This window comes from Panthera uncia, chromosome E1, assembly GCF_023721935.1.
Source record: "Panthera uncia isolate 11264 chromosome E1, Puncia_PCG_1.0, whole genome shotgun sequence".
Taxonomy (NCBI): Eukaryota; Metazoa; Chordata; class Mammalia; order Carnivora; family Felidae; genus Panthera; species Panthera uncia.
Window position 1 is genome coordinate 10,491,828 of NC_064814.1, and position 64,670 is coordinate 10,556,497.

At 43.8% G+C, this 64,670-nt stretch overlaps 2 protein-coding genes across 2 annotated transcripts; one reads left to right on the forward strand and one right to left on the reverse strand.

Moving 5' to 3' along the window:
• Positions 1–8,207: 8,207 nt before the first annotated feature.
• Positions 8,208–36,736, reverse strand: TOP2A (DNA topoisomerase II alpha). Its single transcript, XM_049636009.1, has 35 exons — positions 36,601–36,736; positions 35,590–35,745; positions 35,279–35,369; positions 34,951–35,014; positions 33,379–33,524; positions 33,128–33,225; positions 32,477–32,689; positions 31,930–32,103; positions 31,642–31,743; positions 31,390–31,527; positions 29,977–30,115; positions 28,619–28,776; positions 28,202–28,327; positions 27,833–27,943; positions 27,589–27,694; positions 27,388–27,497; positions 27,080–27,172; positions 26,140–26,254; positions 25,916–26,037; positions 24,255–24,403; positions 22,222–22,453; positions 21,895–22,029; positions 21,566–21,766; positions 21,194–21,389; positions 19,573–19,664; positions 19,307–19,471; positions 19,092–19,175; positions 17,707–17,889; positions 17,279–17,369; positions 11,661–11,813; positions 11,300–11,426; positions 11,137–11,180; positions 10,609–10,749; positions 9,851–10,050; positions 8,208–9,308 (listed from the first exon to the last, which is right to left on the reverse strand). The coding sequence occupies exons 1-35, from the start codon at positions 36,619–36,621 to the stop codon at positions 9,180–9,182; spliced, it is 4,605 nt and encodes a 1,534-aa protein (XP_049491966.1). The 5' UTR covers positions 36,622–36,736; the 3' UTR covers positions 8,208–9,179.
• A 21,051-nt stretch (positions 36,737–57,787) lies between these two features.
• On the forward strand, positions 57,788–62,838 carry IGFBP4 (insulin like growth factor binding protein 4). The gene has a single exon (XM_049636010.1). It carries the CDS (start codon positions 58,081–58,083, stop codon positions 58,477–58,479), a length of 399 nt encoding a protein of 132 aa, XP_049491967.1. The 5' UTR covers positions 57,788–58,080; the 3' UTR covers positions 58,480–62,838.
• The last annotated feature ends 1,832 nt before the right edge of the window (positions 62,839–64,670 follow it).

The window sequence follows — 64,670 nt, forward strand, 5'->3', positions numbered from 1 at the left end:
GGGGGGGACCGGTGTCAGAGGCTACCGATCCGCGCCCCACCCCGCCCCCCAGCCCATGGAGTGAGGTTAGCTAGCCCTCCTCTAACTTGGGGTGCGGCAGGGGCTCAGTTAGGCCTGGGTTTAGCTGGGATTTTGTGGGAACGAGGGAGTCAGCAAGGGGGCAGGGGCAGGAGGGGTTAGGAGATTCTCAACTGTGGGTGCCTTTCTCCTTGGGGAGAAGGTGCTGGGGAGGAGCCCCACCTTAGTGCTCTAGCCAGACCCCCACGGGCCTGCTTGGTTAGACCCCATGCTCCTCCAGAGTCTATATCCATAGGGAATCAACTTGACATCGGCAGGGCCAGACCGACTGCATTGTAGAACCAGAAGCCCAGCGGTGCCCTTACGTGCCCAAGGATGCTTTCCATGGGCAACCGTGGTACCTCCAACCGGGGAGTCCAGACCCAACTTAACCTGGGAGAGGTGGGAGCCAGCAGACCCAGAGGGACCTCACCTCCTTCCTTCTCTGCCCACCATTTCTCCTGCCCTTCTTACTGCAGTGAACTCCTCTCAGAATGGGGAGTTCCATAACTCTGTCATTATCCCTTGTTCTAGGGGTCCCCTGCCATCCCACTCCTGAGCGGCCCAGCCGTCTCCGATCTCCTCCATGGTGTCCCTCTGCTTCCAGCCTCCCACATCTCCGGAGAACCTCTCCAACACACTCACACAGGCCCCACAGGCTCCCCGTGCCACCGGACCCCAGCCTGACCCCACTCACCCTGTGGCTGGAGCTGAGGTGTTAGAGCTGAGGGACGGATCCTGGGAGATGGCTGGGACCTGTTACTCTCCCGGGGCCTCTTTCATTTTCCCTTTTGGGTTTGGCCAGGATAGATGACAGGACAGAATAGCCGAGAGGGGCTTGCTCTCCCCCTTCTCTTAAAGGGACAGGGTGGCCCTGTCGGTTGGCTCCACCCTTGGGAACAGACACAAGGCCATGCCCCTTGCTGGGCTTTGCAGCCCTCCCTTTCTATCCCTTACCCACCCTCCCCCCATCCCACCTGCTGTGTCTCCTGGAAATGGGGGTGGGGGTTAACCAGAGCCACACCCCTTTTGAGGAAGGGGGACTTTACGGAAGCCCATGGAACAGACTCCCCCAAACTGGAAGGCCTAGATCCACTAGCAACTGACTGTCACCTTTGAAGGCAGTCTTCAGGGCTGGAGGAGGGTTTGGTGCTAGCGTTGGGGGCAGCAGATCTCAGTAGATCTGGTTCCACCTCTGCCACTACTGGCCTTAGACAAGTCACTGAGCTCTCCTGGGCCCGGTCTCCTGGCTCTTCAGCTGAGGAGGCTGCGCTATCTGACCCCCAAGTTTCCTTATCTTAATGCTAAGGTCCCAACCATATTATGGAGAACAAAGACAACCTGTGCCCAGGAAAGAATCCCATATGGGAACCATTAAGGCATCAAGAGTGTTCAGCACTGGTGGTTAAATAAAAGCTTTTGCTTTCTTCCTGCTTTTCTATAATTTCCAGATTTATTCTAATAAGCATGTTATTTTATAATGTGAAAAATGAATAGAAGGACTTCTCTGCCCTCGTAAGGCTCTGAATCACATTCTACAACTCTAGGTGGCAGGAGAAGCTATCCCTTAGGGGAAGAGTTAGGATGATGCGTGGTGATCTGAGTGGCTGAGGAGGGGACACCCTCAGGTTGAGACATCTTGTTTGTCCCCTCTAGGCCTTTCTAGGAATCTGCCCCACCCGCACACCATTCCCCTTCCCCTGTACACCCGCTCTGGACCAGGCCTTGCGCCGAGCCGATCACACAAATCAGCTCATTGCATCCTCTTGATGACCCTGGCAGGAGGGAAGCTGAGACTGGGAGGGTCTAAGCCACTTGCCCACACAGCAAGTAAATAGCCAGTTCCCGTCTCATGCCTGGCTTGATGGGTTGGGAGCCCATGTGCTTAAGCCCCTCATGGAACTGTTCTCACTCTAGCTTGGCTGGGCTTCCCAGGTGGTGTTCCGGGGCCTGACCATCCCCAGGGCTTTGGTTGGGTCTGGTGGGCCCAGACACGCCTGCCCCTCTCTGAGTGGGGAGGCCAAGAACCTCCCCCTCCATGACATTTCCTTTCCCCGTCAGCCATGGGGGCCTGTATAGTTTTCCATGTGTTGACAGGGACCCCCTGGCCTGATTTCAGGGAGGGGTGGGAAATGTGCCCTTCACCTACGCTGGCTCAGGGGTCCAGCCCAGCCTGGAAAAACCCTCGGTTAATGATGGATGTGGTGGGGAACCCTCCCCACTGTCATGCAGGGTTCCCTTGGGAGTGGACCTGGGTGGGGAGACACTGCCTTGGACAAAGTCCAAAGGAAAGCACATGCTGGGGCCCCACATTCCAAAAACAGGATGTGGGGTGGGGGTATGGCTGACTTTCCCAACCCTCACCTCTGCCTGCTCCTGACAAAGCTGCTCCCCGACCCCCGACCCCCAACCCCCAGCCCCAGCCATGGGGGCTCAGGGACACACCTCATCTCTCCTGACTGTCCAGGAATGGTCCCTGCCCTGTCCTCACAGCCCCTGCTGGGTCGGGACACTGGCCCAGCCTGGAAAAACCCCATCAGATCTGTCTGCTTTTGGGGAATGGAAAATGGCAGAGGTAGTGGGCTAGGGTGAGGCAGGAGCATGGTCACATGCTGTCCACAATCCCTGATGCCACAGGCCAGACACAGGAGACTGTGCAATCTCCGGGGCCGGTCCTCCTTCCCAGATAGCGCTGTCCAGACTGAGAGGAGGTGTCACTGATGCTGCCCAGGGCTGGTGACACATGGCCCCATTCTTGGCCATACTTAAGGTCTGGAGCTGGGCTGAGAGGCCCATCCTGCCCAGTTTCATATTCAATCTCTGTCCCAGACACTTCACTCTACCCTGTGGGGGCTGGGGAGCCAATTCCCATTCTGTCACACATGGACACACATATGCAGGCACTACATGGTTGTACCCAGTAAGTGACATCATCAACACATGGCTGTATTTTCTGTCCCCGTGCCCCTCTAACATTTTTTTTTAAAGTTCATTTATATATTTTGAGAGACTGCGCATGAGGGAGAGAGAGAGAGAGAACGAGAGAATCCCAAGCAGGCTCCCACTGACTCAGGGCTTGAATTCACGAACTGTGAGATCATGACCTGAGCTGAAATCAAGAGGCGCCCAACCGACTGAGCCACCCAGGCATCCCAACCCCTCTAACATTTTTTAGTCTTTACAGAAATGTTGCCTTTTAGTGAGGCCTTCCCTAGCCTTCCTAATGGGAATTTAACCCCCTACTTCCTATCCCCTTTCTCAGCTTTATTTCCTTTGCACTGATCACTACATAACATACTTGGTTACTTAAAAATTGTATCCCGTGTAGCACCCATCTCCTCCATTAGCATGTATGCTCCACGAGGTGCCCTGTTCACTGTCCCGTGTCAGCACCTAGAACAGTTCCTGGCACGTGGTAGAGGCTGGGTGGGTGAAGGTTGGGGTGGGAGGGTTGCGGACCGGGCAGACCATCTCTGCCCCAAGACGGTGAGCTCACTTTGCCTCATTTGCTAACTCTGGTCTCCTCTAAAGCTAGTGATCACTTAAGTGGCCGATTTGGTCTGAGATCGGTAATCAGAATGTCTAGTCCTGGGTAGAAATGAAAACCCCAAAACGGGTTAATGGTAAAATTCCTCCCTCACCTTCCCCCTCGGCCTGGGTGGGAAAGGTGAGGGAGTCAGATGCGCGTGGTTGTGTTGGCTTCTGATTACTCTGGAGCATTCCCCGCCACCCCCCTCCCCCCTTCCCCCTCCCCCCCTCCGCTACACAGTGTCTGACCCTTCAAACTCTTTCCAGGCCTGCAAATCCTCCGGACAGGCGACCTTAGGTTCACAGGTTGTCCCCGCTCCTCTCTCTTCTCCCCGCCCTCAGCCTGTGGTTCCCAATAGACCCCTCAGGCTCTGCGGTTTTATCACTCACGGGGACCTGCTTCCCCTTCAGGCCTTCCCTCCTCCCTTGGCTCTATAATTATTTAAGATTAGGTTCGGCTGTAACAGCACAGCTACTAAGCCGGGGCTTAAACAAGAGAGAAGCTGGTTTCCCTCTCACACAAAAGGAGGAGGGCGATGGGCTGTTCAGGGAGGAGGGGCAGCTCTGGGCCTCAAAGTCCTTGGGGGTGCAGGCTCCTTCCAAACTCCTCCCTGGGTGTGGTCCTCGTCCTCCACCATTCCTCCTCCGCCGCATTCCAGGCAGCAGATGGAGGAAGGGACGAAGGCGGGACAAATTTGTGCAAAAACGGCTCTCTCAGAAAGTCCCGGAAGCTGCCATGTGACCGACTGCTCACTTATCATTGGCCAGGATGACCTTCCGCAAGGAAGGCTGGGAAATGTAGTCTTTTCTCCCCGGTAGGTGTCCTTACATCCAGTAAAGGGGAATTTAACCCTCATTGTCGCAGATCTGCACCACTTAATGGCTTTCTCCGCGGAGGTGGGGATTCAGAGAAACTAGTTCCCCCAGGTCTGCCCCCACCCGCTGAACAGTTCTATTTTGGTTTTCGGCGGATTGGATGGTGCCCAAACGGATTGGAAGGTGCCCATCCGCATTGGTAATGGTGATCTTTACCCAGTCTACTGATTCAAATGCTAATTTGTTCTGGAGACACCCTAAGAGACACACTCAGTAATATTTTACAGGCTATCTGGGCATCCTTAACCCAGTCAAGTTGACACCTACAATTAACCGCCACACAGTTTTTCAACACAGCTTGCGGACACCCTCCTCAGATTTGCAATGGTGCGGGCGGCCCATCGGTAAGAAACACCTGAGATCGATTCCTGGCGTGGTACAAGTTCAGCATCATTTTAGAACTGGAACCCATTTAATACTTTAAAAACCTGAAAAAAAATTATAGTTATTTTCATTTCGAATAAAACCATGTAACACTGACTATTTTTGTGAACTATAGGAAGATGCAAAGAAGAAAATGAGATCACCCAGATCTCATTATCCAAAGAAAAGCAGATGACGGTTTGCTGCAACTTGCAGTTGGCCTTTCAGCGCACATAGCATTTGGTCTCAAACTTCAGTTTGCATCAGAATTAACGGAGCGCTTTTTAAAACAGGTGCTTTTAAATCACCCAGTTCTGGAGTGGGCCTGATAATTTGAATTTCTAGCAAGCTCTCAGGTCATGCTAATCCTGCCGGTCCAGGGAACACACACACACAGAGGAGCACTGATATGTACTCTACACCTTTGCTTTTCCAAGTAGGCTCCCCAGACAGCAGCACTGACATCACTTGGGGAAATTACTAGTAGCAACTTCAGACCTCACTCCAGGCCTACTGAATCAGAATCTGCAGTTTAACAGGATCTCTAGTGGATTTGTAAGTGCAAGTTTGAGAAGCTCTGGTTTATATTTGAGCTTCATACTATCTAAAAGATAGCTTTTCCTATTTTGTTGCTGTATAGTTTACACGCAGCGAAATGCACCATTTTATAATATAACTTAATGAGTTTTGATGCATTATACAGGATAGTTTTTGTATCTTTTTTCCCCCTCTACCCAACACAATGACTTTCCTGTGCTATTAAATGTTTTGGGAAAATATGACTTTTAATGACTTGGTAATACATGATAAGGGTGTACCAGTTTAACCAATTCTTCCATTGCAGTACACCTATTCTGTTCCATTTTTCACCAGTGTAAATAATGCCACGATGAATGCTTTTGGACACAAACTTTTTGTTTTTTGGACTTCAGAATAATCTTCCAAAAGTGGAATTACTGAGGAAAGAGGTGCTGGATAGGTCAGAACAGATATCCCTCACTCTAGAAGTAAAAAATGCATGCAAAAATTTTGTCTTTGGGTTTTAGGAAAAATGGCTAGGAATCACTTAAAAAATTCCCCTTCAGCAAAACAGTGGGATGCAATGTATTTAAAAAAAAACAAAAAGGATAGGACACCTGGGTGGCTCGGTTGAGTGGGATTTTTCTCTCTCTCTCTAAAAAAATATAATAAAAGAACAAAAAGGCTTAGTAAGCTTATTGTATTATATATCAACTAATGCAAGTTTTGAATCCCTTATTTTCCTAGTAAGTATTCTTTTGTAATTCTAATTGATGTAATATTGCTTAATATTTATTAAGCAATGTTTCCTGTGTAGGAGAAATAATTACATTCTATAAAGGGTTTAGATGTATACGACCAAGTTTATTAGCACTAGAATTTTTATCTTCTCGAATGTCTAGAATGAATAGTCAAGAGATGTATTTACTCAGTCTTTTAGTTAGCAAGTGCTTTACTGGGAACAAACTTCCACTTTTATTTTTTTTAATTTTTTATTTAAAAAAAAATTTTTTTAACGTTTAATTATTTTCGAGACAGAGAGAGACAGAGCATGAACGGGGGAGGGTCAGAGAGAGAGGGAGACACAGAATCTGAAACAGGCTCCAGGCTCTGAGCTGTCAGCACAGAGCCCAACGCGGGGCTTGAACTCACGGACCGCGAGACCATGACCTGAGCCGAAGTCGGACGCTTAACCGACTGAGCCACCCAGGCGCCCCAAACTTCCACTTTTAAAAGGTAAAGGTTTCTGACTTTTTCTTTTTAAAGAGGATTTATATGCTTTCTTTGATTTATTTTATAAACAAATGCATACTTACCAGACAGGGACTTCACCTCTGATTTGTAATCTGCTTGCTTTCTTCACTCAGTAAGGTCTTGGGTGTCTTTTCATGTCAATCAATATTTTTCTCCCCCCCCCCCCAAATATATCATTGTTAGTGAGTACCTGGTATTCCTCATTGTACCATAATTTGTTTAAACCAATTGTTTTATCTGAAGTCTGTTCGTTGGACGTTTAGGTTACTTTCAATTTTATTACATAAATTTTAATAAGCATCTTTTTTTAAAAAATAGAATCTATAGATTCTTTTTTTTTTTTTTTAAATGTTTATTATTTATTTTTGAGAGAGAGAGACAGAGTGTGAGCAGGGGAGCGGCAAAGAGAGAGAGGAGACACAGAATCCGAAGCAACTCCAGGCTCCAAAGCTGTCAGCACAGAGCCTGATGCAGGGCTCGAACTCATGAACGCAAGATAATGACCTGAGCTGAAGTCAGATGCTTAACCGACTGAGCCACTCAGGTGCCCCAATAAGCATCTTTTTTAAAAAACATCTTTGCATGTGGCTTTTCTTGAGGTAATTGTAGATTTATATGTAGTTTTGAGAAACAGAGATCCTTTGTGTACTTTGCCCCACTCTCCCCTAATGGTAGCATTTGTAACATTATGTAACTAGGATATTGAGATTTCCTGTATTTCTGTGTTTACATGGTTTTGCATGTTTCAATTCTTCTCTTGACCTAACTTTTTTAATGTTTATTTTTGAGAGTGCGCTTGAGCAGAAGGGCAGAGGGAGAGGGAGATGAGAATCCCAAGCAGATTCAATGCTGTCAGTACAGAGCCTGATGTGGGGATTGAACCCACAACTGTGAGATCACAACCTGAGCTGAATTCAAGAGTTGGACACTTAACCAACTGAACCACCAGGTGCCCTTTGAACTAAATTTCTTAAAGTGAGAGTTTTTGAGACAGAGTTTGGCCTCTTTGCCCAGATTCTGATGAAAGGGATTTTTCCAGATCTTTGTCAACACTACCCTTGGGGATATGTTTTGGATATCCCTCTGTAACTCAAGATTACTTTTCTTCTGGTACATTTCTAAATGGTTTTGCTTTTGACATTTAAATAAATATTGTCTGTTTGAACTTAACTTTGGTATAAGATGTGAGGAAGGAATTGGATTTATCTAACATTTCTCTTTTTTCTAAATGGTTAGCCAGTTGCCCTTATTGAGATCATCAAATAGTTGTCCCGATTATCAAAATAGTTGTAAAGGAATTAAAAAAAAAAGACATGCATATTTGAAACTACTTACTGATGTAGGGCCAAGGCCTTCTGAGTATGAAGGAGATGGAAGAACTTTGTACCCATGTATAAAATCCCAGGAAAAAACCTGATTGGCTTTGGTTAGGTCATGATGCCTATCTCTTAGACCTGTTACCACACGGCCAGGGGCTGTTAGGTCGGTACATCAGCACATGATCAGAATAGTTCTCAAAAGGAAGTGAAGAGGGATATATTTTAGAGTAAAGTAAAGGGTATATTGCAAGCCCCACCCCCCCCCCCCCAAAGGGGCAATCAATCAACGGGTTGCAATGTTTAGAACATTTTATTAAAGTACAAAATTGTTGAAATTAAGTGAAATAGAAAAACATAGTAAATATTTACAAAAACATTGATAACACCACTCAAGTCACACAACATGTAAAAATGCAGAAAGGCCTTAAAAAGTTTGTAAGTTGAAAATTATAGAGATTTCCCAAAGTGGTTATAACTGCTCACTGCTGAGTATGGCACTCATAGAAGATCTTTGAATGCTGTCCTCCACTTTTCTGCAATCCAGTGCTCCCTAGACATTTGTTCTTTGGGAGATTTGGACTTGGAGACAGCCCAAGGGGACAAGTCAAGAGCTGAGATAGTCACATAACTTATGGTCTAATTTTCTTCATCCTATTGACTGTGTTGAGGTTATGCAGACATAGCCAAGGTGTTTTCTTCAGCCTCTGCTAATATTCAAAAGGATATAAAGAATATGAGTAATTGCTTGAGCCGAAATTCAGCACATAAAAGGCTGAGTGGGGAGTATTTGTATTAGAACTATAAAGTTCTATCTGATGGAAAATCACCTAAATTTTAAGGTAAAACAGAATTAATCATGCTCTATCTCATATTTACGGAAAGTAGGAAACTGAAAGGAGGCAGAATAGACACTTTTATAACAATTTTAGCTTAATGAATGGTCAGTAAACTGTATTATGCTGAAGTGACCACACAACTATCTCTAGAGTCCAGAAGAATTTAAAATCAGATTCTAAAGACAAAAGAAAAGACAGTCAAAACATAGACAAAGCAGAGAAGAAAACAATGCCCATGAGGTGGTCACTATTTAGACAGTATTATAAAAAGGGAAGGGATACTTGGGCTTTACACACTTCACTTTGATGATTCGGCATTAAAACTACCTTCCCCAAATGAAATACAGAAGGGAGGAAATTAAGGGATTCAGGTAACTCTAAAATCAGTCTTGGGCTCAATAAGACCATTACTTAAAATAATCACATTTTAGAACAGATCATCTTCATCTGATTCTTCGAGGTACTTTATAGGTTTCTTTGCCCGTCCAGATTTGGCCCGAGGAGCCACAGCTGAGTCTAAGTCCAGATGGAAATCCTCACTCTCCCCCTTGGATTTCTACAAGAGGAAGTCCATGTAATTTGCACAATGTTAGTCTGACAGCATTTCACTGGAAAAACTATATCAACAGACTATAATTCAAGAAGTTTCCCACCTTCTAATAAGTAGTAAGAAATAGATCTAAGGCTAGTCTCTCATTGACTAAGTGGCATATTTTTAAATGTAACTGTGATACAGTAAGTAAAAGCTAAATGGATTAGGAGATTTAAATTTATTTTCTTAAAAAATGTGTCAGATTAAGAGCAAATCTTAATTATGCATTTTATTTTTCAACGTTTTTTTTTTTTTTATTTTTGGGACAGAGAGAGACAGAGCATGAACGGGGGAGGGGCAGAGAGAGAGGGAGACACAGAATTGGAAACAGGCTCCAGGCTCCGGGCCATCAGCCCAGAGCCTGACGCGGGGCTCGAACTCACGGACCGCGAGATCGTGACCTGGCTGAAATCGGACGCTTAACCGACTGCGCCACCCAGGCGCCCCAATTAATTATGCATTTTAAAACAGCTATAGCAAACAGACGAACTAGGATAAATACTCACCTTGCTTGTGACTGTCTTAGAAATCATTTTCTCAAAATTAGAGTCAGAATCATCAGAAGTGGATGGCTTCCTTTTGCGGCGATTTTTGGTTTTGGGAGGATCAGGCTTTTGAGAGACATCAGAATTCAAGCCTGGCTCCTTTTTGGTTCCTTTTGGTGCAGCCCTTTTTTTGGCACCTGTAGTGGAGGTGGAAGACTGACCTGCAAGTCAACATAGGCATTCATCATGTCCACGCTAGATGGATTATTCTACTGTGGACTTTCTTTAGCAAGCTGTTGAATGCTTACATTTAACATAGGAAAAAATCTAATAGAGCTGAAAGTACATTAGAGAATCAAAACTATTCTTAAGTATTTTTAAGTAGGCTCCTATTTTACTAGGCGGGGCTTGAACTCATGCCCCTGAGATCAAGACCTGAGCTGAGATCAAGAGTGGAACACTTAACCAACTGAGCCATCCAGGAGCCTCAGCATCTAATTTTTTTATAGGTATGTTTTACATTAAACCTTTGCAACTGTTTATAAACCTTATCCCTGTCATAGATAATGAGATAGATAACACCTGGCATTTTGAGATATATGCTGATTTTAGACCTTCTGACCACCAGTTTTGATCACAAAGATCTAAATATTTGCTTTCACTTGGGAAAGGTTTAATTTCAATATTAATAGTAATTTTTGGGAATAAAAAATTGAATTCATTTGTGGTAGCCAGCTTCTTAATCCTAACATTAACCCTTTTGAAAGACTGAGGCTCACTTTTTGCTGCTGTCTTCTTCACCGCTACCTTCTTTTTAGAAACAGGGTTTATGATTTCAGTTTCAGCTGAGAAATCAGCGGCCGGAGAATCTAGAGAAGGTGGTACACTGTCCTTGGCACCACCAGCATCAAGGTCCATTACTTCAAATGGAAAGGAAAATAGCACATATAAGCAACACACAAAAATCCATTTCCTTCTCTGAGTTCCCATTTAAATACCAAGTCTGTGACTTTTCTAGAATATTTAAAACATACTCTTACAACTTTGTTCTAATTTCTGGATTCTTCATCAGCAGATATTTTTTGTACCTCTAGCACCCAGCAAGCATGTGATGACTTTCAGTATATTAAGTATAGAACCTGTTTCTGTGCAAAACTAACCCTAATGAACAACATCAACGCAATGCTAACAAGAACCCACATTTATCTTCCAAGGCAGGACTCGGATAACGTAGTCCAGATTAGAACCCACTAGACCCAAGTGCCCCAGTGAAGCAGACATCTCACTATTTTTAATTAAATACATACCTGATGTGGCACTCTTCTGTGGCTTCAGTTCTTTGTTAGTAGGTCTAGAATAAAGAAGAAACCATCAACATCCTGACAACCAATTCTACATGTGTCAAAGAATGTATCATTGACTATTGACAACAATCACGATGATAAGATTCATGTTAGAGAAGATACTTACACTGGTGGGGAAGTTTTGGTCTTAACTGGGCTAACATCTGATGGGACAAAATCCTCATCTTGAGTTTTTTCATCAAAATCTGAGAAATCATCATCTGAATCCAAATCCACTGTAAATTTGGTTTTTGCTATAAAAAACATACATCAAAGAATAAAAGAGGGGAACAGAAATATGTAATTCACAGATTGCTATAACAATTCATGAAGATTTAAGCTTTAGTTTAATATCCTAAAAGATGCTGTAGTTTTTTAAAAACTTAGTAATTACTGCTCTAGTATATAATAATTTCTGGGATTTGTGCCCTGAAATACACTGGCCCAGATCTTGCAACATATCTAGCATGTTGTTCGCTTGTGCTTACTTGCTGCTCTCCGTGGCTCTATCTCTCGTGGGGGAACATCAAAGTCACTTTCATTACTGCTCATATCTGATTCTGAATCAGACCAGGGGTTTCTCTTCTTTCCTTTTTTGACTGGTTTAAATGGCAACGTAGTTTGCTTCTTTGTCTTGGTACCTAGAAGGGAGATAGGAATTAACCACTTTCATATATTCTTAGCCACACTTTTCTCCATCTACCATCTATTCATCTTTCAAGTATTTATTGAGCTCTGTGCTAGTATTGAGAATACAACGGTGAATGGAAACGGATATAGTCCCTCTTCCTATCGAGCTTATATAGCTTGGTCATCTAATCCCATAAATAAATATAATGTGTCTATGTAGGGTATGAGGCATGTGTGTATGTATTTAAATAAGAAGACTGTTCCAAGAAATGCTTCAGCTGAGACCTCAAGTTTAGAATGAACTAGTTGAAGGCAAGTGGGTAATGAAATATTACAGTGCAGAAAATAGCATGTACAAAGGACCTGTGGGGAAAACAGTACATTTAGGAAAATGAAAGAAATCCATTATGGCTAGAAAACAGAAGTTGCAGGGAGAGAGGCTGGTCTTGTTAAGCCTTTACATTTTTAAATTTTTATTTATTACTTAAGTAAGCTGTACATCCAATGTGGGGCTTGAACCCATGACCTCAAGATCAAGAGTTGCATGCTCTACGGATTAAGCCATTCAGGAACCCCAAGGATTTTGTTTTAAACAGGGAACCAATATAACCAGATTTGAGTTTTAAAAAGTTCTCTCAGGTTGCAGGGTAGTGATTGGAAAGGGGCAAGAATAGATGCAAGATCAACAGAAGGTTATTGTTGAAGTCAAGGCAAGGGAGACAATTCAAACAGAAAATGGCTAGGATGAAACCTTGAGGGTGTTTAACTGCCGAGTAAGGAGGTTTAAAGTCACCAGTCCTGGCCCAAAGAGGAGAAGGGCAGCACCCTCACTGATCTTATACCATCCTTCATATTCTTGTCAGTATACCTATCTACGTCAGATTTCCTAGTTGAATCTAATCTTATCCAGCATCCTCCAACAATCTGGTTTTCTATCTCTCTGTCATCTAGTTTAAGTTTTTTTGTTCTGTTTTTTTACTATTTCCCAATATGAGCGTGCCCCTCGGCCCCCGTTGAGGAGGTCTTTTCATTGTCCCATGCATATTATATGCCCATTTTTCTTTTCCTAATCTAGAATACCTAAATCTTATCCACTCTTCAGGACTGTAACCCAAGTTTTACCTCTCTCACAAAGCCTCTACAATGTACATGCACCCACACTGATCTCGCCTTTCTCTCAGTTCCTACAATGGCTAGTATATATTGCTTTAACTTTCTTGATAAACCTCTTGAAGGTAAACACCATGCTCTCCCACTTCTTGTGCCCTCACATTATTTGAGAGTAATGGGAACATGAATGCTCAAAACATTCAACTGATTCATTGGTTTTATATGCTAACCGACTGCTAGCTAGGTTTAAAGTTAATATAATTTTGCACAATTTGGCATGCTTTTATTACTTCTTTAGTTTGATACTAAGATGTTTTCATCTGTTTTATTCATCTTTTCATTCCCCACAGAACTGAGCACACATTATCTATTAAAAGTAGATATTTGGGGCGCCTGGGTGGCTTAGTTGGTTGAGTGTCTGAATCTTGATTTTGGCTCAGGTCATGCTCAGGTTGTGGGATTGAGCCCCATATCGGGCTCCACACTGAGCATGGAGCCTGCTTGAGATTCTCTCTCTCTCTGCCTCTCTCCCCCTCTCGCACATGCTATCTCAAAGTAAAAAAAAAGTAGACAGTCAAGGTTAGATTTACAGATCAATCAATGGAATTGAGTTGAGAATCCATAAATAAACCTTAATATTTATGACTGATTTTTGACAAGGGTGAAGATAATTTAATAGGGAAAAAAGGTTTTTCAATATGGTGCTGGGACAACTGGATATCCACATGCAAAAGAATGAAGTTGGACTCCTTCCTAATGCCACATACAAAAATTAATTCACAATTCATCAGAGACCTAAAAGTAAGAGCTAAAACTAAAACTCTTAGAAGAAAACATAGGGGTGAATCTTCATGACCGTGGACTTGGCAAAAGATTAGATATGATACCAAAAACACAAGCAACAAAAGGAAAAAAAGAAGATAACTTAGATTTCATCACAATTAAAAACTTGTGCTTCCTATCAGCAATAGGCAAAGTATGGAAAGAGCCCAAATGTCCATCGATGGATGAATGGATAAAGAAGATGTGGTACACACACACACACACCGAGTCTTACTTGGCAATCAAAAAGAATGAAATCTTGCCATTTGCAACTATGAGGATGGAACGAGAAGGTATTATGCTAAGTGAAATTAGTTGGAAAAAGACAAATATCATATGAGGACTTTAAGATACAAAACAGATGAACATAAGGGAAGGGAAGCAAAACTAATATAAAAACAGGGAGGAGGACAAAACATAAGAGACTGTTAAATATGGAGAACAAACAGAGGGTTACTGGAGGGGTTGTGGAAGGGGGGATGGGCTAAATGGGTAAGAGGCATTAAGGAATCTACTCCTGAAATCATTGTTGCACTCTATGCCAACTAACTTGTATGTAAATTAAAAAAATAAATTAAATTTAAAAAAATAGAATAACTGTTCTTAGAGGTTGAAAAGTTAAAAAAAAAACCAAAACGTGTACTTCAAAGGACATCATCAAGAAAATAAAAAAAATAATCTATAGGAGAAAATATTTGAGAATTATGTATCTGATAAAGGACTGGCATCTAGAATACATAAAGAAATCTTACAATAAACTCAACAACAACAAAAGACAACTCAATTAAAAAAATGGGCGGGCTGCCTGGGTGGCTCAGTCAGTTAAGTGTTGGACTTTAGCTCAGGTCATGATATGGCAGTTCGTGAGTTTGAGCCCCACATAGGGCTCTGTGCTAACAGCACAGAGCCTTGAGCCTGCTTCAGATTCTGTGTCTCTCTCTCACTCTGCCCCCCACCCCACCCCCACACTCTGTCGCACTCTCTCTCTCTCAAAAATAAATAAACATTAAAAAAAATTTTTTGGGGGTGGGTGCCTGGGTGGTTCAGTCAGTTAAGCAACTGAATTCGGGCTCAGGTCCTGTTCTTGCAGTTCGTGAGTTCGAGCCCCGTGTTGGGCTCTGTGCTGACAGCTCAAAGCCTGGAGCCTGCTTCAGATTCTGTGTCTCCCTTTCTCTCTCTGCCCCTCCCCTGCTCGCGCTCTGTCTCTCTCAAAAATAAATAAACATTAAAAAAAAATTTTTTTTAATAAAAATAAAGGGGCGCTTAGGTGGTTCAGTCGGTTGGGCATCCAACTTCGGCTCAGGTCATGATCTTGCGGGGAGTTTGAGCCCCTAGGTGGGCTCTGTGCTGACAGCTCAGAGCCTGGAGCCTATTTCAGATTCTGGGTCTCCCTCTCTCTCTCAATAAACATTAAGAAAAAAGATTTTTAAAAAATGGGCCAAGGGTCTGAATAGGTATTTTTCCAAAGAAATATAAAAGGCCAACAAGCAACATGAAAAGATACTCAACTCAATCATTAGCTAATAGGGAAATGCAAACCAAAACCACAGTGAGATAACCACTTCATATCCACTAGCATGGCTAGAATGAAAAAGAGTGACAATGAATTAACAGTGTTGGTGAAGATGTGGAGAAACTGGAACCCTTCTACATTGCTGGAAGGAATGTAAAATGGTGCAGCTGCTCTGAAAAACAGTGCAGAGGGTTCTTCAAAATGTTAAACATAAAAAATCCTATCACCCCACACAATTCCACTCCTACGTATCTATCCAAAAGAAATCAAAACATTAAGTCCACGGGGGCACCTGGGTGGCTCAGTCAGTTAAGCACCTGACTCCTGATCTCAGCTCAGTTCTTGATGTCAGAGTCGTGAGTACAAGCCCCTGGGTTGGGCTCCACACCCAGCGTGGAGCCTACTTAAAAACAAACAAACCCGGGGCGCCTGGGTGGCGCAGTCGGTTAAGCGTCTGACTTCAGCCAGGTCACGATCTCGCGGTCCGTGAGTTCGAGCCCCGTGTCAGGCTCTGGGCTGATGGCTCGGAGCCTGGAGCCTGTTTCCGATTCTGTGTCTCCCTCTCTCTCTGCCCCTCCCCCGATAAAAAAAAGAAATAAAAATAAAAAAAAAAAATAAAAAAAAAACAAACAAACAAACCCATGAAGTCCACATAAATACTTATATGTGAATGTTCATAGCAGTGTTCACAATACCCAAAAAGTGGAAACAAGCCAGATACCTATCAACCAATGAACAAATAAAATGTATATCCATACTGTGAAATACTATTTGGCAATAAAAAAGAATGAAGTATTGATACATGTTACTACATGGACCACCCTTGTAAGTATGCTAAGTGAAAAAAGCCAGGCACAATAGACCACGTATATATGATTCCATTCATATGAAATGTCCAGAGTAAGTAAATCTAGAGACACAAAGTAGATTAATGATTGCATAGGGGGAGGGGAAATTGGGAGGAAACAGAGAGAGTGACCATTAATGGGTAAAGTGTTTCTTTTTGGGACAAAAAAGTGTTTTAAAACTGTTGAGTATACTGAAATGATTGAAGGTATACTTTAAATGGATGAATTTGATATGTGAATTTTTTTTTCTTAATTTTTTTAAATCTTTATTTATTTTTGAGAGAGAGAGAGAGTGTGAGCGGGGGAGGAACAGAGAGAGAGGGCGACACAGAATCTGAAGCAGGCTCCAGGCTCCAAGCTGTCAGCACAGAGCCCGACGTGGGGCTCGAACCCACAAACTGTGAGATCATGACCTGAGCTGAAGTCGGTCACTTAACCGACTGAGCCACCAGGCGCCCCTGGTATGTGAATATCTTAATGAAGAAGTTAAAAAAAGTAGATACTCAGTGAGGGCATAATCAAATGGCTAGTAAAATTCTTTTTTAAAAAATATTTATTTTTGAGAGAGAGAGAGAGAGAGTGAGCGCGCACAAGCTGGGAAGGGGCAGAGAGAGGGGTGGGGGGGGGCGGGGGGAAGACACAGAATCTGAAGCAGGCTCCAGGGTCTGCGCTGTCAGCACAGAGCCCAATGAGGGGCTCGAACCCACAAACTGTGACATGACCTGAGCCTAAGCCGGACACTTAACCAACTGAGCCACCCAGGCGTCCCTGTGTAGTAAAATTCTTAAATTTAATTTACTGGGTGCTACTTATAACCCAGACATGGTTATATGGTATTCAACTATAGGGGTAATACAAACATGACTAAGATGTGCTCACTGTTCTCAAGAAGCTTTATATAATATACATCAAGGCCTTTTAACTGGCTAGAAAGTGAAATCTAATAAACTGAGTGTGTTTTCTTTAGATTCCCAACTAAGGAATTCAAGTTGCCAAATTAACGAATTATTTCAAAATGATCTCTTCTAAAATAAATCAAATCCAAGGACAGTGTTAGGGAGGTTCAAGTAAACTTCAGACATAGTCCTCCATCATGTTAGTACTGAACATGTATGCAGAATATACTAGGTAACAGACAAAATTTAATCTCAACTCTATAATTTTACTTAAAATGTTTTAATACCTGGCTCTCTTTTCTGTTTCTTCTCCAACCTTTGTTTCAGACCTTCTAGTTCCATACCATCCTCTTGAGGGCTCCCTTCAGTGTTTTCACTCTAATAAGAGAGAGCAAGACAAAGATGGTCAAGTTCTGTCAACTTATTATTTGGAATAATGTAACGTCAAATATACAAATATATATCTGGTCAAAGAGTGATTTTTTTCTTTAAGTTTTGGTTAAGAGCTATGAATAAAGGTATGGGCATGACTTTTTCAAGATACTTAAACACCAAAAAAAAAAAAAAAAAATTAGGTTCACAGGAAAGACAAGTTTTGATTAAATATAGGATAACTTACAAACTATGGGCTTAGAAATTTTATAATATCATTTATTCAATTTTAAGTTGAAATAGGTTTCAAGTATTTTAGTGTATAACTTTTCAAGAGTATTACCTTAATTTTCTTTTTAATTTTCTTTTCTGCCTCTGCTTTCATCTCTATGGTCACTCGGGGGATGACTCTTTTCCCACATGGAGAAGGCAAAACTTCAGCCATCTGTATTTTTTTCCCCTTTGCTTTCCCCCCTTTCCCAGGGAGTCCTATTTGTTCTTCTTGTTTTTCCTTTGTTTCAACAGCCTACAAAGGGGTAAAAGAAAGCAAGTTTATAAGCCAACAAAGACAATACAAAATCTAGGCTAGTTATAGGAATAGAATAAAAGGCAACAGTCAAACTGATTTCAATCTGTACATCTTAATATAAAAATTTTTAAAAATTTTATGTATGTATGCAATCTCTAAATCCAGTGTGGGGCTTGAACTCAGGACTTCAAGATCAAGAGTCACATGTTCTTCTGACTGAGCCAGCCAGGCACCCCACATCTTAAGGTAAATTTGTGATAAACTATACAACTAAGTATATCACCAATAATAGTGAATATATAACTAAGGCCCACTTTGACAAGTGTGGAGACAGAAGATTGGGTTCTACTCTTGATTCCACCATTTAAACTGCTGACGATAAAAAGGGGAAACTGGGTTAGGGATAAAATACATAGGTACATATATACATATTTGTAAACTTAAATAAGAAGTGAGAAAGGGTGGAACTCTACTTGTACATCCATACCTAAGTGTAATAATATAAAACTGCATGGTAAGCATTATAACTTAGTTTATGAAATGCTTTTCTTATCTTAAAATAATATTGGAAAACAAAGCAAATTAGTGAGATTTAGGTAACAAAGTATCTTCTGAAACTGATTAGCTAATCCTGAAGGTAAGTATCTTTGTCCTTTTAGATTGACTTGGGGGACTGGGTTGGTCTTCTTACACATTTAAATTCTTTATCTTCTCAGTTTCAATAAGTCAGAAATCAGCTCTTGCCCTTTGCTCTCTTTGTCCAAAACCTTCTAGGTAGTATGCTTCCCAGTATCATTTACTTTATCCTAACAATCCGTTCTTTTATGTGTTATCTTGGAATGTTTCCTTATGCCTCTTATATCCTTTCTATTTGCCAATTGTGAAATTTCTTGACAAAGAGGTATACTGCTGGAATGTACTATTTCATTAATAATAACTCTTGGGGCACCTGGGTGGCTCAATCTGTTAAGCGTCTGACTCTTGATTCGGTCTGGTCAAGATCTTGCAGTTTGTGAGTTTGAGCCCCACATCGGGCTCTGTGCTGACAGTGCAAAGCCTGCTTGGGATTCTCTCTCTCCCCGCCTCTCTCTGCCCCTCTCCCATGCTCGCTCTCGCTCTCTCAAAAACAAATAAATAACCTTAAAAATAATTAAAAAAATAAAACAAAAACTCTAACGCAGACATTATAAACGACACACCTCCAGCTCTTCAATAAAAGCAGCTAGGTCTTCTTTCCACAAATCTGATGGACTCTTTCTCTTTAATGTTTCTAGCTCTTGTTCCTTCATAAGATAGTCAGAAAATTAAGAGTTAATTTATGGGCATAAATAAATAGCACATAATTTTCATGAAGCAGTTTTTACTTTCACTACTAAAACAACTAAGCGACATGTACCCTCTACCAATAACTCACTTTTTCATTTCTCAGCTTGCACAGTTCATCCTTCTTTTCCTTGGTGAGATACCAAAGAGGCATATCAAGAAGGTAGTTGAAGGTTGGTCCAGAATCTTTTACAGAGTCACCCTTTTCGGCTTCATTTTCATTGTCACTCTCTTCATTTTCTTCTTCATCTGGTACCTAAAGGAGGAATTAAAATGTAGCTTTAACAGGACATGTGAAACAGAGACAGATTATACACAGTCTTTGATAACATAGAAAAATGCTAACCAAGAGATTACCTTTTGCTGGGCTTCTTTCCAAGCCTTCACAGGATCAGAATCATAACCCCTCTGAATCAGAACTTTAATTAATTCCTTCTTTGGCTTATTTTCTATTAAAATAAAAGTAAACATAGATAATGGGTTTGAGCATGAGTTGTACCATATTAATTCAAAAGATTAAAACTAAAAATTAAATGGTCTTTGTCTTACATAAATTTGTATATCCTGGTATAGAGAGAAGTCTTCTCCCCAAACCACTGTGGATGTAAATTACCACAAGGCAGGCAGTCAAATCATGTATGAGACTGTTAACCTAATCATAACTCTTTTTTTTTTTTTAATTTTTTTAACGTTTTATTTATTTTTGAGACAGAGAGAAACAGAGCATGAACGGGGGAGGGGCAGAGAGAGAGGGAGACACAGAATCGGAAGCAGGCTCCAGGCTCTGAGCCATCAGCCCAGAGCCCGACGCGGGGCTCGAACTCACGGACCGTGAGATTGTGACCTGAGCTGAAGTCAGACGCTCAACCGACTGAGCCACCCAGGCGCCCCATCATAACTCTTAAAAGAATAGAAGACAATCATACCTTTATTTCTGATAAGTCTCTACGTCAATTATACTCCCTTATTAACGTTTCAACATTTCGTTGGGCAAGTTTTTAGTGCCACCAACCCAACCATTGGTTTCTCCATGCTGCATCCATTTCCTTTTTCTCTTCCAAGGACTATTGCAGCCAATTTATTACTCTTTGAGGGATATTGAATTACTAGCTACTGATATTTCAGAATGAATTTCTGAGTGCCATATTTTATTAATTTGATACAGATTACATGTTTAGGCCCTCTACATTTTTATACTCAAGAAGACTGGATAGTCACATTATTTCATCTAAATACAACCTTTACTTTTAGTTTTCTTTGAGTCATGTCCAATATTACTCATTTTAGCCTCGCCTTAAGCAACAGTCTTATGAAATTAGGGAGCTGACAGTTAATGTTATTAGTTTTAAAGATATTCATGAAATTGAACATTTAACTATGAAGTTAAACATTTTTGTGTACCACCAGAAAATTATTCTGTGATCACAAGGAACTCATGTTGCCATGTTTTGGGACTTGCTCCTATAACCCATAAGTTAGTTACCTAGCTTTCCTACTTAGCCCTGGACAGGGTTGAGCTATTTCTTTTAACCTTCCTTATACTCCAGCTTTTATCAAAACTGTTTACTTCCTGGTTACTTAAACCCTGACTTAGGTGCTTCTAGAAGGTCTTTTAAAAAAATTTTTTTCTGAGACATAACTCAGTCTTCAGTACACAATTTACTTGTAATATAAGCCATTTATAAGCTTCCTTCTAGTCTCTTTTTTTCCCTATCAGACAGACCTAACTTCTCTTCTCTTTACACAGGTACTTTTTCTAGCTCTCTATTCTAAATGTCAACTAAATATTGATTTCTCAAGATAGTCTAAGAAGAGCTATCTTTTTCAAACTATAAATGCCTAGGTATTTAAAATAAATGCTTGTATAAGTAACCAGCTGAACTAAATGGATTTTGCCCTCCCTCCCCACTATTATTCTCTCTAAAAATGTTTAAAGTTTGGCATAATTGTATAGACAGTTATTATTCCAAAAACATACCAATGATTATTTTGCCATCTATTTTCTCTAAGATAAAGCGAGCCTGATTGTTCAGTTTAGCAGATTCAGCACCAAGCATTCCTAGTAGCCATTCTTTTCTTAATCCATAATACTTAAGCCTGAGTTCAAAGAAGTCTCTTAGAATATCCAACACTGTGTCATATTTCTTTAAACATCCTACATGGTCAAAAAGCACCTAGAAAAGAAAAACAAGATTAGAGACAAGAACAGATAAATTGGCTAAACTTTAATGGTTTTAGAGAAATGAATTTATTCTTCGGAAATATAAAAGTATTCTAGGATATCCTTTTAAAACTGGTGGATCTTTAATACAAATCGAAACATATGGATCTCTCATAAAATAAGACATACCATAGAGTTGCATGTGAGACTAGTCTGGAGTTTGAAGACTTTGTGTAGTCCCACTCTCTCTGCCTCTGCCAATTTCTCTTCAGTCATCTTCACAACAAACTTCACAGTGGTGTCTGTATGGTATTCCCTATAATCGGTTATGAGAGGTGGTGTCTTCTCAGTGCCATTCAACATGGGTTCTAGAACCTGTTCTTTATATGTCTAAAGAAAGATAGAATAATCTTTTTGTTAAGTGTCTAAAACACAGGCTTATGAGTATTTAACAAGCTGTAGTACAAAGTGTTTCCTTGATCATAAAAATCAAAGAAAAAAAACCCACAGTTACGTACTTGGGTCCATGTTCTGATGGGAAGTTCTGAGATTTCAATGGTTGTGGAATTAAGAATAGCCACTTCACCACTAATCACATATTGATTTGGAGCCAGCTCTTCAATCGTACCCCTGAAGTTCTTGTAACTCGGAAGCTAAATTGGTATTTTAAAGAAGAACAGGTTTTCTAAATGTGACACTAAAAACAGAAATCCCCACAGCATTAAACAATAAATCTAATGAATATTAAAGTATGAAATAAATTTTATGTGTCCTCTTTAACCATATAGCCTGATGAACTGAAACCAGATGAAAACGAAGGATCCTGATACACACAGAATACTTACCATTGGCAAAGGTTCTTCTCCATCCATCAGACGCCTGATATTATTTACAACTTCACGAATATCAAAGTTCGGGATTTTGCAGGACCACCCAGTACCGATTCCTTCAGCACCATTTATCAGCACCATGGGTATAATAGGGATGTACCATTCAGGTTCAACACGTTGATTGTCATCATATAAAAACTTTAATGTATGATCATCTTTTGGTGGAAATAACAACCGAGCCAAAGGGCTAAAGAAAACAATCAAAGAATGTTATTTTATAAAAATACTGGCTTTGATACTTAACTTGTGAAGGACAAGTATTGTCTCATATCTATGCATAAAACCTTCCATATTACCTTGGCTTTAATTGCTGACTAGTAATTGTTTAACAGTATTTATTGAGCGCTTTGTATGTGCTAGGCACTGCAGACATAAAGTCTCTAAGGAGCTCACAGTCTACTACAGGGAGATAGACAATGCACATACATTTTGTCAGGTGGTGGGGTAAATGCTAAGAACAAAGAAAAAGTAGGTAAAAGTGATTGAGTGTGCTAAGGAACGGTCACACGTTCTGAAAGGATAATATTAGAGCAGAGAAGAAATTGAGAGAATGAGCCATCATGCGGTTATCTGGAGAAGGAGTAGTGTAAGCAGAGGGACCAGTAAGTTAAAGGTCCTGAAAGGTGTGCTTGGCACATTTGTGTATAGGCAGAGGCCAGGTGTGTTCGGAACAGCAATAGTATGAGATAGAATCAAACCATATGGGGAGTGGGCACATAGATCATGTAGGTCCTTTAGATTTTGCTCTAAACGAAGCAGTTGGAAGGTTCTGAACCAGAGTGGCCTATTTAAAAAAAATCAACTGGCTACTATAAGGATGAAGAATGAAGGATAAAGAATGAAAGAAGGATGGTAGACTATATTAAAATACTTTAGGTAAACAGAATGCCTTAGTATTTTTCTAATGCAAAACCCATAGGATTTGCTGATGAATTGGATACCAATGTGAAAAAAGGTGACTACAAGGTTTTTAGTCTGAGAATTAGAACGATAGCATCCCATTTACTGAGACAGGAAGGCTAAGAATTTTGTTTTGGACTTCGGTTTGAGATGCTTATAAGATATCCAAGAAGTAAATTTTGAGAGGGTAGGCAGCTCTACGAGATTCAGGTTGGGACTGTGAGTCTAGATGGATGGGCTATCATCCATGGATAGGAAATTGAGTATAGCTAGTGGAAAGAGAGCTAATGAAGGAGCTTTGGGGGCAGGCCAGAAGTTAGAGGCTGGGAAGATGAGAAAGACCAGCCAAGAAGACGAATGAGGAAAGCCAACAGTCTAGTGTTTTAGAGTCCAAATAAAGAAGAGTTTCAAGGAGGGTGAAGTGATTAAGTATCCAATGCTGCTGGAAGGTTAAATAAGGTGACAGCTGAAAATCGACCATTCATAGTGTACTTTCCATAGACTTAGAAAGGAAGTAAGATTTCAGCTGTGGTATTTCAGAGGAATTAAACTCTTTACTCTGACTCCAAGTCCACAGCACGGTTTTTCAACCTGAGCATTGACATTATGGGTCAGATTATTTTTTGCTGTGGGGGACTGTCCTATGCATCATAGGGTGTATCTCTGGCCACTGCCTTCTAGATGTAGCACAGCTGCCCTAGTCATGACAATCAAAAATGTCTCCAGACACTACTATGTCTTCTGGGAGATGGGGTGGCAGTGCAAAAATCTATCCTGGTTGAGAACCACTGCTCAATAGGATGAAAGAGAAGAAAACATAAGAGACGGAAGTAAAAACATTTAGTTTGGCAAGGAAACAACTAAGAAACTCAAAGGCATGGCCGTCAAACTGAAATAGAATTTAGACTTTCTACTGATCATAAAGAGTAGCATAATTAAACTTTAATGAGCTAGTTAAAAAAAAATTAATACTCTAAGCATTTACATCTAAAGCACATTTTCTGATTAACTGAATTTATATATTTTTGGCCAACTAATTATTTCAAAATTAGAAATGGCAATTCACTAGAAATTGAAAGCATACCCACCTGAGCATTGTGAAGATGTATCGAGGACTAGCAGAATCCTTACCACCATGCAGCCTGGTACCAAACTGACCAATGGGTTGCAAGAGGTTCAGATTATTGCTACCCACAAAATTCTGAGCCAAATTGATAATGGTCATCATTAGTGACATCTGGAGGTGGAAAAAGATTCATTAATCCGATCTGTAGGCTCTTAATAATAAAAATATCATTATAACTAAACCTCACTATAATTGTGTACAGTTTTATGAGGCATAGATGTTTATTGATTCTTCCCAGATAAATACATGGCAGATGTACCTAAACCTAAGACTTCTGGCTCCAAGTTGAGGGCTCTTGCCTTCTAATAGTTTTTATCAAGTCCTACTTAACCTTGAAGGCATAGCTCTTCTCTTCAGCGTCAGCAGAATGAAATATTTCCACCTTTGTGTTACAACACTTTGCTCATTTCTATTCTAGTATGCATCACTTTATTCTGTAGTTGCGTGAATGCGTGTTGGTCCTCTGGTTAAATTGTGATTATACTTTGAAGTAAAGAACATATTTGATTTTTAAATATATACCTGGTGCATGGTAAGCATTCAACAAATGTTTGTTGTGTGAACATTTTGATTAAAAGTGACAAGCAAGACAATCATTACATTTTAAAGTACTAGAAACTGTGGCACGTGGGTAGCTCAGCTGGTTAAGCATCTGACTTCAGCTGAGGTCATGGTCTTGCGGCTCGTTAGTTTGAGCCCCGCATCATGCTCTGTACTGACAGCTCAGAGCCTGGAGGCTGCTTTCGGATTCTGTGCCTCCCTTTCTGTCTGCCCCTCCCCAACTCATGCTCTGCCTCTGTTTCTCTCTCAAGAATAAATAAAACATTGAATGCATGGGTGCCTGGGTTGAGTGTCCAACTTCAGGAGAGGTCATGATCTCATGGCTTGTGAGTTCCAGCCCTGCATTAGGCTCGCTGCTGTCAGTGTAGAGAGGGCTTCGGATCCTCTTTCCATGGCTTTCCCCTACCACCCCGCCCCTCACCTGCTTGCTCTCTCAAAAACTAATAACATTAAAAATATGTATACATATGGTGAATGCAAAAATGGAATTTAATCACAAAATCTATAAAAAGGAATATGTTTGTGTAAAGTCAAACAATTCAGACATATAAAAAATTGAACAGTTGTCCTTTTCAATTGACAGGGATAACCAAAGTTAACAACTGGGAGGACACCCTTGTAGACATTTTGCTTAAGGTATTGTTTTGGCTTTTTCTCTGCACACACAATGGGCTGGATATTCTCAACATTAGTACACACAGATTTACTTCAGTTATATCATTGACTCCAGGCATAGATGTGTCACAATCTAAAACAATTTGCCAATTGATAGCCATTTTCGATGTCTAAATTTTAGAATCAGTTATATTAAACATCACTAAATATCTCTGAATATTGATCTTTGCAGATTTATGAGTAACCTATCAGGATATTATTTTTAGAAATAGATTTGTTAGGTCCAAGGGTAAACACATTCATAATTTGACAGATTTCAGCAAATTGTCCTCTACTGTGGATGAACCAGTGTTCATATCACTAAGTACTCTCATTAAGTGTTTGGAAAATGATATTACAGGTATTACTGTTATAATGCTTTCTGGAAACATTATGGATTGTGTTTACCTCACCATGATGATAAGAGGACATCTCTGCCACTGACCCAGCTAACTGAGCAACCTTCACCTCTCGCTTGTCATTCCGTTTGAAACAGGTAAACAAAACCTTTCTTTGACCTGGTTTCAAACCTTCAAAATGAAAGAAGTGCAAATATTAGTATCCTCAGTTTAGCCATTTCTGGACATTGATCTCTGTGTATGATAGAAACAGGCTAACGAATTGGAACTCACCATCCACCATAGATGGAATAGATCTCTCGTTATCAGAATTTGAGAACAGGATAAGTTCCTTGTTTATGAAGTCATTATATGTCAGATATGTGGTAGTTTGTCCATACAAGTAATCCTGAGGGACCAAAGAGAGTATTACATGATCTAGTTTAAAATAAAAAAGATTAAAAAAAAAAAAAAAAGATCACTGGTCTTAACAATATTTAACACCAAAAAAATCTTTCAGCATATTATTTTTTTTCAATATATGAAATTTATTGTCAAATTGGTTTCCATACAACACCCAGTGCTCATCCCAAAAGGTGCCCTCCTTAATACCCATCACCCACCCTCCCCTCCCTCCCACCTCCCATCAACCTTCAGTTTGTTCTCAGTTTTTAAGAGTCTCTTATGCTTTGGCTCTCTCCCACTCTAACCTCTTTTTTTTTTTTCTTCCCCTCCCCCATGGGTTTCTGTTAAGTTTCTCAGGATCCACATAAGAGTGAAAACATATGGTATCTGTCTTTCTCTGTATGGCTTATTTCACTTAGCATCACACTCTCCAGTTCCATCCACGTTGCTACAAAGGGCCATATTTCATTCTTTCTCATTGCCACGTAGTACTCCATTGTGTATATAAACCACAATTTCTTTATCCATTCATCAGTTGATGGACATTTAGGCTCTTTCCATAATTTGGCTATTGTCAGCATATTATTTCTATGATAATTCTTAAGTCTCTCAAAGATACAGAATTATGCAGACATATTTTACAGGTTTTAAAGATAAAGCCAATGTAATTGCTACACAATTAGGAAAAAGTGCATTGCTTTTGCAATTTCTTTCAGGCCACAAACATTTATGTAGTAGTCTAAACAATCACATTTATATAGTTATCCATTATTAAATTTTTTACTGAAATAACTAGTCATCATTTTGTAGGATATGTAAGATTTTTTACCTCAGGAAGGCCAAGTAACTTCCGTTGCCTTCTGTCCTCCATGAAATGAGTTAACCATTCCTTTCGATCATCTATCTGTTTCTTGCTAAAGGCCTACAAATTAGAAAAAACTGATACGAATAGGTTCTAAAATATCTCTTGTATACAAACTAAGCAAACATATGGTCCCTTTCTCTAAGATATGCTTACCAAAAACATTCCATATTCTATAAAATATTCTATTATATAAAAATTTATGTTTCAATTGACTAGCTAAAGTAGTGATTTACAAAACCAGAATGTACGTATGAAACAGAACTCAAACTGACCAGGCTGATGGCAGCATCATCTTCAGGACCGGAATATTTGAATTGAATACGATGTCTTTTCATATCTGCAAAGTATTCCTTAGCCTCTTTTGATGTGCTCGTGCCCAAACCTATACAGCCAAGAATACTAAGTTACTCCATATAATCTTGTACAATGGTATATAACAAAATAAGAAGTTCTATACGGGTTTTCTTACAAACCTTTGTAGTACTTGACTTTCCATTTTTTATGATTTGGTGTAGAACTCTTCCATTCTTCAAATTCAGGAAGGCTATAGAATGCCATTTCTTGCTTGTTTTTAGACACCTGTGGTAAAGAAGATATTGCTATGGTTTTGTATACTCCTAGGTCCCCTGTATACTGTCCACCACTGGGCTTATAAGCGTATAAAGGGTTGACTAGGGCCTTAAAATATCCATTATGGTAATTTAGAAGTTAATATACCTTTACAATAGGAGTGATAAATTCTTCCAGAAAACGGTGCCGCAGAAGAGAGGGCCAGTTGTGATGGATAAAATTAATCAGCAAGCCTTTGATATGGGAACCATCTTGGTCCTAGAAATATTTGGAAAGCCAAAACACAAAAGAATTATTTTGAGACCAAAAACAAATGACTGACCTACTGGTAATTTCTCAAAAACTTTTCTATGGGGATTAAAAAAAAGAAAATCTGCTCATTTAGTATGTAATATATATATATGTGATGATTATAGCTCCAAGTTAAGTAATTTCCTTACATAGGAGGAAAGCAATAACCGTAAGACATGTTTAATTTAGTGTTAACAATCTAAAATATTTGAAAGCAATTCTGACCTGATCTGTCATAATCATTATCTTCCCATAACGAAGAGTCTTCAATGAATCTTCATCTTCATAGTTTTTCTTGTACTGAAGACCCACAATCTTGATGATATTGTTAATTTCAGCATTTTCCATGATCTGAAATAGACATATACCAAAAAAAGGTAATGTTTTGTTTATAAATTTGAAAAGAACAAAGATATAGGACACTATTTATTGTTGGGTTTTCTTGAGCTTCAGTATTTTCAGTTATTAGCCTATACATTAGGTAAAGTCAGAAAGATCTGTTAAGATATGCTACAATGTACCCAATTTCTTAAAATAATAATAAATATCTGAAATATATTTCAAAATGCCAGTGAAGGAATGAAGTATGAGCATAAAATCCTGTATTATAAAACTTGATTTAGATTCTAAAGATGGTTCTACCTGTTTATGAGAAGCTTCTCGAACATTGAGTATTTTTCCTCTAAGCGGGAAAACCCCATATTTGTCTCTCCCAACCACGCCAAGGCCTGAAACAGCCAAAGTTTTAGCTGAGTCTCCCTCAGTCAGGATAAGTGTACACTCATTGGAATTTCGACCCCCTAAAATAAAAATACACAAATTAAATTCTTGGCACATTTAGTTGAACCTCAAATATACTAACTCAGATGTGCTATTAATAGTTTTATGATAAAACACTAATAAGTAGATATATATTAGAACTAAAGTTCATAGTAAAAAAAAAAGTCCTAGTTTCTTAGACTAATTTCTTTTTCTTTTTAAAAAAGATTTTAAGTAATCTCCACACCCAACATGGGGCCTGAACTCACAACCCTGAGACCAAGAGTCACACACTCCACTGAGTGAGTCAGTCAGGCATCCCTCTTAGACTCATTTCTCATGATATTTATACTGTTATAGAACATTCATTTGATATATTATGTTAAAAAATGTTAGTGATGGGGTTCAGAACATAATACCCCAAAATAGGGCACGTGGCATATTGAATATTTTAAGCTGAATTGAAACAGATCATGAAACCCTCATGTGAGAGGTGCCCTCCATATACCAGAGTCGAAAGGAACATTCTTATCTCCCAGAGTGACACTGAAAAGAATCTGAACGAACAGGCCTCACGGAGCTTCCTCCCCATTTACTATACTTAGTTCATACTCTTTGCCCTTATCATATCTTTTCACTCTTCCTCAAACCTGACGTAAAAAAACCCCTCAGGTTTAACCATTTCTTTGGGTCTTCATTTTCCTATGAAGACCCAAAGCTCCTGTGTCCAGTACAATTTATATTAAATAAATTTGTATGCTTTTCATCTATTAACCTGTCTTTATCAGTTTAATTTTCAGACCCAGCCAGGGACTTAAGAGAGCTGAGGAAAACTTTTTCCTCCTCTACATTAGGTAATAGATCACTATATAGATATTCTTATTTTATACTCTTAATAGTCATCTCAACATTACTGTAATAGCCAAAAATTAGAAATGATCTAAATGTTCAATAACAGGGAATTGGCAGATTTTTTTTAAAGTGATGCCTTTTTATAAAGTTAGTTAATTTATTTATTTAATAAGTAAATCTCCACCCAGTGTGGGGCTCAAACTTATGACCCTGAGATCAAAAGTCGCATGCTCTTCTGACTGAGCCAGTCAGGCGCCCCAAATTGGTTGATTTTTAACCAAGTAAAAATATTCCATTGAATATTACATGTCAAAGGAAATGCTGTTAATGAGTAAAACAAATAACTGAGCCAAAAGTTTTGAAGTTTGGAAACATTATTAGTTGTGTACCTGCATCATTGGCATCATCGAGTTTGGGAATTCCCTTGATCCTGTTATGTTTTACAGCTGAACACTTCTTGTTTAACTGTACTTGGGCCTTAAACTTCACCCAGTTTAGTATGCTTTCTACAATACCACAACCAATTGCCTGAAAATGAGAAGATTCATGTTAGGGAAGAAGAGTTCTGTCAGAACTCTAGAATACAAGTGAGCTCCTATAAAAATAAAAATAAAAATAATAATAATTCAACATTTAAAAAGAGGCAAAAAAATAATTTCCAGACATTGGATGACAGGTCTTCCTGTCTTAGGTTATCATAACTGAGGGAACTGGTTCCTTTGGGCTCATTCATTCCATAAATATATACTGACTACACACTTAACATTGTGCTAGGCACTGAGATCCACATTGGAGATCTAGCGGTTAAAACAAATTGGTCATGGTCCTTGTCCTCATGGACTTTAAGATACAACAAGGAAGATGGAAATAAAATGAGAAATTATAAGAGTGATGAGTGTTATGGATAAGTGAAAAGTGTGCTATATCTAATAATGTACGTCCACTGTTATAATGGAACCAACTTAGTTGGGGAGAAGGGTAGAAAGTAAAGGCTTTCCTAAGGAAATGACATTGAAGATCTAAAGTAGTTAGCTAAGTAAGAGCATTCCAGGCAGGATTACCATGTGAAAAAGCTGTAAGGAAGGAAGAGTACTAATGCTTCTGAGTAATTTGAAGCCAGTAGGATGAAGCTTAGGTAACATAGGAAAAAGGTGCACTGAGGTGAGGTTGGAGATGTCAGGGTCTTATAGGCCACATTAAAGAATCTGAACTGTTTTTATTTGATTACTCAAGAGCACTACAAAAAAAGGACTGAAATGTTATAAACATCAAAAATCTATTATAGTAATACAGAAAAGAGATGATAGTGAGAAGCTATTGAGGTACCCCAAAGATGGATACCTTACTGGTTGGATTAGAGACAAGGCAGGGGGGTAAAGAGAAGGCTCCCACCTTTGTTTATGCAAACTTTTACTAGTGTTTAGTTGGAACCTTTTACTAAAACAGGAAATAGTTTTGTTTTTGGGGAAGCTCTTTGTATAGAGGTCAGTGAGTATAAAGAAAACGGAGTCAATTTTGTATGTGTCAACTGAGAGGCAACGTTAGGCATTCAATGTTTGGAAAGCAGTTAAATGGGCTGAATTCAGAAGTGATCTAAACGAAATGGTGGTATGTAATGGGGAAATTTAAGCATATGGATGGTAACTAAGGCTGTAGTAAGACCAGTGAGGTGAAAGCTATTTTTTATTTCCTTTTCAGAGGCAGAAGACCTATGGGAGGAATCTTTGTTTTTGCAGGGCTGGGAAGGGCAATGGACAATAAAGCAAGGTGTTTCTATTTCTTATATCCGTCTAAGTACTCACAGCTTTGATGAATTTTTCACTTAAATGGCAGGTTGATCCAAAGCTCTTGACTTGTAAAGTCATGTTCTCTTTTGTCTGAGAATCAAAGGTTGGGTTTTCAATTAAGGCATTCACAAAAATCCACATGTGATTTTTCACCTGCAGGAAAAGTTGACATTACATCACTAAAAACTTAGGTTTTATTTATAGCCCTTCTCTTCTTCCTTGTCTTTAGAAGAAGAAGAAGAAGAAAAACAGGCTAAAATACTATACCTGATGTGCTTTTACTGCAACACCACCCTTGTTCTTCTTTTTAACAACCTCAACAAGTTTAGTCACAATCTGATCAGCTATATAATCAACATGTCTGCCACCCTAATGGGGAAAAATACCAAATTGTAAAGCTTAGGATCCTCAAAGTTATAATAATGACCAAATATTGAAAACAATTTAATTTAGCTCTCTTTATGCCAAGGTAGCCAAATATTCAAATTCATTTTATATAAAAGAGTAACACTTCTGTGTAAAGATAAATCATGATTAATACAAAAATAAAATTACCTTGGAAGTAGCAATGCTGTTGACAAAGCTAATTTGCTGAAAGCCTTTTTCACTCATTGTTAAGCATACTTCCCACCTGGGGTTTACTTGTTCATGGATAATTTTCAACGGATTGCCAGTTTCATCTACCTTATCCTTCAAATACATATCTACATAGCTACGGAATCCTTTTACCTGCACAGGAATTAAAAGTTATGGTATTAGAAAAAAGTTGTAAAAAGTATTCAATGATAGACCATGAGGATTTTTCAAAACCAGTGAAATAATGTTCACTAATGGGCATAAGAGAATGGTCTTAAAGGGCACAAAAGGATTTATTTAGGAGACTGTTTGAGAATGACATTTCCTTTAGTGAGTTTAAAAGAGCTAAGTAAAAAGATGTAGCATACTGTTTTCTTTTCAGGAGTGTATCCAAGAAGCGATTAGAGAAAAAAAAAATGTATATATATATATATATATATATATATATAAAATGAGAAAAAAAATCAGTGTTGCCTCTGATGACATAAAGTCTTTCATTGTCCTTAACACCCCAGAAAATACTTACTGGCAGCTTATTTCCATTGAGAAACACTTTGACATCTTTAGTGGATCCGGCAATATCATATGCTCTTCTGACCATTAGTGCAACAATATCTTTGTCTAGGCTTTGCATTTTAAACTTGGACAAATCAGGCTGGAAGGTAATACATGTATAATCTTCCCCATTGAAGGGCTTGAGTTCCATCTCACCAGCCCTTCCCATGTTATCCATCCACGTCTGTCAAGTAAAAAATAGGAAAGAGAAAAAATTCAAGTCTTTTCACAACGAACTAGAACTAAACACAAATTTATAAGTCCTAAAAAATAACCTAATATATGTTCATGAATAATTTCCCATGATTTAATAGCTTATAAATTTTGTTGAGTTAAACCAACCATTAATGCTGTTATACATTGCTAAAGTATTATTCATTTATTTTAAATGTTTATTTATTTATTTTTGAGAGAGAAAGAGATAGAATGAGCAGGGGAGGGGCAGAGAGAGAGGATACTAAGCAGGCTCTGTGCTGTTAGCACGGAGCCCGATGCCAGGCTCAAACTCATGAACGGGAAGATCATGACTTGAGCCTAAGTCAGATACTTAACCAACTGAGCCACCCAGGCACCCCACTGAAGTACAACTTATAATGGAGGCACAAAATACTTCTTTACTTGCCTGTTTGAACATTTTCTTGTATTCTCTACTGGCTGTTTCCACAGTAAATTTGGTACTGAATATGTTACACAATTTGGCCCCATAGCCATTTCGACCACCTGAGAAAATAAATGTAAAATACTTTGCTATCACTGTCAGTGTTAATCAATTATAGAGATTTATTCCAGTATTTCTAACTTTTATGCCACAGTCATTTAAAAGATGTGTTTTTTCAGCAACCAATATGTTCTTTATTTTCCTCAATACTCTACCTGTTACTTTCTTTTCATCATCATCATAGTTACTGGAAGTTAGGAGCTGTCCAAAGATGAGAGCTGGGACGTACATCTTCTCAACTTTGTGTTCAACAACAGGAATACCTTTCCCATTATTCCATATACTAATTAAATTGTTTTCCCTAAGAAAAGAAGAAACTTTTATTGTAAAACAGATGTAAACTAGTGCTTAGTATTTTCATATTTAAATATTATTATTTCTAAAATCTATAAATTGACAAGTCTCAATTTCATTGACTCTTCTTCATGTATATATCTTCTGAAATTCAGCATGAACTACCTTTCCCATCATGCTTAGTTCCTGACACTCCTGTAATAGGAGCCAAGAGGAAAAAAGAATGAATCCTTTTCCAACACCTGGGCAGACAGCGATAATGCTAAAAAAATATGAAATTTTAAAATGTTAGGATAAACAAAGGGAAATGATTTAGGCCCAATGGAAAGGACAAAATTCAGGAACAATATTATTATAGTGCTTGCTTTTTAAAAATTATTTATTTTTTTATTTTGAGAGAGAGAGAGAGCGCACACATAAGCGGGAGACAGGCAGAGAGAGGGAGAGAGAGAATATCCCAAGTAGGTTCCACACTATGTGTGGAACCTGACGCTGTTCTCCAGGGCTCCAGAGCTCGATCTTATCACTGTGAGATCATGACCTGAGTCAAAATCAAGAGTCTGTCGCTTAACCAACTCACCCAGGCACCCCTATTATACTGCTTTGAAGAGGATCATCTGTACTGTCCCTAGCTTGCTTAGCTTTCCCACCCAACAAAGCACATTGCAAAACAAATATGAAAGGGAAAAACATTAGCAATTGTAAACTTCCCTGCTGGCCAATAAAATGGTAAAAATTTATTTGGACTTATTTCTCTCTTAGCTACTTTATGTTAATTCTCAGAAGATAGTACAGTTTTAGGTATAACCAGACACACACTATGGATCTTATTCCCAGTAGTGCTTAAGATTATCTACAAAAGACTAAAACTAGCTCATTTTTTTAAAGACTATGATATCAAGTCCTTCGGAGCAAATACATCATTAACACACTTCCTCCAAAGAACCTAAAATATAGTTTATGCCATAACTGAGCAGGCTAATAAAAAGGTGAAACATGCACCCGTGTATCCATAAAGGGACACCCAGCATTTATAACCAGAAACATTAGATCCAATTATTCTCTATCACCACCTGCTGGTTTCCTACTTGAATAGCATCATGAGAAGAAAAAGCTCTAGATTCCAGAATGCTTAGACAGAGCATTTATTGGAGATGTTTACTGAAATACTTAGGGATGAAGTGTCATAATGTCTGTAATTTATTTTGAAATGACTTAGAAAAAATACAGATGAAGCAAATATAGCAAAGTATTGATAACTGTTGGATCTGGGTGGTAGTTATCACAGATTGTTCATTGTAACATTCTGCTTTTCTGTACTTTTGCAAGTAAGGGGGGGGGGTGGGAAAGCCAATGTTAGTACAAGGCAAAGCAAATGCAACTAACAGTAACAATGAGCTATAACAAAACAAAAGACCATGCAAGAGACTTACGGGTCAATTGTGACTTTAATACAAGACATTTTTGGGTCCCTTTGTTTGTTGTCTGCAGCATTGACTGGAAGAAAATACACATTTGTAAGCAATTAAAGTATTTTTAAAAACATTAAGATGTAGAAAGAAAAAAAATCTAAAACAGCACAGGAGTAATATTACCCAGGTATTAATTTAACATTTATTCATAGTGCTGCTTCTAGGAAAGAATTCAAATCGCTAGACTCCAGTAAACTGCCCCACTTTTGCCAGCTACATGGTTTGCTAGAAATTATACTTCTTATGAAGGATTTGACCGATTGATCTTTATGTGAAAGAATTTACTTACCTAGAATCTCATCAAAGATTTTGTACAACCCAGGGACAAAGGTGACTTCCCTGTAGTTAATGCCAATATCTTCATCGTAAACCCACATTTGCTAGAAATAAGGCAAAGAAATATAGTTACTTTTACCCTACATTTATTCTGTCTTATCATTATGATTACTGTAAAGTCTTCTGGATTAAATACTACAATATACATAGAATAGCTCAGGCTGGTTCTAGTGACACTAAAAATACCTGAAGTATATAGCAAATTAACCTGAAAAAGTATACATCTTAACTACTTGGTAACTGCATTTCATTACGTGGTTTTACCTGGGTCACTAATTCCACGGAGCCAATATAGGTGTCTGGGCGGAGCAAAATATGTTCCAGTTGGGTTTTCTTTTGATAGATCCTTTCAATAGACAGTCTTTTCTTAGCATCTTCATTTTTCTTTGTTTTGTTGATTAGCATATTTTCATTTACAGGCTAGCAATTTTAGAAAATTGTAGAAAAGGGTTTTTTAATCAGAGGCTTATTAAAAACAAAAACAAAAACAAAAACAGAACACCCACCGTAATGATTTACCCACTGTAACAAATCACAATCTCTTACCAGGTATTGGTAGAGCTGACATCGTTTTGTACAAACACAGCAATTTAAGTTAATTTGCAGCAAAGCTCCCAGGGGTCGGATTGAATAAACATACATTAAGTGCACGTGACGTGAAAATAGTTTCCTTGAATGTTTTAGATGTCATCAATAAAATACACCCACTTCTCTCATACATTTCACAAATATTTGCTGAGTGCCCGCTATGTCCCAGGCACATAACAGATTCTATTCAGCATCAGTTTGGGAAGGCCATCGATTCGATCCTTGGCCAAGTTAACGTTTTGAATACAGAAGGGACATATTCCAAGCAACTCGGGCCTGCCGGCTCGTCAATAGGAACGTCGTGCAGTGCTCTGCACCTTCCAGGGTCAGGGGCAATCAATCTCATTTTCAACGGGAGGGAAGGAAAGGAAAGCATCTGTCTGTGCGGCTTAAAGTCACACGCGGACCATTATAATACAGACCAGTGGAATACTGACCCTAGAGACAGTAAAACAGAACCCAACACCCCAGAAGCCACAGTAGCCGATAATACTTCAATACTAGCACCATAAAGTGGTGTTATCCTCTTCACGATCCCGCCGAGCCCAGGAGACCCGGTCGACGCGGAATACCGGCTCCCGGCCGGCAGCGATCGGACCACAGCCCCGGAGCCTAACCCTTCGCCTGAAGCCAGAGAGATGCCGGGCCGCGCTGAACCTCCACGACCGCCCCTTTCACGAGCTATACCTGCAGTGGTGACACCTCCATGGTGACGGTCGTGAAGGGGGTCGTGCAAGCAACTAAACCGGCGGGACCCACGAGGCCACCACGGAACTAGCCGCTTCTCCACAGACGCTCGTCGGTTAGAAAAGTTCTTCCAGTCGCATTTGAACCTTCCTGGAGCCCGCCCAAACCAGATGAACCAATCCCTGACTCGCTCTCACAGGCTCCGTCTTGAGAAACCAATCATAGCTTGTTTTTTATATTCACCAATGAACGCCTGAGTTGGCCGGGGGCCTGTTTGAACAAGCCAATTAGACAAGGGAGGCGGGACTAGAGGGTTTCAAAAGGCACCACTCGGCGTCTTAGCGGAGAGACGGACAGGGAATTTGGCGAATGAGGAGGAGTCTATTTGTTCTCTCGGTGCAGACTACCCCGAAGAGACTCGGGGGGCCAACGTGGTTTTCTGAGGTGCAGGCTGGGGCAAAAGGAGCAAGGAGAAGGGCTCCTCGCGAGCTGCTAATTTCTTTCAGATCCCTGAAATCTAAAAACCATCTCCCGTCCCGAGGCTTTTTAGCGAGAGGAACGGGAGTCCTAGCTTCATTTTCCTGAGGAAACCGAGAGCCGGCCTTCTGGGCAGATTCTGGCGTCTGCCTCAACCTCCCCTCCCAAGAATTTCTTTTCGAAGAAACCGAAGTGCCACAGTGGTGGTTTTGGGGTAGAATAGAGGGTGTGGAGAGGCCACGCAAAATGGAGAGCAGCATTCAAGTCCCCCAGTAGAGCGGCGTTGGGCTGCAAGCTGGTCAATCCAAAAGAATAGTTTGTGGTTACCGCTTCCGGAGCCGAGGACGGTGTTTAGGGGGTCATTCGAGGACAGAAACTTTTTCCTCAGAAAGCCAGTAGGATGCCCTGCTGCTTGTTGCTTTTGCTTTCCTCTGTGTTAAGTTCCCTGAATTCTGCTATGCAGACAAGCTGTTCACATTTGAGGAGGAAATGCCAAGCCAAAGACTGAAGTTGTTGGGTTTTTTTGTTTTTTTTTTTTTTAACTCTTCGGTGTAAACGTTTGAGTGGGTTTATTCTGCCCTTGTCAATCCACAATGTTAAAATGACAAAAGAACGTATATATATTTTTTTATTCCCCTTACAAGATGCCAGAATAGAATAACTGCACAATTTGAATGACTACTAATTCTGTCGTCTGAACCACTTCCTTCCAATCATTCTTAACCTGAGATTCTATCCCTGCTGGGCAATTTGCCAGTCGTGCGGTCTGGATGGAGGCAGCTTTTTGGTGCTTTTGTTTTCTCTGCTGAGAAAGGAGAATAACCGTGTTACCTCAGCTGTGTGAGGATTACACAAGATAAATGTAAGATGTTTAGAATAGTAGACTAACAGTATCGGAATCAGGAAGCAAGAATCTTCCTTAGGCTGGCTTGACGATTTGTGGCTTTAATTCTTCCCCCACCCCCCCTTCTAAAAGAAATCAGAGGTCAACACATTGTTAAATCACCCCAGCATATCTAATATCTGCTGGGCTAGCAAAGCCCCAAGGAGGGCTGGTGATGGGGGGCGGGGGGAGGTTTGTCACCGGAAGTCAAGGATGGAGGTAGCCAATGGGCTAGGGCTAGGGTGATTGGAAAAGCCAAAGGAATGGAGCTTTGGCATTGCTCTGGCCTCTGTCCACTGGTCTCCCGGCCTCCAGTAATTCCAAGTGTTTCATTCCACTCTCCTCACTGCATGTGTTGATACCAGTTGGCAACTTCCAGAGCACAGGACCACCAGGGTCTCAGAGCAGTTGTAGGGAAGCCCATCCAATCCAGTAACTTCTGCTCATCCAAAGGGCTGACCAGGCCTTGGGCTCCAGGGCCAGCCATTCATTCTCTGCAGCCTCCCCAGAACAGAGGGTGGCCCTGACAGAGAACTGCCATGCTGCTTTCTACTTCCTGGAGCACAGAGGCCCCACGAGGTAGTGGTCAGTGGACATGCTTTCCCAAGGACGGCAGCCCAGCCTCTGCCTTTCTTGGCCTCTGCCTTGTAGGTCATCCCAGCCTGCAGTACCGCATGAGACCCCGTTGGGGATGAGGCAACAGGAATTTAATAAGCAGCTCTTGCCCTATTTTCTAGGACCCTGCAGTTTAGTTTGATCCTGATTCTGTGAGGCTCTGTTCCAAAAACCCAGAAGCAGAACTGTGGAGTCAAAAGGACTTGAGTCACACAGGCTTGAGTCAAAAAATTCTCCGTGAGCCTCAGTTTTCCCATGTCATTATCCTTTATCAAAAGTGCAGAGGGATAAATGAGATATGGAAGCACTTAGAACAATTTTCCAGCCCTCTAGTGGGATCATCTTGTTATGGGGAGGGTTGGGATAGGGTTGGGGCTTCTCTTTAGGACACAGGCTGTTTCTTTGTCAGTGTCTCCTCCTTTCCAGAGCCTATCACAGGGTGTCCTACAGGATGTGTTGGGGGCCACTGAAGGACGACTGGGATGGGTGGGCTTGGGAGGCAAGAAGGGGTAGGGAGTCAGTTCCAGGGGCTTTGGTGGGGAGAGGGGGCAGCTACCACATCCTCATTACTGCCTGCCTCCCTCATCTTTACAGGGAGCTCAAACTAGCTACTCCATGCCTTGCCCCATCCCTACTACCCTGGGTCAACATTAAGTACCGGAGTCAGATTCCTGGCTACAGTACTTGGCTGGGTGTATGACCTTGGCGAGTCATTCAGTTTCATTGTGTCTCCATTTCTTCACCTAAAATGGGGATAACGAGAGTACCTCCACATAAGGGATATAACACATGTATACAGTGCTTAATGCATTGCTTGGCAAATAATAAATGCTCCAAACATGTTAGCAGTTATTACCTCTACTCCTTTTCAAGACCTTCCTCCCTCTCCCCTGCCAATTCTCCAAGTCCTCTCCTCCAAAACCAATTCAAAATTCCCCTTGTTCAGGGAATCTTCTTAGACCCTTTCTGCAAGGCCTCCTCCAGTTGTTTGGAGTACATTTGCATATGCGGATGAATTCCTTTGATAAATATTTTTTGGTTGTTTTTTTATGGGTATTTTGCATTTTCTGTCTCTCCACTCAGCAGCAGGGGGAAGGGGTCCTAAAGGAGCTGTGTCTCCATCCTCCACCAGGGAGTTCCTCTTGAAAGTGCATTATTTCTTCCCTCTAGCTGGCTGACTGAGTGAAGGGGGTTGGACTGAAAATGTGGCTCTGGATTTCGGGGATGGAGCTGGCTAGGCTAGGGTTCACTGGGAATTCCTGAATGAGGCTGGACTGGTCCAGGGTCTGGGGTGGTTAGGGCTGGGCCAACAGACCCTCTTTACCTTGAGGTTAATGACTGATAGGGTCAGATCAGTACTTTTTACCAGGGATACCAGCCTTGGGATGGAGGAGGCCAGGAGAGCCTAAAACATTCCATGGAGCTCAGCCTCTCCCTTCTGGTGGCACTGAAGGTCTGGTCCTTGGACAATTAGGGGTTTCAGAAAATGGGGCAATGAGGGCCACCAAACAGAGCTGGCAGGAGAACAAGGGAAGCTCCGGTGGGGAGCAGCTCAAGATGAGAGATTAGTCCCCAATAAGTTCACACAGAGGTTTCCTTCTGCAGTCTGGCAATCCAGTGTCTATCGAAAATTTAAAAGTGTACACACCTTTTGACTCAGTAATTTATCTTCTAGGAATACTGATACATTCCCACAATTGTGTGTATATATAAAGTCATTGCAATATTATTTTTATTAGCAAAGGACTGGCAGCATGGAATAGAATGATAGGTGAAAATTTATAAAGGAAAATCTCACTAAAATGGAGCTAGGAAGCCAGAAGGGAGAACTCTCACACCCTACCATTCCTCATCAATTGCAGACCCCAACAGGAAGAGATGTACCTTGCAAATCCATGCTATAGCTACTTCATTACTACCCCAGCTGGAGGAAGAAAGATTTCCTCCTCCTCCAGCAACAGCCTAGCCAATGAGAGATTCCCACAACTGAGCCAAAGAAAAGCCACTAGGAACCCCATTTTGCTCCAATGGACTTTTTGTTTCTAATGACCCTCCCTACTCCCCCCCCCCCCCTTCCTCTTTAAAAAATGGGTTTTTCCCTTTTTTTTTTTTTTTTTTTTAATTTTATTTATTTGTTTTTTGAGAGATACAGAGAAAGCAAGCAGGAGAAGGGCAGAGAGAGAGGGAGAGCAAGAAATCCCAAGCAGGCCCCACACCGTCTGTGTGGAGCTGGATGTGGGACTGGAATTCATGAACCATGAGATCACGACCTGAGCTGAAACCAAGGGTCAGAGGCTTAATCGACTGAGCCACCCAGGTGCCCCTCTCCTTTGTTCCTTGGACTTGCCTATGGTTTTGCTGTAGCTTGCTTGTCCTGAATTGCAGTTCTCTGCTATTCCCAAATAAACCCAGTTTTGCTGGTAAAATAACTGATGGTTTTATTTTTAAGGTTAACAATATGCAGCTATTAAAGAGAATGAAGTTGGCCTAGGTGTACTGATATGGAAACATCACTAAGATATATTAAACATTTAAAAAGTGGGGCGCTGGGTGCCTCAGTCGGTTAGAAATCCGACTTTCGCTCAGGTCATGATCTCACAGTTTGTGGGTTCCAACCCTGAGTCTGGCTCTGTGCTGACAGCTTGGAGGCTGCAGCCTGCTTCGGATTCTGTGTCTCTCTCTCTCTCTGCCCCTCCCCTGCTCATGCTCTCTATCTCTCTCTCTCTCTCTCTCTCTCAAATAAATAAACATTAAAAAATTAAAATAAAAATTTTAAAATGAGGTGAAGAATAGTATGTAGAACAGAATCCATTTGGGTAAATGTGCATTGAAAAACTCTGGAAGGGGGGCGCCTGGGTGGCTCAGTTGGTTAAACGTCCGACTTCGGCTCAGGTCATGATCTCACGGTCTGTGAGTTCGAGCCCCGCGTCGGGCTCTGTGCTGACAGCTCAGAGCCTGGAGCCTGCTTCAGATTCTGTGTCTTCCTCTCTCTCTGACCCTCCCCTGTTCATGCTCTGTCTCTGTCTCAAAAATAAATAAACGTTTAAAAAAAAATTAAAAAAAAAAAAGAAAAACTCTGGAAGGAATTATAAATGGTGGAAGGGGAGGAAAACTCCTCATATTTTCCATTCTATCCCATTTGAAAATTAAAAATTATAGAAGGGCACCTGGGTAGCTCAGTCAGTTAAGTGTCTGACTCTTGACTTTGGCTTTCAATCGTGGGATCGAGCCCCGTGTTGAGCTCCACACTGACAGCATGGAGCCTGCTTGGGATTCTCTCTCCCTCTCCCTCTCTGCTCCTCCTCAACACTGGTGTGCACGCCCTCGCCCCCTCCTCTCTCTCTCAAGATAAATAAATAAACTTAAAAACATTATAAACATTTATTATTTTTATAATGTAAAAATTTAGCTTAAATAAGCACAATTTAAAAAATTTCCCTCAGTAATTGTGGATCTTGATAATCCTGTGTGTTCCTTATCTTTTGCCAGGTGACTATTTTTTTTTTTTAGTTTTAAAATATTTATTTATTTTTGAGAGAGAGAGATGGCGTGAGAGGAGGAGGGGCAGAGAGAGAGGGAGACACAGAATCCGAAGCCGGCTCCAGGCTCGGAGCTGTCAGCCCAGAAGCCAACACAGGGCTCGAACTCATGAACTGTGAGATCATGACCTGAGCTGAATTCGGACGCTTAACTGACTGAGCCACCCAGGCACCCCGCCATGTGACTTTCTACGTGTTTGTTTTCTTCCCTGCCCTCTGCCCTTTTCACTCCTGTCCCTTTTTCCCACCTCACTAAAGGCAAGGCATACTTGTCTAGACAAGCTTGTGTGAGAATGTAAGTTTTGTACATATAGATTTTCAATATATGTGGATCCAGTGGGGAGACTCCCTACAGAAAAACCAAACTTTGGGCCAAACTGAGGGACAGTGTGTTGTGGTGGTAAGTTGTAGCCCAGCTCTTTTGTCACTAGTTCCATGGCCTTGAGTAAATCCCTTCCTTTCTATAGGTCTGCTTCTCTACCTGTGAACTGAAGTCTAGGTAGCCCAGCAAAATGCCTTCCACAGAGTATTAGAGAGGTAATGGTGGGGTTGGGGAGGGCAGTTAGTGGAAGTGAGGCCAGGGTTCTCTAACCCAGAGGAGCTCCACTTTTGTCTTTTTATGTCCTGTGTAAGAGTTTAGTTCTGTGTAAGATTTCATTTGAAAATGAGGATTGACTAATCACATTAAACAAACCAACCAACCCTGGGTAAATGATTGTTAAGGGCCCTTCTAATTCTAACACTGTGTAATTCCAAATATGACTTTTTGTGCACTGAGTTGTTTTCAATCAGTTGGGTTTATTTTATTTTTAAAAAATTGTTTACAGTTTATTTATTTTAGAGAGCGAGAGAGGAGGAGGGGCAGAGAGAGAGAGAGAATCCCAAGCAGACTCCACACTGCCAGCACAGAGCCCAACATGGGGCTCGAACTCATGAGCAGTGAGATCGTGACCTGAGCCGAAGTCAGATGCTTAACTGACTGAGCCACTCAGGTGCCCCTAATGTTTATTTATCTATTTTGAAAAAAAGAGAGAGAGGACGAGCAGGGGAGGGGCAGAGAGAGAGGGAGAGAATCCCAAGCAGGCTCTGTGCTATCATTGCAGAGCCTGACATGGGGCTTGATTCCACAAACCATGAGATCATGACCTGAGCTGAAATCAAGAGTCAGACACTCAACTGACTTGAGCCATCCCTCAATCTGCTTGAGATTGAAGAAAATCAAAGGTCTGCAACTAAATGCTGCTTACATGTTTCTCCTCCCTCTTGATCATGAAAAGAAAGAAGCTACAGAAGCAGAATGGTGGGAATTTTACAGAGCACAGAAAAGACTGTCAGTTGGAGCAGGCAGCTAGTCCTTTTCTTACTAGAAGAACCAGAAGACACAATAGGAGAAAGCCTATGTGGGCTTTTAAAATGAAGCTGTCTTGAAGCCCTTTGAATACTTAAGAAAGAAATTTTGGTATCACAATCCCAGATTTCAAGATATACTACAAAGCTGTAGTAACCAAATAACATAAAAATAACACACAGATCGATGGAAGAGAATAGAAAGCCCAGAAATAAACCCACAATCATAGGGTCAATTAATCTACAACAAAGAAGACAAGAATATGCAATGGGAAAAAGAAAGTCTCATCAACAAATGGTTTCTTACACTATGCACAAAAATAAACTCAAAATGGATTAAAGATCTAAATATGAGACCTGAGACATAAAAATCCTAGAAGAGAGCACAGGCAGTAATTTCTCTGACGTTGGCTATAGGAACATTTTTCTAGATGTCTCCTAAGGAAAGGGAAACAAAAGTAAAAATAAACTATTTATTGGGACCCAATCAAAATTAAAAGTTTCTGCACACAGGTGCCTGGCTGGCTCAGTCAGTGAAGTGTCTGACTCTTGATCTCAGTTCAGGTCATGATCTTGAGGTTCATGGGTTCCAGCCCCACGTCACGCTCCATGCTTTCAATGGGGAGCCTGCTTGGGATTCTCTCTCCCTTTCTCTCTGCCCCTCTCCTGCTTGTGCTGGTACTCTCTCTCTCAAAATAAATAAATAAAACTAAAAAAAAAAAAAGCTTCTGCATAGCAAAGGAAACAACAAAACAAAAAGACAACTTACTGAATGGGAGAAGATATTTGCAAATGATATATCCGATAAGGGGTTAGTATCCAAAATATGTAAAGAACTTGTACAACTCAACACTAAGAAAATGAATAATCCAATTTAAAAATGAGTGTCAGAAGACATGAAGAGACATTTCTCCAAAGAAGACATACAGATAGCGAACATACACGTTGAGCATGAAAAGATGCTCAACATCACTAATCATCAGGGAAATGTAAATCAAAACCACAATGAGATATCATCTCACACCTGTCAGAATGGCTAAAATGAAAAAGAAATAAGTGTTGGCAAGGATGTGAAGAAAAAGGAACCCTTGTGCACTGTTGGTAAGAATACAAACTGGTGCAGCTACAGAGTTCCTCAAAAAATTGAAAATAGAATTACCATTAGATTCAGTAATTCCACTACTGAGTATTTACCCAAAGAATACAAAAAGGTATATGTACCCCTACGTTTACTGCAGCATTATTTATGATAGCCAAAATATGGAAGCAACCCTAGTGTCCATCTATAGAGGAAAGGATAAAGAAGATGTGGTACACACACACACACACACACACACACCCACACACACGCACACACACTGGAATACTACTCAGCCATAAAAAGAATGAAGTCTTCCATTTGCAACAACATGGATGAATCTAGAGGGGATAATGCTAAGTGAAATAAGTCGGCCAGAGAAAGACAAATACCTTATGATTTCACTCATATGTGGAATTTAATAAACAAGACACACAATCAAAGAAAAAAAGAGACAAACAAAAACCCCAAACTCTTAAATATAGAGAACAAATACCGCAGAGGGAGGCGGGTGGGGTAGATGGGTAAAATAGGTGAAGGGGATTAAGAGTACACTTCTCGTGATGAGCATTGAATAATGTATAGAACTATTGAATCTCTATATTGTACACTTGAAACTAATATAACACTGTATATAAATTATACTAGAATTAAAAAAATTTAAAAAACAAAAAAGAATTTTGACCTGACCAATAAACATTTAGGGCAAGTAAGGAAGTATTCTATTCAAGGATGGGAAAAATTCAGGATAAGATTTGTCTTTGATAAGTAAAAAAGAATAATTAATGAGAGGTATTGATGTAAGAAAGTACCATGTAAAGAAAAAGTTTCCAATTAGAGCTGGTCAAGAATAGACATTCTTAGGATCTAGGGACTTTTCTTACCACTGGAATGTTGGAGTCTAGACGACCATTTTCTGAGTATGTTGTAAGAGAGATCTCTCCAAAGTGAGGGTTATATCCAGTGATCTATAAGATCCCATCTAACTTTAAGATGTTATGGTGATTTTACACAGGAGTTTATGTTTCTGTAAATTGTGCTCTAAATTGTTGATAGTATTCAAACATAGTCCCATTTAACAAAGAACGACTTCTCAGAAAGCATAATCGACTAGAAAAATATAACATAGTCCCTGTCTGGAGTAGCCTCTGCCTCGAATGACCTCTGTGATGGTTAATTTTCTGTGTCAACTTGGTTAGGTTATGGCATCCAGTTGGGTCAAACACTAACCTAGATGTTGCTGTGAAGGTAGTCTGTAGATGTAATTAGCACTTACAATCAGTAGACTTTGAAAAAAAGGATTGTAATGCCTCTGTAATGCTGGTGGGCCTCATCCAATCAGTTGAAGGCCTTAGGAGCAAAAAATGGAGGTTTCTCAGAAAAGAAAGAATTCTGTCTCAGGACTGGAACAGAAATTCCACAAGAGTCTCCAGCTGCCAGTCTGCCTACAAATTGCAGACCTGTCAGCCCCCACCATCGGAGCCATTTCCTAAAAACCATATAATACGTAAGTTTTCTGAGTGCCAATTATGTACTAGACATAGTAACCAGCCCTGTACATAATTTTCCCCCTACTCTTTACACCAACCCTTTATACTGAGGAAACCGAAGATTAAGGGGGTTAGGTAATTTCCTCTAGATTGTAAATTTCTTATCTTTTAAGACAAGATCCCACATCACTTCCCTTTGAAGTTCTCTCTAATCACGCACTCCGGGCTCCTCTGTGCTTTCTTGGCATCCAGTACATTTCTCTTTGTTACATAGCACTGATTGTTGTGTGTTTAGCTGCAGGTCTCCCTCTTCTGGCCACAAGCTCTTCTGAAGGCCTGCTCCTTTGGAACCTTCAACACCTGGTACAATGCCCACTCCCCAGGAGACCCACTGTGAATGCTATCAGTACTCTCATTGTCCACCTGGGGGCAGCATACCCAGCGGCAGGCCCTCTTGTGCTGGAGTGCCAACTCTGGAGGGACAGCCAAGCAATCAAACCCCAAAGTGAAAGGAAAGGTCCGCACATGCCTCTGTTTACTACCCCCTGGAAGCTTGGACCCACTGTACCAACAGTTTGCTCCATACTTTTGGGATTCAGTGGAAGACTCAGTACCCATTGCTGACATTGGCTGTGCTGCCTTTGGGGACACTGGGGCTGTCCCAGGGCTTTTGTAACTTGAATTCAAAGATTCAGTGAGGGAACTGATGGAATGAAAACCCAGAAGGGGCAGAAGGAGTCAGCTGCAAGAGTCCTAGAGGATACTTTTCCTGAGTAAGGCTGCATCCCCATGAAGTGAAAAGGAGGGAGAATTCTGCACTAGGGTGAATGAACCCTGGTTCTAACTGGAGTAGGTAAAGAGAAAGCCCAAGCAATCTCATTCACAAGACCCTGACCTCCAATCCTTCCCTTAGATTTTCTGTTCTTCCCAGATCACTTTTTAAAAATTAACTAATTAATTATTGAGGGGGGGAGGGGCAGAGAAAGAGGGGACAGAGGATCCATAGCAGGCTCCCAGCAGACAGTAGAGAGCCCGGATGCAGGGCTCGAACCCATGAACCGTGAGATCATGACCTGAGCCAACAGCAGGCATTTAACCAACTGAGCCACCCAGGTGTTCCATTCCCGGATCACTTCTAAGGCTAGGGTGAGCTGGGGGTGTGGATAGATGAGGCGCTCTTACATCAACATGTCTCACCTGAGCTCAGCAGAGAGGTGGGGACCAAGTTAAAATTGTTCCTCAATCTTCCTTCTGTTCCTCTGTCCTACCTCCACTGCCATCCCAGAGGTCCCAAAGTTCTTGAAATTCCTCACCCAGATAGGCACTTACCTGACATTCAGGAGGCCAAACAGGACAGGCACACCTAGAAGGTATGACAGGAGCAGGGTTGGATTTCCTTAGAAGAGAGAAGATTAAAACTAGGCTGGTTCTGGGGCGCCTGGGTGGCTTGGTTGGTTAAGCGTCCGACTTCGGCTCAGGTCATGATCTCACGGTCCGTGAGTTTGAGCCCCGCGTCGGGCTCTGGGCTGACAGCTCAGAGCCTGGAGCCTGTTTCAGATTCTGTGTTTCCCTGTCTCTCTGCCCCTCCCCTGTTCATGCTCTGTCTCTCTCTGTCTCAAAAATAAATAAACGTTAAAAAAAAAATTAAAAAAAAAAAAACTAGGCTGGTTCTTAGATTACCAAGTTCAACCTCCTCATTGTACAAATGGGGAAACTGAGGCTCAGAGAGAGGTATAACAGGCAGAGAGCTGGCCTGGAGGATGGGGTGAGAAAGCCAGTATGTCTCCTAATGTGGTGGGGAATGGGGTCACTTGGACTTGCCACTTTCTACCCAGTTCTGAAATTGGCAGAAATCCCAGAGAAGGTCCTTGGGAGGTGTGATGTTTTGATAAGAAATATATATTGGTCTTTCTTTGTTCTTGGCACAGAGCTTCTAAAACCCTTGGAATTTCCTAAGTGAAGAGAGCCTTCAAGGTGTCTTTTGTTATGTTAATGAGACGACTTTTGGAAAGCCCCTAGGTAACCCGAGGCTGGGGGCCGGTTGCCAGGGAGCCACCCCAGTGGTTAGAGGGTGGGAACTGTTCCAACCCCCAACCTCTGGGGAGGGGAGAGGTGCAGCAGAGTTCAATCACCATCGGCCAATGATTTAATTAATCGTGCCTCTGTAACGAAGCCTCCATAAAAGATGGGGCTCCTCCTCTCTTTCTGGGTCCCACCCATGTTTCCTCTGATTCTGACACCAATTCTGATGTGTGGGTTTTCCACTATCATCAAACAGCTAGTTCTCTGAACCCTGCCCTATTGGGTTCCCCTCCCATTCCTTAATGAGAGTCAGGGTGGGAGTAAGGGAGGAGACAGGTATTCCTAGGAGCTAGTTGCTCCCCCTCTGACTTTGGTTTGTGAACCTGGGGGTCTGATCTGAGAAAGAACACCTGGAGCTGCAGAGACATGCCCTTCCCCCCCCCCCCCCCCCCCCCCCCCTCCAGCCTATCACCCTCCAAGAGCCCTTGGGTGCTGCTGGGAGCAGACCTCTGGCCAGATGCAGGCTCTGAGACCTGGTCCAGTTTGGCAGCTACTGCCTCAGTCTCCATCTGAAGAATGAATGAGTAAATGAATGAATGAATGAATGGAGAGGGGGATTCTGGACTGGGATCTTTGGTTTCATATCTATCTATGAATCTCCCCCCTCCCTCCCAAGTTCTTCATTTTGTCACATCTATTCATCTTTCTCTGCCTTCCATCTGTGTGTCCTACTCCAGATTCAGCCCCACCCTCTCGTGGCCTTCCTCTTTTTAGTACCCTTTCCCCTTGTTTCTATCCTTCTACTTCAAAGCATCATAGAATCTTAGAATCAAAAAAGGTCACAATAATGACACCACTAATTGGTGACCTGCTTTCAGGTATCTATGTCCTTACACTTATATAGGTAGCCTCATCTGATCTTCCTTAGCAGCCCTGCGGAGTGAGTAGGGACTGACATCCCCATTTTACAGATGAAGAAATTGAGGATCATTGTGGTGAAGTGACAAGCCCACAGTACATGGCTTATGACTGCAAGACCAGAGCCCCCTGCCCCACAGCCTGTGTACTTCAACCTGAGGCCAAATTTTTCTCCATTCCGGGCTGTATGGCTTTCCCTGGCTTGGGGCCCAACTTCTGCTGCTTTTTAGATCATCAAGACTGGGTGGGGGTGAGGAACAGACTGCACAGATCTTGAGGATTACTGGCTCCAAGCATCAAGCCTCTGGACACCGGGAGGACTGAGGGGGTGAGGCTGGGAGGGATCCAGGTTTCAGGAGAGGAGAAGGTGGGGGCTATGTGGATTAGGGGTTCCAGGCAGGTTGGCCCTTCTTTCTGGGCCCCCTCAGTCCTATCCCTTTGCCCTCCCGTTGTCTCCAGTCCTCATCAGCCATCTTTAGGACTACCCCTATCTCTCTCAGGACAAAGAAAATCAAAGACTGCAGTAGAAGAGGCTGCTGACAACCAGAAGCCCTGGGGGCCAACGTGGCTTCTCTCTGAGACTCTCTCTTCCCACAGCCGGGGCTAGATCTGGGCTCTGGGCTACATCCCCAGCACCCCAAATGAGGGCACCAGAATTGTCAGATGGGTGCTAGATCCTGCCAGGCAGGGAAGGCACAACAGCCTCTGGGTCACCCAGAACCCTGACAGCTGGAGTTACTGGAGACAAGAGCTTCAGTTGCAGAGGGCAGCCTGGCAGGAGGAAGAGGTGCTGTTTGGGTTTGGGCAAACGTCTCCAAGGCTATGGCGCCTCTGGAGGTGGTATGGGCATGTCAGTAGGAGCCTGGGTTCCATTATCACACAGCTGGGTTTAAATCACATTTAGTTGCATGTGACCTTAAGCCAGTCTTTTAACTAACTACCTGGAACACCATCTACAAAATGGGTTAATAAGGTTACCATGGTGATCAATAATAATAACAGCTGACACGTATTGAGCCTTACTCTGGGCACTGTGCTAAGTGCCTCTGTGTAATGTTTCTGTAGGTTCTCAAACAACCCTATCAGACTGGGCTGCCATTAGCCCTCCTTTACAACTGAGGGTATTTAAGGATAAGAGGGAGGATGTCACTTGGCCAAAGTCACAAAGCAAGTAAATGGCAAGTCCAGGTTTTAGTGCAGGCATTTTGGCTCCAGGCTCTTAATCTCACTCACTTGGCTGGTCATGGCTAATGACCAACCCTCACTGGGTACTTAATATGTAGCAGGCACTATTGTAAGCATTTTACACATTCTCACTCATTTAATCATGATAGCCACCCTACATAAGGGTCACTTAATGCAAAAGATGAGGACGCTGAGGCGTAGAGAGGTGTGCTCACTTATCGGAAACCTACTGCCAAGAATCCAGTCCAGGCAGGGGTGCCTGGGTGGCTCAGTCTGTTAAGCGTCTGACTTCGGTTCAGGTCATGATCTCACGGTTTGTGAGTTCGAGCCCCGTGTTGGGCTCTGTGCTGACAGCTCAGAGCCTGGAGCCTGCTTCAGATTCTGTGTCTCTCCATCTCTTGGCCCTGGTCATGCTCTCTGTCTCTCAATAATAAATAAATGTTAAAAAAAAAATTAAAGAAAAAAAAAGAATCCAGTCCAAGCAGCCTACTTGAGAGCCAGCAGTCTCTTAAAAAAACCAAACAAAAAAGTTGTTTCTTAAAAAAATTAAAGTACAACACACATACAGAAAAGTGCAGAAATAAGAAATGTTTAGCTCAATGGATGTTCATAAAGTGCATACACCATGTAACTAAATAATAAACATCACCTGTACCCCGTGAGGCCCTTTCTAGTAACTACTTCCACCATTCTCCCCAAAAGTAACTCCTATCCTGATTTCTAACACCATAGATTAGTTTTGTCTCTTTTTGAATTCTTTATAAATAGAATCCTACAATAGTAATCTCTTGCTCACTTTGTGATTCATCTATGTTGTTGGTATAGCAATAGTTCATTCAACCGTTGATTTATCCATTCTACCACTGATGCCAGTGTTTGGCTATTCTGAATAATGCTGCTATGAACACTCATATATGTATTTTGGAATACACACACACACACCCACACACACACTTCTAGTGGGTACATATCTCAGAGTAGAGTTGTTGGTTGTACACATTTGTTTTCTTACTGGTATTAGATGACAGTCCCCTTACTCCACACTTGGTACTCAGTCTTTAAAATTCTTACTGATCTGGGGCACTTGGGTGACTCGGTTGGTTGAGCATGCAACTCTTGACTTCGGCTCAGGTCATGATCTCATGGTTTGTGAGATAGAGTCCCAAGTCGGGCTCTGTGCTGAGAGGGCAGAGCATGTTTGGGATTCTCTCTCTCTTTCTTGCTCTCTGCCTTTCCCCTGCTCTCTCTGTGCGCATGAGGCGTGCACGCTCTCTCTCTCAAAATAAATACATAAACATTAAATTTTTTTCACCAGTCTGGTGGGAATAGAGTGGTATCTCAGTATGTTTTTCCATATCTATTTACTAAATGAGGTAAAAGCAAGCAGTCTGTACAGCTTGTCATAACAACCCTATGAGGTATGTGTGGGTATCATTCCCATTTTGCAGATGAGGAAATGGAGGCCACAGTTGCTCCCTTTCCCCTTCCTCACTTACAATACACTCATCTTTCCTGGAAGCCCCTTCCCCACTTTTCCCGGTGGCGTTGGGATGCCTGGTTACCACCAAGTTTCGGGGGCCCCTTGGGCCAGAATGTTCTTCTGGGTAAGGAAAGAGGAAGGGCTGGGGTGAAGTCAACAGGGGTGCGGAGGCAGAAAGGATGAGGCATAAATGTGGGTGTGAGGAGATTCTGGCCCTTGGCATGGGATGAGAGGGCCGGCAGGGAGGTCTGGGAATATAGAGAAGGCATGACTGGGGATATTTGTGAACTGCCAGTGCTAGTGTGGAAAGAGGAAGTGTGCAGCCAGGGAATGAGAGCGACTGTAAATATGGGTATTGGGGATTTCTCTGGATCCCAGGGCTTCTTTCTGGGGTTTTGCTAAGTCTGAGGACTCCTCTGTGGGGTCTCTCTAAGCTTAGAACCCGTTTGAAGGGTCAGTCTGGGTTTAGCAGCCCCTTGGTAGAGTCTCTCCGGAGTTTTCTAAGAGGAAGGTAGCCCTCTGTTCCCCAGGCTTGGGGGAGTAGGAGGCAGGGCCTAGAGGCCTGGAGGTCCTGTGGGAGAAGGACACGGGGTCTGCTCTGATTCTGGTCTTCTGATCTATCAGGCCAAGAGGCACCCTGGCAGGCAGATACCCTGCTCTTTGACTCAACAAGTGTCAGGGGAGGCAGGGCAAATAATTTCCCCTTCCTCACATGTGTCACTCTCCTCCCAGAGTCCCCTCTGTGTCTGTACTTTTGCAAGCGTCATCTGCATGGATTCTCCCAGGTTGTACCTCCTTCGTCTCCTCCTACCCCAACCTTCCTTGAGTCCTTAGCCCTTAGCTCACTGGTGGTGCTCTGGCAACAGAGAAAGCATGGCTCGTGGCACTATGTCTGTAGCGGGTAGTAAATATATTTGGCTTAAGTCTTGGCTCTATTAATTACTAGCTGTATGCCCTCGAGTGAGCCTCATCACCTCTCTGGGCAGTGACAGAACTCTCATAGGACTCAACAACATTCACTTGGCTTGTCTCCTACACATTCTTTGACCAATGAGAAAGTGATTCCATGGGTGTCAGTTGGCTTGGAAACTGCAAACTCTGGGGGGTTGGGAGCCATGCCGGCATAGGGCCTGGGACCAGGCAAAAAGACTCCAGAGGTTCTAGATTCCTAGACTGCCCAAGCTGGGAGGGGGCTCACAATTCAATGAGTTCCCCTCCCCCATTTTACAGATGATAAAACTGAAGCTGAGGAAGGAGAAGTGGCCACAAAGCTGGCAAGTGGCCAAGCTGGTTGGGCTGGAGATATGAAACCAGATCCTGGCCAGCTCAACTGCAGATGGGCTCTCCTCTCCACTCCCCATCCTCTGTCTGGGTGTCCTTTTCTCGAGCTACGTGTCCTGAGGGAAGGACCGAGGCTCTAGCCTCTGAACCAGACTTCCCTCTGTACCATGGGGTCTCTATGGAGATCCTAGCTCTCCTGATCTGTTCTCTCCAAGTATGGGGCCCCGGTGCACAAGGAGGCAGCTGTACTGATGTGCCATTGCTCAGAACACACCTGCAGCGCCCCCTGGAGGATGCTCTACCTGGGGTCTGGATATCAGCCAACCTGGAAGGGAGTTGAGCCCCCCTATTTGGGGCAGGCACAGTGGGAAGTCCAGGGCGCCAGGGAGGGGCTGGGAAGCCAAAGCTCTGGGGAATTCTGGGGTCCATTTCCATGCCAATGCCACTTCCACTCTCCTTCTCTGCACCCATCTTGCACTCTGTACCATAGTCTTTTTCCCTCGGCAATTGTTTAGAGTACTTCTGACAGCTGTTTGGAAGGCTGTAAAACATGAGAGTTAATCATACAGACTCTGGAGCCAGACTGCATGGGGTCAGACCCCTGTTTTTCTACTTACTTGTTGTGTGACCTTGAGTAAGTTACATACCTTTCTGTACTTTAGTTTCCCTTCCCTATCTTAACAGGGGGATAACGATAACTCCCACTTCATGAGATTGTTGTGAAGTACATGAGTGAAGCACTTAGAACCATATGGCTCGTGTTAAGTGTTAGCTTTCATTATTATGTGTAGTTTTTAAAAAGTTTTTTTTTAAATTTATTATTTATTTTTGAGCAAGATAGAGTGTGAGCAGGGGAGGGGCAGAGAGAGAAGGAGAATCTCCCTCAGCGGATCTTCTGTCAGCGCAGAGCCCAACATGGGGCTTGAACTCATGAAACTGTGAGATCATGACTTGAGCTGAAATCAAGAGTCAGATGCCTAAACAACTGAGTCACCCAGGCACCCCTATTATGAGTACTTAAAAAATTTTTTTTGAGAGAGGGAGGGGGGTGGGAATATGAGAGAATACATGCGAGCAGGGGAGGGGCAGAAAAAGAGGGAGGGGGAGAATCTTAAGTATCCATGCTCAGTGCTCAGCACAGACACTCAGGACTCAATGACCTTGAGATCACAACCTGAGCGGAAATCGAGTTGGGTGTTTAACCAACTGAGCCACCCAGGCGCCTCATATTATATGTATTTTGTCTACTCCATCAGATACTCTCTAGAACAAGCCCATGAGATTGGGGTTTCCCTGAGGGCAGGACTATCAATTCTCAAAGAAGCCAGCCTGAACCCAGTAGAAGTTTGCAACTGAACTAACAAGGGAGCTAATGAGACTCTAAGCAACAACCCAGGAAGGGTATGGGCTGGGAGAAGTGGGCAGGGAGTGGGAATTTTTCTCACTCTTCCATCAGGAGCATCTTCCTGGTGCCCTGGGTGTCTAGAAGCTTAGGGACAGAGAAGGATGCTGAGGGGGAGGCATAGGTTGTTTTTCTTTTCTCTCTTTTTTAAAAGTTTATCTTATCTTTTAGAATCCAGTGTAGGGCTGGAACTCACAACCCTGAGATCAAGAGTCGCATGCTCTTCTGACTGAGCCAGGCAGGCGCCCCACAGTGGTTCTTTTTCTGGTAGAGCCCTGGGCGCCCACTCCTTGGGTTCCAAAGCCCTTTCTTGGCCGTTATCTCATTTTCTCTTGCAACCCATCCTGTGGGGTAAGCCCAATTATCTCTCTTTCTTTCTTTCTTTCCTTTTAAAATAGAGGATGAGGGGCGCCTGGGTGGCTCAGTCGGTTAAGTGCCTGACTTTGGCTCAGGTCATGATCTCATGGTTCGTGAGTTCGATCTCCACATCAGGCTCTGCACTGATGGTGTGGAGCCTGCATGGATTCTCTGTCTCCCACTTTCTCTCTGCCCCTCCCCTGTTTGTGCTTTGTCAAAAATAAATAAACATTAAAATTAAAAAAGGATGAAAATGACCCTTCAAGACCTTAAGTGTGTCCAAGGTCACACAGCTCTTCAGTGGCTGTGCTGCAGTTTGAACCCAGGTCCTCTGACTCCAAATCCTATGCCCCTTATGTAGCCTCTCCTAGACACCAGCAAGCCGTGGGAGGCAGGGGGCAGACACTAAACCCAGTCCTCTGAGAACCTCCAGTCTGCCTGGGGAAACACAGGCCCTGCCTCCAGAAGAAGGAGAGGAAGAAGCAAACACACAGTGCTCACTGTATGCTGGGCAATTTGCACAAGCCTCTGTTTCTGTCTGTCCCCTCCCCATCCTTCTTTCTTTCTTATCACAAAGCCCTATTTTCCAGGTAAGGACAGTGAAGCTCAGAGTAACTTTTTTCAGGTTCCCCAATAAGTCCAGTGGCAAAGCCGGGATTAGAATCCAGGTCGGCCTGATGCTCTTTCCCCTAGCATGGAAGATGGTTGGCTCAAGAGTTACCTTCTCCATGAAGTCTTTCCAGGCGCCAGATGTAGAACTGACCACTTGTGTGTCTGGGTCCCCACAGCACCCCATGTGGATGTCTCCCAGGGCACCTGTACACTTCTTAGACTCATTTTATTTGTATGCCTATCTCCCCTCACTAGGCAGTGAGCTCCTTGTGGGCAGGGAGTGATCTCAGCCAGCTCTGGGTCCTCGAATGTAGCACAAAGCCTGTGCACAGTGTCCAGTAAATATGTGCTGCATGAATGGTGGGGAGGTGCTTCGATGATCTACTTATGTCTATTTTCCTGCCTCTTTGGAATTATCTCAGACAGTGATGTTTGGCGGTGGGGGTGGTGAACACCAGTGGATGGATAGGGGTCTGGGCACCTGTCTTACCTGGAAGCCTTTCTGGATTTCCCATACTCACCTGCACTCATGCTTCACTTCCAGGTCCTTCTCTTGGCTTCAGTCCAGCCTCTCCTGCAACTCCTTCCTTCATGTCCCAGCACCTTTAGCTCTCTCAGGTTTGCTGTCAAGGGGGCAAGTCTGGCTTTGGGGTTGGAACCCATCCTTTCAGTTCCCATTTTATTCCCACAAGCGCTTCAAGAGGCAGAATAGGTGGAGATGATGTACCTCCATTTTATAGTTAGGGACAATTCCAGCTCCAAGGGGTGGTGTCCAAGTTCATACAATACGTTGGCGCCTCAGTGATGATGGAGGGGGATAGAGCTAGGGGAAGTTTTCTGAATCAGGTGCAGGCTGGGCTTCCCCTGGGGACGTAAAGAGCCTGGCTCTGTTTGCCCTTATCCAAGACAGAAAAGACCCCAGTTTGTCTGTGAGATAGCAGGGAGAGAATCCCAGAATCTTGTCCTCCGGCACTCCCCCCCCCCCCCGTCAGAACTCTCCAGATCTTCTGCAGTCTTGATAGTTGCCAGTAGGTGCCGTCAGTTTGCAACTTTTGTGTTCTGTCCCTACAAGTTCAGCTTCCAGCCCCTCTCTTCTTCCTATCACCTGGACAGTTTACACTTGGAGAAAGTGGAAGGGGGCCTACTTGCTGGGAGACTGAAAGATCGCTGTCCTGGGAGTCTGGAAGATGGTCTCTGATCTCTACTTTGGCTTGGTTACCTTGTAGCTTTATAGGCCAAGCCAAGCCAAGCCAAAAAAAAAAAAAAAAAAAAAATCCATGGAAGGTCACCTATTATGCCCTGACAGGCACCCTTACCCCTCAGGCATCCTGAAACCAGCTCCAGGACAGCAGAAAGCTTTGTGGGGGAGGATAGATGAGTACCTAGGGAACTGGGGACCAGAGAGAGAACCCAGGAGACAGGTCCCTACTCAAATGTTACTGTAGGGTCCCTCCCAATCCCAGCAGGACTGAGGTGAGCATGGGGGAAACAGGCACCAGCAGGATCTCACAGAGGGCCTAGCCAGCCCCTAGCTAGCCCAAATAGCAAAGCTGGTCAAATTAGGAAAAGACACCCCTACCTGGAAATGCTTGTCTGCCACCTGCTGGAAAACTGTCATAACAGCTACACAAATCTACAAGGGGCTACGAGAGAAATAGGAGTTGTGCGATGCACAATTTGCACAACGACGGTGTCAATCTCCCTGGTCAATCTTCCTCTGGGGAGGGAGTCGGGCAGTGGAAACAAGCATCCAGGAAGGAAGAAGGGGCTTAGCACCTCCTTCCCCAGGAATTCGGTTGATACAGTTCTCTGGAAGGCAGAGTGGACCAGGGCCCAGATGAGCCCTGGGGAGATAGGGTGTGTGTGTGGGGGGGGGGGGGGGGGGGGGGGGGGGCGGGGAAGCTGGAAGGACAAGTGGGAAGAAAGTCTACTAACTTCTTAGGGCCATCAGGCTCTTCTGGGTCCCTCGTTGGGTGCTTGCTGCCCTTTCCCCACTTCGCTCGACTAGGTCTCCAGTGGTTGGGACTGGAAGCGCTAGGGTGGGGTGGAAAGGGCTCTGGTCAGGGAGACCGAATCCGCGGAGCCGGGAGTCCAGGCGAGGAGGTCGCGTTCTCAGTGGGGGGGACTGCAGCCGCGGGGGGGGGGGGGGGGGGGGGGAGGAATCCTCCAAGGTCGGGGAATGGGGCCAAAGAGCAGCCCCTTTGCGTCTCCTCTTCTCTCTCTCCCCTCCCAGGCTCGGGTTCAGAGGCGCTCTCGGCGCCTGCCACGGCTTCCAAACTGCGCCGCTTCCTTCTGCGGCAGAAAAGGACTTTCAGATGTTGTAGCGGCGGCGGCGGCAGCGGCGGCGGCAGCGACTCAGGACAGCGCCCCCTCCCCCTAACGGCCGCCTCTCCCTCTCCCCCCCGGCGCCCCCGCTCCCCCACCTCTGGGAAGGCGCTGGGGGTGTGGCCAGGGGCCTGTATAAAGTCCGGGGGAGCCGGTCCCGGGCAGCCGCTCAGCCCCCCCCCCCCCCCCCCCCCGCCGCCGCCCGCCGCCCGCCGCCCGCCGCCCGCCGCCTGGGCCGGGCCGAGGATGCGGCGCAGCGCCTCGGCGGCCAGGCTCGCTCCCCTCCAGCCCGCTTGCTAACTTCCCTGGCTCCGTCCCTGTCCGCCCGCGGGGCCGCCCCGTCTCCCCGCGCCCTCCGGGTCGGGTCCTCCAGGCGCGCCGGGCGCTGTCGCCCCGTGTCCCTGCTCTCAGTCTGCGCGCCCGTTCTTCCCTCCCACGCCCCGCGCCCGCGCCCCGTCCTAGCCCGGTCATGCTGCCCCTCTGCCTCGTGGCCGCGCTGCTGCTGGCCGCCGGGCCCGGGCCGAGCCTTGGCGACGAAGCCATCCACTGCCCGCCCTGCTCCGAGGAGAAGCTGGCGCGCTGCCGCCCCCCCGTGGGCTGCGAGGAGCTGGTGCGGGAGCCGGGCTGCGGCTGTTGCGCCACTTGCGCCCTGGGCAAGGGGATGCCCTGCGGGGTGTATACCCCCCGCTGCGGCTCGGGCCTGCGCTGCTACCCGCCCCGGGGTGTGGAGAAGCCCCTGCACACGCTGATGCACGGGCAAGGCGTGTGCATGGAGCTGGCGGAGATCGAGGCCATCCAGGAAAGCCTGCAGCCCTCTGGTAAGGTGCCCCTGCCCTTGCATGCCCTCCTCGGTGTGCTCCGCTCCTAGAAGCCCTTTCCCCATTCGGGCTGGCCTGGAAAGCCCTTGAAAATCTCCAGTGAGTTAAGAAGGCGGGTACCTGGCAGGGCTGGGCTGGCATAGGACAGGCTCACCTAAGGAAACTGCTGTTGAGTCCCTAGCAGGCTGTCGCGCCCAGCAAAGAAGACTCTGTCCCAGCCCTTCATCTCCAACCTCCTCAAGGGTGCCTATTTGGGAGGAGAGGTCTCAATGGTTGTCCCGGCTGCTGGGGTAACAGTGGAACATTATGTGACTGTGACTCGGTCCAGCCACCCAGCCTGCAAGTGAGCGGCCTAGGGCCAGATAACTAGAGGATGGGTTGGGCGGTGGTGGTGGCTTTCTGTTCCTGATCCAGGGACTTCCCTCATCCTGGCCACAGGTGAAAGCCCAGGGGTCTAAGAAGCCAGGGCGTGGCCTTTTGACATCCAGGTGGGGTGGAGTGGGACATCCAAATTAGAGGGGCTTTGGTGGTGAGGGGCATCAGAGTTGCCCCTCCCTAACGCCCCTGGGCAGCTCACCTTGCTGTTTGAGAGGTATTGGGAAGACAGAGGTCTCTCTGCCAGGCCTGGGCACCTCATCTTGCTCTGGTACACAGGCACCCCGTTCCTCTCTCCTGGCAGGTGTCGTCTGAGGTAGCAGAAGAGAAGCGAGTCTTGGCTCCCAGCCCAGAGCTGTAGAAACCTAACGGGTGTGGGATAGGGAGTAGAGAGAAGGGAGAGGGAGGGTGGGGGGGGGGGCGGGGAGGAAGAGCGGGAGAGAGAGAGAGGGAGAGAGGTTTAGAGGGCCCTTTGCCCTAAACTCATTCTTACACTTTCTCCTTTTCCGTTTCTTAGCGAGCCTCTCTCAGTTTCTCCTTATAATCGTTCTCAGTCTTTCCTTCTCTCTTATTCTTTTGTTATCTCCTGCTCTGCCTCTGTCTCTAGTTTCACGACCAACATTCCCGAGTTCTCCTTTCCTCAATGACTTCCGCCTGTTATCAGTTTCTCTTTCTCTGTCTTGTTCCCTTTCTGCTTCTCTTTGTCCTCCGCCCCTTTCTGTTGCTTTCTCTCCGTGTCTCTATCACTGTTTCTCTTTCTTTGTTCCTGCCTTTCTCTGTTACTTTTGGAATCTCTCTCTCTCTGTCTGCCTTTCTGTATTTCTGCCTCTGTTTCTGGTTCCCTCTCTGACTGATTTGTTCTCCCTCTGCCTCTGTCTGTGTCTGTCTCTTTTCCTGGTGCTTGAAGCTTCCATTGTTGCAGTCCGGATGCTGGGACTCCGGCCCCAAGCTTCCTGCCCTGGGTCCCAGACCGCTCCACTTCCTCAATCCTCTGCAGCTTGTTAGCGGAGGAAAGCAGGATGCAGGGAAAACAGGAAGGAGGTGGACCCCAGGGGTCTGGGCCTCAGGCCTCTCTGCCCTTCCTGTCCCTAGGCAGTGAGAGATGGGTCAGCAGAAAACATACTAGGAGAAATGCCAGCCTGGCACCCGGCACATCTGGGAAGCGGGGGTGGGGTGGGGGGATGTCCTGAGGGAGTAAGGCACTGATCCTGGGGCACAGATGCCGGTGCCAGTGGGAAAGGAGGGGTACTCGTACCAGACCAGATTGTGAGTGAGGGCTGAGCTCCTGGGCTGAGTATAATGGGATCTCTTTCCCTTTCTATCTGCATCCTCCACCGGCCAGTGGATATGTACCAGTTTAGGATGGCTGGTAGCCTCCTCTTCTCTCGCTGACTTGAACATGGGGCAGAAGAGCCCTTAGATGGTCTCGAGCACCCCTTCCCCCCTGGCCGGGTAGGAGCTCCCTATCCTGTAGTGGAGGAAAATCTAATCCCATTGGGATAGGGGCTCTGGGGGAAATGGTATGAAGTGTGTGATTGTCCTGTGGACATCATGCAAATCGGCCTTTACATCCCCTTGGGATTACAGGTCCCAGGTCTCTAATGCCCTCCCCCCACCCCCCGCCCTCCTTGCCTGTCCTCCACCCATGCAGGGCATGCAGAGATCTGGAGAGGGGAAAGGGCAATCCTGGAGGACCCTGGGGAAACTAGGTACCGACTTGGCAAGCTGTGTCCATGCCTCCTAATCATCACAGAAGGACTCCCTGCACCATGTGAAAGGCGCCCCCTAGAGTTGTGCAACAGCCCTGCAGGGTCTCTGGTGAGAAAAGATGGCCAGAGCTTGGGACTGATCCCCACTATTCTCTCTAGCCTTCCACTGTCAATAGGCCACTGTCCCTCCTATGTCCCAAGGCTTGGGCCTTCTTGCCTTGGGAATAGTTCGGCAGAGGGCATCAGGCCCCTCTTTCTGCTTTTTCCTCTTGGGGCTAAGCTTCAGCAGGTGACTGGGGGAGGGCAGCCACTTGGCATACCCCTTCCCTTGGCCTGCTATGCCCAGCTGCCTACTATTTGCCCCAGGAGTGGGTCTCCTTCTTCCATTTTAAGCCTCTACCCCCCTAAGCTCCCCATAGCCCTCCTGTCTCAGCTTTCCGAGCCAGAAAAGGTTGTGGATTAACACTGCTCAGGCCCCCAGAGGTGGGGGCAGGGTGGGACGTGTGCGTCAGAGGTCCACAATTCTGCATCAGTGTACTGACCCTTGACTCATGGAATCTGGGGGAGTGGACAGTGGGAAGATCAGCGTTTGGACTGGGGAGCTCCTAAACTGTGCTCTTGGGTCCCTCTGGGACAGGGTTAGGGAACAGACAGACTGGGTTAATTTTTAGTCAACGCAGCAAATATTGTCCCCTTTACTTCAATACTGGGAATCCAGTCATGTCATGGGAACAGGGCCTTCCCAGAAATTCTGTGCCTTGGGGGAGGTGGGAGGAGGAGCATGGCTGCTTAACATTTTTTCTTTAGTATTGGCAAAGCCGGAATTATTGGTGCCTCGGGTATCAGGAGTCTTTCCATTTAAAGACATAGGAGCTGCAGGGATAAGTCTGTCCTCCTTTGCCCCCACCCAGTCTACTGCATTTCCTCATCTGTAAAATGGAGGTGACACAGGACTTGCCTCATAGGCTTGGGGCGTCTGGCATGGTGTAAGAGCTCAGTCAATTGGAGCCATGCTGAGGATGGTAATGAATAAGAGGCTGAGAGGGTTTCGGTTGACACTTCGATCCTTCTCTGATGCTGGGGCTTTGGGGGCACAGTAGGGCAAGTGAGCAAAGTAGGGGAGCATTCAGAGGAGTTGAGAGGTGTAGGGAGGAACTTCGGTGCTTTTTGCTGCTGTGAACATGGAAAGGATGGGCCCGGTTTCCTTCAGTCTGAGGCTGGCAGCTTGCACAGCGGTGAGGGGATGCCCCGAGGGCCAGACCTCGAAGAAAGGGTGGGGTACTTGGCATGGGTGATCTTGGCTTCTCTAGGCAGAGTCCAGGGCGAAGGAAAAGGCCTTTCTTGCAGGGCAGGTGATCCTCCAAATTGTGGCTGAAACACCGGTGTCGGGGTGGCTGGGCCCACCCACCTCACAGCCTCACCCTGGGTGTCTTGAAGGGGACGTGGCTGGAATTGAGGAGGAATCAGGGGGATGAAACCGGGCTGCCAGAAAGAGGAAATCCTGTAGCTTTGACCATGAACTTTTCAGCCAGTGGTGCCAAAGCTGTGAAGTCTTTCCTCTCTCTGGGCTCCTTCAGTTGCTGGAGCGAAGACCAAGGTTTCCCCTGTGGCTGAGTGTTGTTGGCTTGGCTCCAAGCAGGGGCTGGAGGAGATGACCTGGCCTACCTTGGAAGTCCTGCCTCCTAAATAAGCCTCCGGAGGTCAGAAGGTCAAATCTTTCGGGGCAGGGGTGGCTAGGTCTGACTCTGGCTCCTGCTCAGAGGGGATCCCACAGGGATTGGGGTTTTTCCGGAGGGCCCCACCTGGGTGAGCAGTACCAGGTGGCTGGATTTCCTGAGTAAGCTGGGAAGTAGCAAGTATGTAACCAGCTTTGGAGATGGGAAGGTTAACATTTTCAGAGACCCAAGGCTACGACCCTCACCCTCCCAAACCCAGTGCCTAGGGCTGGATCCTGGGGTCGATCCTCAGTATGCCTATTAAGCAAGGCTGGGCAAGGAAAAGTTACAGATTAAGTGGAAAGTCAACAGGCTATGGTGCAGGCAACGTGCCCTGCCCTGGGTCTGTGTCTGCCCAGGGCAGGGTCAGAGTGCCCCAGTGCATGTGGGGGTGCACGTGTGGACCCGTGTGTGCCTGGACACGTGACTGTTTGTATATGCTTGTGGTTCCTAAGTCCTGACCTGTCTGTGTCTGAGTGGGCGGCTATGGATATACGGTGTGTCCCTATGAGATTAAGGAAGCAACTACTCTCCCTATCTGGTGTGTTCTTCTTTGAGCTTAGACACAAGCTGGGGACAGACCCAGACCAGACCTGGCAGAGCAGCTGGGAGTTGGCATCGTGGTGTTAATGAAGGATTGATCTCCTCTGTGGAGTGCCCTTTTGGTGGGGAGAAGTAGTCTGGCCTCAGGCGAGAGGGGTCCAAGTATGACACTGATGAATCTCTGGACTCAAGTCTGGGTGTTCTGGAGACTTCTAGGGCTCTTCAGTTCTTCAAAAAAAGAAAAAAAGAAGCTTGCCTAATAACAACAAAAAAGTGGGGAAACCAAGGAGGGGGAGTCCAGGCATGCTGCCTGCTTAGCTTTCTCCAGATAATCCCCCTCAGTGTGGCATGGGGCCCTACCCACACAAGAGCATACACTATGCTTCCAGCCTTGCCCTATGGCCTGCGCGGCCCCAGGTTTCAGTGAGCGGACCCAGTTGTCCTCCTTAGAGATACCTCCTAAGGGAAGGGATAAACATTCCATATATCCATTAACACTCCCCCGAGTGTTAGTCATTTGTGAACTTCAACTTGTAGAGACTCAACATTGGAACACCGAGTTGCAGTTACATTTCGACTCCAGATCTCACTTTGTTCTTGAGGCCTTTATCACTCTGATGTGCCACACTTCCAGGGATGGGGGTGGGGGGAGGCTCTCTACTTCCACTTGCTAGAAAACTCTTCCTTACTTCTCGAACCTAAGAACATTCTGCTTGCCTACCAAGAGGAACAAGTGTCACTGTGCAAAGTAGTGCTTCCCTTTATAGTCAGGAAAAGAAAGCAAACGCAAAGAAAAGACAAACCCCTTTTTCAGGTTCCAAGGGTGCCCCTCGGGTTAGCATTATGGGCTGTGGCAATTGAGTCCTTGTGATCCCTTCCAGCCTTTCCCGAGGAAAATGGTGTGTGCTTTTGTTCATGTCTTAGCTTAGCCTCTGTCGTTCCAAGATTTGGTTCTAACTTCTTTTCTTTTCTTTTCTTTTCTTTTCTTTTCTTTTCTTTTCTCTTCGTTTTCTTCCTTTCCTTTCCTTTCCTTTTTATAAAATGTTTATTTATTTATTTTGAGAGAGAGACAGAGTGAGCATGAGCGGGGGAGGGCAGAGAGACACAAGGAGAGAGAGAATCCCAAGCTATGCGATGACAGCACAGAGCCCAACATGGGGCTTGATCCCTCGAACCATGAGATCATGACCTAAATCAAAATCAAGAGTTGATTCTCAACCAACTGAGACACCCTGGGTGCCCGTGGCTCTAATTCTTTTAATCTTCCATTTCCTCTTTCACTCCAATACCCACTTCCAGACTATAGCTCTGAAACACTGTGGCCCCATCCAAAAGTCTTGTGACTTTGTGCAAGGTGGATGCAGGGGCAGGGTCACTGGCCAGTCTGGGCCAGAAAGGTTCCTTGGGAGAGCCTGGATCCTGGACCTTTTCTCTGGTTCTCACCGAGGGTTTGGTGTCTATCTACTTATGGCCCCCTTGACAATCCTGGTCTTCTGAAATGTACCCGCATCTCTTGCTACCCACATCACTGGGAGGTGTTTTCCCCTTGGTTGACCCTTAAGAACTTGATGTTGTCTCTGAGACTGGAGTCCCCTCCGGACTATCCTTCTTGGGATGTTGAATATGCAAAAGGATAGATTATATCTATCTGCTCTATTTATTCCTTACCTTTGATTCTTCTTTCTAAACCAGCCCTCCACCCGTGACAAAACCTTCTTCCCATCCTTGGTGACTCAATTTTATAAATAACCTTTGGTATGGAATCTTGACAAAGCCTTTCTGAGAGTCTCGATTCCTCATTTCCTGGTTTCCCTTTATCTACCTACTTCCCCCCACCCCACACCCCCAGAACTAGGAGAACAAAAAGAGAACTAACCCCCCAACTAACTTTGGCTAGGC

Excerpts from the sequence above, each read along its gene's own strand:
- IGFBP4 (XM_049636010.1), top strand. The coding sequence starts at position 58,081 with ATGCTGCCCCTCTGCCTCGTGGCCGCGCTGCTGCTGGCCGCCGGGCCC.
- TOP2A (XM_049636009.1), bottom strand. The coding sequence starts at position 36,621 with ATGGAGGTGTCACCACTGCAG. Across the intron at positions 32,690-33,127 it reads ACAAGAAAATGTTCAAACAG|ACGTGGATGGATAACATGGG; the intron begins GCAAGTAAAGAA and ends TTTACTTGACAG. Across the intron at positions 27,695-27,832 it reads TTATCACTCCTATTGTAAAG|GTGTCTAAAAACAAGCAAGA; the intron begins GTATATTAACTT and ends TCTTTACCACAG.